Raw genomic sequence first — 72,089 nt, forward strand, 5'->3', positions numbered from 1 at the left:
ATCGAACATTTCATAAGCCCCACAATGGGAACCTACTTGGAACTAGATTGCAAATTTCCTGTCGATAGCAAGTTCATACCACGAAATGTTTCAAAGTGGGTCAAGAACTATCAAAATATCTAAGCAGGGAGATCTCAAATTAAAAAGAGTATGTGAAGAATTTTTTACCACTTAATAATTCAGAATGACAAATACTAGCTCTTCGGTTGGAAAATATGGCTACAACTAACAAAATACATAAAATGGGCCGGCATTTATTGTGGGGGACTTTGTCAAAACATGGACCAATATTGCAAATTCTGAAACCCCAAAATAAATGTTTACAAATCCATCTAGAACCGAAAAAATATCAGGAAAAGGCGGGACCTCTATATGAGGGAACAATGGATCTGTGCAAGTGAGGCCAAATCTTCAAAATACCGAACAATTGTCGGACTCTTTTCATGGAGATTATGTTGAACAAGTTGACATTCAAAATATGTAAAATTAATGGAGGCTCCTAGGAGATAACTTATGTTATTATAGGACATTGAATATACTGAACAAGACGATTACCTAATAGATGTCTTGCGTTTTATGGGCCTATACAAAAACCGGGAGCAATATTGGGTAGTGAAATTTGACAACCAATGAGAATAATAACTACAGCCAATTCGGTTATAAGGGAGCTACCCTGAAACTTGGGCCAATATTAATAATTTTTGGTATGGCCATGAAGTAAACAATGAGAACCCAAAATACTAAATTTCAGTTAATTGGTGGGTATTGAGGGTACAGTTATGTGGGGGCTACCCTGAAACTTGGGTCAGTATTTATAATTTTTGGTACAGAGATGTGATATGATATGAGAACCCAAATTACTAAACTGCAGCCAACTCGGTTGAAAAAAACGTGTTCAGAATCCCCTAACTACAAAATATTGGGGGGTACCGTTGTGTGGGGCCTATCCTGAAACATAGATCAATAATAATAATTTTTGGTGCGGACATGAACTTATACAATGAGAACCCAAAATACTAAATTACAGCCAATTCGTTTTAAAACCATAAATCCCCAAAATACAGACTATTGGTGGGTACCCTTATAAAAGGGCTACCCTGAAACTTGAGTCAATATTAATAATATTTAGTACGGAGACGTGGTATGCTATGATAACCCAAAATACAAAATTAAAGGTAGTTTGATTGAAAACCGTGTCCAAAATCCTGAATATTGGCGGGTTGCCGTTATATGGGGGCTGCCCTTAAATTTGGGTGAATATTAATAATTTTTAGTATGGATATGTGCTATGTAATGAGAACCGAAAATACAAAATTACAGCCAACTCGGTTGAATGAACGTGTCCAATATGCCAAAAATACCGAATATTGGGGGTATCGTTATATGGGTTAATATTAACAATGTTTAGTATGGAGATGTGATATACAATCCAAAATCCAGCCACTTCGGTTGAAACGCGTCGAATATCCCCTAAATACCGAATATTGGAGGTACCGGCCTACCCTGAATCTTGGGCCAATAATTATAATTTTTGTTACGGACATGTGCTATGCAATGAGAACCCAAAATACCAAATTACAGCGAATTCGGTTAAAAACTTGTCCAAAACACCGAATATTGAGAGGTACCGTTGTGTGGGGCCTACCCTTAATCTTGGGCCAATAATTATAATTTTTGGTACGGACATGTGCTATGCAATGCGAACCCAATATACCAAATTACAGCGAAAGCGTATGCAAAATCCCCAAAATATTGAATATTGGAAGGTACCGTTATATTGGGGGCTACATAAAACGGGACCGATTTATCCCGATATCCGATACCAAACACCCTAGGAGCACTAGCAATGTATGTGCAAAATATTAGACTTCTATCTTAAATACTGCCAACTCTAATGTGATTTGAACAGACGGACACCCATAATCCGACAAGTTTTATACTGATCAAAAACATACTTACTTTATGGGTTTACCGGTGGATATTTCGAAGTGTTGCAAATCGAATATCAAATTTAACATACACTCTCCCCCTTATGGTGAAGGGTATAAAAATGGACCTATAAACAGCACTTTTTGTGAACAAGTTTTTTTTTGTTGCCTCCATAAACCTGGATATCTCTTAACTCTGCGAAATACCTAAAAAATTGAGCGGGACTATGTCGAAACATGGAATATTTTTATTAAAAACTAAGCGCATCTTGGTACATCAACGGAGAAGATTACTGCCGTATATGTCGTTTCCACGGTAGTCATCAACGTCACCTCAGCCCATTGTGTAAAAGCAATAGGGCTGCTACAACAACAACAACTGCCGTATATGTGATGACGAAGAAGAGTTATAAACAATTGAACATATCCTCTGTAGGTGTCCATCGCTGAGTGGCAGAAGACACAGACAGTTGGGTAAATATGAAATTTATAGCCTAAGATCCTTCTCCAAAACAGACCCCAAGCTTAACCTAGGCTTTGCCAAGAATTTGACATGGCTAAAATAACCACTATTCCTAAGCTCTCCAACTTCGACTATCATTCCTCTCTTTCACTCTCTTCTTTCTTTTCAGTTACCAAGGATGATCACAATGGAGAAATGACCCTGAGTGAACGATTGCTAATTATCAACCGAATATCCCCAACATAAGAGGATCTTAAAGAATCCAAAATATAAAATTATATCTAAAACGATTGAAGCTACCAAAAATTGTCGATTTTGGCTCACGCTTCTAAATATACATTTTGGATGGTGGTTTCAATTCGAGCAAATTGGGGGTTATATGTACCTAAAGACGGGCCGACACTGCCAGTTTTCGACATTGCTACCCAAAGAGAACTCAAAATGAAAAATTGTCCCAAATTCGTTTGAAAAATGTATGCAATGTCCTCGTATATAAAAATGTTTCATACTGAGGGTTCTTTACATTGTTTTATAGCACGTTTACATTGTTCTGGATTTCGATAAACCAGTGGGTTTAAATTGTCAATTCCATTACATATATGCCAAATAAGTTCTCATAAAGAGGTTAACCCGGTAATAATTTGTAATATATATGCCGTTTTAATATTGAGTAGCCGCAAATCCTTTATTTGCAAAGCTGAAGTTTTGTCAGAAAATAAATTATTTTTCATGAATCTCGAAGTCTATTGACCTAAAAGGATCTACATATATTGATAACAAAATTTGTAAAACAAAAACAATGCGTTCTATTTGAAAAGTCTGCCCTCCTATGATCTAAGCCTATAAATAGTCACAACAAATAATGTTCTTGTATACGTGTCTGTGTGACAGCAGTGTGTTGTTAGCCATATTGATGAGAAAATGACAACTGTTTTATTTGTCTGGTATTTAATGGCAAAAAGGCAGGCATAGAATTTTTAATCTAAATCCATCACCCACTGTTTTCAATTGACCTCTTTTTGTTATTCTTTTCATTTCTTTTTTTCTTTCCCCATTTTGTTACCTGTTACAAAATGTGCGGGTGTTTTGTGTTCGAGGGTAGGAGAAGGACGGTTTGTCTCCTCTGACTGATGCCGGTGGTCTGGTGACAATTGTTGTTAGAGGAACACACAAAAGAAGTGTTGATAATGAACGGCCTTGATAAAGCGGAGGGAAAGATAGGTACCAATTACAAAAAATAACACGAAAACATAATGTGAATTAAGTTGTAATGTTTTCCTTTCTTTTTTATATAAAACACAACCAATTACACGCCTGAATGTATGTTAGTATGTACTTATTTAGTACAATTTAAAGTACAGTTTCATGAATATATAAATAATTGTTTTTTTTTTATATTTGTTTCACATATTCGTTATAATTTTGTTGTTTCTGTTGTTGTTACTTTCTATTCGAAATTACTTTTTAATGGTTTTTTATTCTGACTGTTTTATTTAAAAAGGGTGAGTGGTTGTTTGAGTTTTAATATTCACGGCATGCCATTGCCGGAGTTCCTTGTGTGCGTGTTTATCTGTCAAACTCAGTCAGCTGTTCAAACGCCCATCCCCTTATTCCCCAGATGCCGGCTGTTATTGCTAAAGAGAATTTCTACATTTCGAAAGAGTATTGGAGTTGTGAAGAGAATAAGTTAATATAATGGAAGGATAAAAAAGGGCTATTCATATGAAATTTGACAATTGTATTGCATCATACTTTTGGTTTTTTAATATTGCTTACTTATGTATGTTGACAAGGCAGAACATTTTGAATATTTATGTAATTTTGGTCCGTTTTCATAAAAATTTGCATTAAAATTGGAAAATCGAAGCGATTCGGTCGAATGTAAAGGTTTTACATACAAGTTTGAATTAGCTAGAATTGGGTCCTTCTGGAAGGAACTAGTTCAAATGTTGTATTCCAAAAATGGATTGATTGGTACTAGGTCCGTCTTGTATTTCTAACCCAATTACATGATATGCAGTTAGAAAACGTCCGTAAAAAACTGTCGGCATAGGCCCAGTTTTAAGTGTAGCCCTCAGAAATTTGGGAGATGTTTTGGTACGAACTAGTTCAAATGTTGTATTCCACAAATGAATTGGTCGGTACTAGGTCCGTCTTACATGACATATGTATAGTTAGGAATAAAAAACTGGCGGTGTAGGTCCAATTTTAAGTGTAGCCTCAACATTTTTCAGAATTTTGAAACAATTGATTGTAATTTTCAATTATGGTTTCATTTTACAAAAAAAAAAAAAAAAAAAAAAAAAAAAAAAAACTTTGAATATTGACAGACTCTTAGGTATACCACAAATTTTCAGTTTTTAAAGCAGTTTGGGCGCATTTAGCTAAAAAATTAATTTTCATATAATATTTTGGGTAGAAACTGTCCCCTAAATTTGGACTCATCAGAAGGTAAGACTAGTGCTAAAGTTAACACCACTCATACTTCTTAACGAAGGGTTTCCTAGTCCTAAATAATGTTTTTTCTAGATTAACGACATATACATTTCTGCTCAATGCTTATCGAATGTATATTTTTAAGTTTTAGAGTTGACGGCAAGATCCACTCAGTTCTCCTTTTCCAGCTTTTCGGATAATTTAATATATAACTTTCCTTATATGCCTTTCTTTTTATTCATGGGCTATTCTTTGATACCATGGTATACCGTCAAGGTTTGTCACTAGATAAGAGGTAGAAACATGGCATAATTACAGAAGGTAGTCTCATTTTAAGTTGGAACTCATCTACCAATTTTAAAAAATATAAAAACAAATTCCATAAAATTTTATGTATGTCGATTAGCATATTTTCAATAAATTAAACAAAATATATTTTCTGCTCTCAAGATGGTTGTTATATATTTTATTTATAATTTTTAATATTTATAAATATAAATTATTAAGCATTTTTTGCACGATCGAATTGCGATTTTGATTAATTATCACAAATCCGAAATTGCCCAAAAATTTAAAATTTACAAGTCGAAAATCGATTTTGATCAGGTTTGACAATATCAAAAGATCTAAAAGACTTTTACTCAAAGGCAAAAATCGAAAAGTCTAAAACTCGAATTTTGCGCTCGACTATGTATTCCCATTTGTGAGTGGTAGTCCCTTTCGAACTTCCTCAAGACCAACTTCCCCAGGACTCAAATTCCTCTACTTGGCACAGGGATAGACACTGTACGAAGAATATTAATTCTGTCTACTAGGAGATGCGCCTCATCCGAAGCTTGTATACAATTTCAACATACAAAAACACAGGGATGGCATAAACCGTCATACGAGTCCGAATGAGATGAGTCTCAATGATAATGGTCTAGAAAAGAAGACATTGTACTAATATTGTATGCTATATACAGCTGTCATTGAATTCATCCAATTGACATAAAGTATACATTTGATGGTGGATATAGTTTATAACCAACTTACGAGATTAGCCAATATACGGGAGATTAATCCCTTCCTTACTTCCTCACGCCCTTTAGGAGTTTTATAATCCGAAGGACCACCTTCCCAATTATTGCCATTTTTACTTTGGAATCTGATTTGGAAGTAAATGTTAATGTTTGTTACGTCATTTAAATATTGGGCCTAAATTCTGTCATATTTACGAATTAACAAACTTTTCCTATTTCAAACATAGCTTTGAAATTAGTTTTATTTTTTTACATTTTCTTAAACATCATCCCAATGTGCACAAATCAAATTGGAAGAGACGCACCTTCGTCAAGGGTTTGCCACGCATACACACACTTACATATGTATATTGGTGCGGCAGTGTGTACGTATGTATGTATGTGCGAACAAACATTATCTGTCTCTTACAAAAAGCTGCGAACTTGACCACATTTTCATTTTGGGGTTTTAATTTATTTTTGTTTGTACTTTTTTTTTTGTTAAAAAAATAGAAAAAAACTTACTTTGCCTATTTGATCAACAAATGTGTATTTATGCAATAACAATTTTGCACGTTGCCAGCGTGTTACGTCCAAATCAACACAACAAAAAATAAAATGTCTATTTTTTTCCACAAATGGCCGCTATTATTTTTAGGAACCACAAATTGGTTTGCAACGCGTCCGTTCGTTCTTCTTTCCTTGATTTTATTTACACAACACGACGAATAGAATCTCTCTATTTCTATTTATATATATTTGATTTTTAGTTTAAATATTAAAACGATTTCAACAACGTTTTGACGGTTTCTTTAATTAGAACTATTTTCCAACCAAAAGATATTCGATTTTGTTTGGTTTTTATTGTTAAGAATAAAAGTAGAAGGAGGTTGGTTTTTTTGGATCAGAAGAAACACATGTCCAAATAAAATCGAAACAAAAATTAATATTCCGAACCGTATAGCGCACGAAGGAACCGCACGTTACAGAAACCGTCATAAACTGTGAAGCAAAATGCGTTACGAGTGTTAATATAACATTGCCGCACGGCAATGTGATTCAATGTGAAAGAGAGTGAAACAGAGAGACTGAGAGTGAAATGGCCAAACAAACCAACCCACAAATGTGCAAAGAGAGTAATATCACCGTGTAGTCTCTTTGGTAAGTGTTGTCAATGATGCGATTTTGTACACGAGAAAACGTAAGTATTTTCGAATAATTCGTAAGTATTCTTTTTTGAAACTTAATAAATATTTAAAAATTTAATAACCAATGGCTTGGCTGAATTTTATAGGATTCCTATTTCCACATATGACATTAACCATGTTTGCTACATGCATAAACGGAAGATGTTACTTATAAAATTTAACTCTGTGAAGACAAGAGATGCTATAATGAAGGAATATTTTAAAGAACGCCAGCTCAAAGTGTCGGATATTATTAAAGGTGTTGGATCTGATATTGAGAAACGCTTATATCTGAATGATCATTACCCTCCGATAGCTTCAGAATTAAACGTAGTTTGCAGGAAGCTACGAGATAAAAAGATGGTATCGAAATTTAAAATTCTAAATTATGATAAACCTAAAGCGATACTAATACTTGCGGATGGGAAGAAGGTGACTCTTGAGTTTGATGAATGTTCTGCGCTTCTCAACAATGAGAATACGTTTTAAAATTTAACTATTAATGAATTTTAATAAATTGTCAAGTAAATTTACTTTTTTCACTACACCACCGTTCTGGATGATAGTATGCTATAAAGTTTGTTTATTTCAATCATTTATCTATCTTTCCGTCCATTTAGTGTGGATTGTCCGTCCGATTTTTTTCCCCAAATAATTCATTTAACTGATTTGAAATTATTATGTACACTTATTAATGCAAACAAAATTTTATTATTCCGTAAATAATTTACTTTATTCTCGAAGGGTGGTCGTAGATTGAAATTGATTATATCTTTTCTTTCTTATTTTGATTTTAACCTGTTCAAATTTTGTAATATAGATATATAAATACTCTTTGATTTATGAGAGATAATACTGATATTGGTAATATGGTTAGTTGTTAAATTGAAATATTAATGTGGAGAATAATATATTTTTTGGTTATTGTAAATTGGTTCCCCTCTATATTTACTTTATTTGTTTTTGATGTCTTTTAATTTAGACATTGGTCCGGTAGTTAGCAATGGTGCGTATTTGAAGTCTGTTTTAACACCATTTAATGGAAAATTCAGAATTGGACATATAAATTGCCAAAGTATAAGACCCTCGGTTAATTCCTTTAAATTTAAGGAGTTAAAATCAATTTTGTCTGGATCGCAATTAGACGCGATTGGCATTTCCGAGACATGGCTCAAACCTGTGGTATCAAATCGTGCAGTTGAGGTTCCTGGTTACAAAATGTACAGAAATGACGGAAGATGTCTGAGAGGGGGTGGTGTAGTTATTTATGTGTCTAAAAAGTTCAAACATAAAGTTGTTTTTAAAACGTCAATAATGGGAAAATGTGAGTCCATATTTTTAGAACTTTATTCCGGCGATGTAACAATTTTGTTCGGAGTGATTTATTTACCTCCAGTAGGAGACATTTTAACATTTGAGCAACAACATCACAATTTATTTATGAAATATACTAATATAATAGTTGCTGGAGATTTTAATTGTGATCTATTTAATCCCACTCGTGCAATATTATTAAGATCAATGTGTTTAAGGTTAAATCTATCCATTTTGCATAACATAAGACCGACCCATTTCGATGTTGCGCATAGTAGTAGCAGCCTAATAGATTTTATGTTGCTTAGTGATATTGGTTCGATGTGCTATTCAGGACAAGTTCACTGTCCTTTAATTTCGCATCATGCACTTATATTTGCATGTTTTGATTTTAGTATGAATGCCGTGGATGATAGAATTGAATATCATGATTTTAAAAACATTAATTGGAATGGTATCTTCGAGTGTTTATCATATTTTGATCATACGCATTATTATCAGGCCAATAATTCTGATGATAAGTGCCAAATTATTAACAATCTATTTCAAAACCTTTACTCCAATGTTCCAGTTGTAAAGAGATATATTACATTACAAGCTGACAATTGGATTAATGCCAAAAATGTCGCAAATGCTAAGTCTTTAAGGGATTGTTCTTACAGGGCATATCTAGAAAACAGGTGTCCGTTAAGGTGGAGAGTTTATTGCAAGTATCGAAATAGGGCAAAGAAAGTTATGCGCACTGAGCGGTATAATTATTACACAAAGCAATTTCGTAACCTTGATTCTAAGAGTTTCTGGGGTATACTTAGAAGACATGGTTGTACTGGGGATAATGATGCTGTGTATGGTTGTGATGCTGAATCTGTTAATGATTTCTTTGCTTCTAGTGTGACGTCGGATGGACATGATAGTGTTGACATTGAACCTTTTCTTGATACTGACAATTCATTTTCTTTCTCGTGTGTTACAATGTATGATATTGAAGTTGCTATTGGCAAAGTTAAATCCAAGTCGGTTGGTGTAGATAGAATATCTATTGAATTTTTGAAATTAATCTTGCCTCACACATCTCATTTGATTTTGGAGTTAATAAATACAATTTAACTACCTCAAATTTTCCACTATTATGGAAAATGGCTCGAGTAGTACCAATTCCTAAATCTGCTATAGTTCGGGGTCCTGAGGACTTACGACCAATCTCAATACTCCCTGCATTGTCGAAAATTTGTGAGCATATATTAAAAGACCAAATTCTATCGCACACTAATTCTGAGATTTTTGATGGACAGCATGCATTTCGACGTGGCCGGAGCACAACTTCTCTGATGTTACACCTAACAGAATCTGTCAGGAGTGATCTTAATAATAAGAAAATGTGCTCTCTTATTTCATTGGATATATCCAAGGCTTTTAATTCGATTTCCTACAGTACGCTTATGTGTAAACTTAAAAATAAATTTAATTTTTCCTTTTCAGCCTGCAAAATGATAATGTCGTATGTTAGCGGTAGATCACAATATGTTGAGATGGGTGGTGTTAGATCTAGGAGTGCTTCTCTTTCTTCAGGGGTACCTCAAGGTTCGGTCTTGGGCCCCTTGCTGTTTATTCTATACCTAAATGATTTGCCAGAATATATTAACCTTGATGTATGCACATTATTTATATTTGCTGATGACGTTATGCTTTTATTCAAATCTGAAATAAATTCCATTGAGTATTTAAAAGAGGCAATGAATTCTTGTTTGGAGAATTTACTGAGATGGACCAACGCCAACTATTTACAAATAAACCCACTGAAAACTAAAATCATTCGGGCATGTTCTGGCATTCACTTCAACGGCAGAAGTGTATCGAACACACGCCGAGGTGTTCTGTAACACACTTTACACCCATTTGAGGTGTATTCTTTACACTTACATTTCCATAGTGAGAGTCGGGTGTATTCAGGTTTTTCCATATAAAAGAAAAACTTTTTTGAAATAAAAAAGGCACATGATGATAGATTGATATTTTATTATTGCGTAGAATTTGTTTAAAACACAAAATGAACATGAAACACCATTAAAAACAAATTTTAAATAGATATTAAGGTTTGTCTTGAATTTTCTTCAACTGAATTTCTCGCTTAACACAAACAGCTGATTTGAAGTAAGGCCGAAAAAGATAGGGTTACCAAATGTTCCTCTTAAATCAATAAACAAATTAATGATATTACAGAGTTTTTCATACATATATTTTATGTTGCGAATAATAAAATATTAAAAAAATAATAATAAAATTGTCGTTAGAATTAACGAAATTACTAAAAAATACAGAAACAATGTTAAAAACGAATACAGTTTATATTGTATGGCAACACTATTTCTGCAAATTACAATGTAGCCGTTTATTTTTGTCGCAGTTCAAAATTTCAATTCACGTGAGAAGCAGAACAGGAGGTAGCTTCTGAGGTGAAGTGTATGTGTAAAATGAAAAGAACACACCGTGAGTTCCAGAACATACCCGATTATGTTCGGTTCTCATGTTCAAGATCTTGAGATATTTATAGGTAATTCAAGGGTCGACGTTGGATCCCATATTGACAGCATACACAGTAAAATTTATTCAGTGTTACGTAAATTGTATTCCACCAGTATTTATCTACCTTTACATGTTAGGACGAAAATTGCCCGTTCACTGATGATGCCGCATGTGTTATATGCATTGGAAGTTATATCTGGAACTTCGGAATATAATTTTCATAAATTACAGCACATTATAAATATGATTGCCAGATTTGTTTATAATGTAAGAGTTCGTGAGCATATATCAGAGTTTGTTGTTAGCTTTTTAGGCACTTCGTTTCGTAAATTTGTCGATTTCCGGAATACTTTTTATTTCTATAGAATTATTAAAACTGGAATACCTAGATCGTTACGAGCGTTGTTTACTTTTTCACATTCTAGCAGAAACCCACAGATTAATATTCCTTTAATTCATTGCTCCTTATATGAAAAATGTTGTTCGTGTTGCGAGGTGTTGGAACTACCTACCTATTGTGTTGCGAATTTTTTCGCATTCGAATAATGCGTTTCGTTTAAAACTTAAACTTTATTTAAATTTTTCGTGAATTAGTTCATTTGTGTTTTATTATGTTCGTACTACGTACGTTGCTAATGGACATTTGTATGTTTTTTCCAATAATATTACAGTTAAAGTAAATTAGGCTGGGGAGCCAATGTTGTAAATAAAAAATGTATTTTAGACTATCAGGATTTTAATAATGCTTTTAATGCAGTAAATAGGCCCAGGAGGCTTTTGTATTATGAATAAAATAAATGAAAAAAAAATATTTTTTTGTAGGATATAATGTATATCCTACAAAAAAAAAAAAAACTTTATATAGAAGTTTTAAACCTTCGTGTAAAAGCGTCGTTAAATTAAGCCAGAAAAATTATTCGTACATATTACGAGGACAGGTGTCCAAAAAAGACACATCCGCAATTTTTTACAATGGAAAAATTAGAAATGCGTGCTGTAATTAAATATTCACATAAAAAAGGTTTATCGGGAAAAGAAATTCATAATGATATGGTGAATGTGTTAGGTGAAACTGCTCCTTCATGTGCAACAGTAAAAACTTGGGTTGCTGAATTTAAACGTGGTCGTACAAGCATTGAATATGAACCACGTAGTGGACGTCCAAAAACAGCACCAACAACAGAAATTGTTAAAATCAGGATGGTGTAGCCGTCTCAATTCATATTGGGCACCAATTGACGGAGAGGTCGATATCTGCCCGGCATGTGGTAATGGACCACATGTTCAATGGACTACACTTATTCAACTTCCCAGCCAAACACACTCACAGCCTTCCTGAAGCAGATTAGCCATTAGCCTCGATAATCCAGTAAATTTGACAGCCCGGTCTGCAATCACTCGTTCGGATTTACAAAATGTTACTGCATTTTATTAGAAAGATTTGTTACCAATGAACACTCAAAATTCCAAATTACAGTCAATTCGATTCAAAAACGTGCCCCATGTACAAAATATTGGATTACCGTTATATAGCGATTATATCAAAACCTAGACCGATAAGATGAATGAATGAGATAGCAATGATTTTCATAATTGAAATTTTGGCGTTTTTATTTTCTCTCGCCCAGTGAAACACTGGCAAGAGTCGAGTGTTAAATTTCAAAAGAGAATTCACTCACAATATTTCTTGCAGAGAGGTAATCCTGTTAAGAGGTTCACTCATTAAAAAAACAGAGGGTTGTTTGGCGGCGGTGGTGTTGTTGTTATTGGCTAGATTCTTGCCGTACAATGTTAATGATGATGATGTTGGTAATGACTTTTGGTTTGTTTTTTTTTTTACATTTGAATTAAGCCGGTGGTTTTTTTAGTAGACACATTTCCCCCAAATCAAATGTTGTAGTTGTAACCCAATAGGAAAAATGAAACGGGGGGAAGCATTTAAAAAACAATATTAAATATATTTGAATTAAATAATACAATATTTTTAGCATACACCACGTGCACGTGCTTTTTTTCTCTTTGTTCCAATCATGAATTTCTCTTTTTATAGAGTATCCTTTTTAAGGGTATTTCCAGGATACTCACTGCCAATTTTGTTTGGGCGCATCTTTCCACCACCATTTGAAGAAAACTCTGTGCTTCTCTAAAAAAAAATTATTTGACATTCTCTCTCTCTCTTCGACATTATGTTGTGGCACATTACGTTTTGTTTTTTCTTGCTGCCAACAAATGCTGATGCAAGTTTTATAACAGAATGTCATCATCAATTCTTCAATGGGCGGGCGTCTTAACAAAAACTCTTTTTGTTTCTTCACTTTTCGTATGTTTACCCGTTCGTTCGTCTTACATGTGGTTTGTTTATTTATTTGTGTGTTCGTGAGAAATGTTTGTGCATAGTTAATTTTCCCCCCTTTTCCCGCTGAGTGTTGTATTTCAGTTTGTGTGTTGTTTGTTGTTCTTGTTGCTATTGTTGTTTGTGCCAAAAAAGTTTAAAATATAAACTTTATGAAGACGAATCGAAGAAGCACATGCTTTGTGGATGCGAGATGCCTGATACAATGAACTTAACGAAAACCAATGTCTAGACGGCATACATACTAACATACGCAGTTTGTACTCTATTATTGGCATTTGTGTTAGAAGTATGATGTTATAGAAAAAGCAAGTAAAAAAGTTCGGATTGTTCGACTGGGCATAACTTTCAGGACCTTTATAATATAACAAAACCTTTTTAGAATTCTTCCTCTGAAAAAATATACATTGAAATTTTGAACCCTATTTAGAACTAGAAATGTCATTCTGCACCAAAGTTTAAGCCAACAAACTCCCTATGTAATGTGTAAAAGATGGGATCGAAATTTAGGAAAGATGCTAAAACAGTACCGATTTTTTTCCAAGAAAATATATTAATTGGAAAGACAACATACTCAACATTTTTCCAAACGAAGTGATTGTAATTTATCATTCCGGGTTCTTGGAGAGTGGAAAACATACTTTCAGAAAATGTTCGATATATGTTCTTATTTTGACACAGTCCCATATGAAGGGCCATCAAAGTAGCTGTAATTTGGCATTCCGGGTTCATGGAGGGTAAAAAACATACTCGCGGAAAATTCTTGATATTGGGATGTACAGAATGAAGTCCGGAAATTAAACCAACGAGTAAAACGCCAAACTGAAGGATTTGGTGCAGGCACATCCTCCTGTAGAGATGAAGAAGGAAACCTGGAAGGAGCATTTTGCAAAGCTTTTGGTATCAAATAGTGGCGGTGAAAAAGATACCTCAGAACCAATAAGAAATGACTGTATGAAGCGTATACCTCCTAGCCAATATGAGGTGAGAATAGGAATAAATCGGCTGAAGATTAATAAAGCAGCAGGTGCCGATGAATTACCATCTGAACTATTCAAGACCCGTGGTCAGATGCTGGCCAGGAGAATGCACCAGCTGGTTAGTACTAGAGCAATGCATGCACAATGATTATAACAAAAAAATTACACAATACGATATGTGCCAACTATAGAGAAATAAGTATCCTTCCCGTCGCATATAAAGTGCTATCCAGCATGCTGTGTGAACGACTGAAGCCAATGATCAGTGACATTATTGGACCATACCAATGCGGCTTCAGACCTGGCAAATTCACCATAGACCAAACTTTTACTCTCCGTCAAATCCTGGAAAAGACCCATGAAAAACATATCGACACATTTCACCTGTTCGTCGACTATAAAGCCGCATTCGACAGCCCTATCCGTTCAGAGGTACTTAAAGCCATGTCTTTCTGCAAAATTAATACGGCTATGCAGGATAACTTTAACTGGCACAAGATCAGCAGTTAAAGTCGGAAAGGACCTCTCGGAGCCCTTTAATACCGAACGAGGATTCAGACAAGTCGACAGTTTGTGGTGTGACCTGTTTAACATCATGCTGGAAAAGGTCATACAAGATGCAAATGTGAACTGAAATGGCGTTCTGAACACCAAACACCATATATTACTCGCCGGCGACATCGACATAATGGGTCGAACATTGCGAGCGGTAACAGCCACCTTTGAACGAATTGAGAAGGAGTCCGCCAAGGTGGGACTGGCAGTAAATGGCGAAAAGACGCGCAAGACGTCCAGTAGACTCGGACCAACTGTGGAACTTGAAAACTACAGCTTCGAGATAGTGAACGATTTTTATATACATCGGTATCGCCATAAACAAAACTAATAACATCAGCTATGAAATCCGGAGAAGAATAGTATTGACCAACATATGCTGATATGGTCTGAGTAAGCAAATTAAAAGCAAGGTCACCTATCGCTAGACAAACTCACACTTTACAAGACGCTGATAATACCCGTGCTGTTGTAAGGATCTGAAGCATGGGTACATGCGCAAGCAGATAAGGCAGCTCTTGGAATGTTTGAGAAAAACATTTTCGTCGTCGAGTGAACCATGGACCATCTATTCTCGGACATTGCCATAGTCATACGGATCGAGCTGCAGCGCCTACGTTGGCTACGACATGTTGCGAGATTGGATGAGGATGCCCCAGTTCAAAAGGCATATAAAAGCGAGTCAAGTGATGGTTCGCGCAGAAGATGGAAAAATAAAGTTGAAGACAACATCTCGGCTTATGGAACAACCGTTCTATCACAAGTTAGTTAAGTAAGTATATTCAGAGGTTCCCGCGAGTGAATTTAGCTTAGTATTAAATTCTGAACCGCCTTCTGCATAGAACTTCTGAAACTTGTCATCAATCCGCCATTAATACGATTAGCTACTGTGACTGCATTTCGAACTGCATTATTTTCTATCGAATATTGGTTGTACATACTCCGACCTTTTCCACTATGAGTATAATTTAGTGTAGCTCAATTTTTATTCGACGTCTGTTCAAAATTTTTATATGTAGGGTCGTTGGCTAAACATGTGCTCGATTTGTTGCATCATAATTTGACACAAAATTATTAAGAATTAAATTACCGGCGATTTTTTATAACTTGAATTTTTTTTGTTATCTTTGGAATAAAATACCAATTTTGTGGAATACGGAGGTGCCTTCATGGAATTACATTTAATTACTTGCCTATTTTTGCAAGTCATGAAATTTTGTTGTTATTGTTGTTTACAAAAAAAAAACAAAATGATTCATTTGATTGTCATGCACAATGCAATTTCATTTATTTTTAGATAATAAAACGGCAGATATCTATCCCTGCATATAGGTGAAATGATGACGTCATTACAATCAGATTGGGCATTTATTTGAAATTGATGAAATTAAATGTTGCAAAACTGTGATTTTGAACATGAAACATGTTGAAAAGAAATTGTATCGCAACCAGGTATGAAACGAAATGTTGGTAAACAACTGTTAGTGCAACATGTTGGCATGAAAATGTATCAGAAACAGGGATGGAAAATCCATACCAAATTGTGAAGATTTTTTTTTTCGAAATTGGACAAAAGATATTTTTAGACAAAAATTACTGAATTACGAACATTTTGGAGGACTTTTGGATGATTATAGAATATTTTTGAGAGACTATTAGAGCCATAAGCGATTTAGGTATACAAGCGTGGTATTATAAAAGAATTCGGGCTATAAAAAATAAATTCGGGTGTTAAAATATATTTTCTAAGGGTCAATTAGAGTTTTAAGTGTATTTTCATTAAAAATGTGCTCTGATTGACCATTTTTGGCTATTTTAGCCTAAGGGACTTTTTGACCTATAAGATGAATTTATAAGTATTATATTTAAGGGACTATTTTAGATATAGGGGTCCATTTCAAACAATAGTTTTTTGGGGATTATAAGACCTAAAAGCGAAGCGTATTCACGGACTATTAGGACCGACCATAAGCGTAGATTTTTAATTAATAAATATTCACAGACTATTAGGACCATAGGTGTGGATTTTTAATAGATAAGAATAGAGGATCTTTTAGAGCTATACGTGTGGATTTTAATGCATACTTTTTTAGAGTCTCGGGTTTTAAAGATTGCTTTTGGAGGGACTATTAGAACTTAGAGTTTTGATTTTTTAAAATACTTTTGAGGGTCTACTAGACCTATAAGCGTGGGTTTTAAATACATAATATTTGGACTATTAGACCCATTCTTAATGACTATTTTTGAGGGATTATTAAAAAATTCTACTTGTGGGCCTATTAGACACATAACCGTGGATTTAAAAAAAAATTGAGAGACTATTAGACCTATTTCCAGAATTATACATTTTTGGGTCTTTTAGATCCATTAACGTGGATTGTTAATGTTTATTTTTTGGGTAGGACTATTGGACTAATAACAGTGTATTTTTTACGTACGACAGAACATTTGTTTAGTAAGTCGAGCTTATAAAGAGTTCTAGGCGCGTCGCTCTTGTGCGTAACTCATCCAATCTGAAAGACCATGTTTCGAAATGTTCTCTTCCACTTGGGTTTTCCATCCACTTCGTGACCTTCTCCTTCTGCGAGAACCATCAGTTGGTTCGCTTTTATATGCCTTTTGTGCTAGGGCATCCATGACTAAGCCAACGTAGTCGCTGAAACTCCATACGTCTGACAATATCCGAGAATAAATGGCACAACTTATGGTTCATTCGTCGGCGACCGGCTCATAGATCTTTCTGAGAATTTTTCTCATAAACAGTCCAAGAGCTGCGTCACCTTTTTGCGCAAGAACCCATTCTTCTGATTCATATAACAGCCAGGGTAGAGTGTGAGTTAGGTCTGGCGGGAGGTTGCCTTGTTCACAGTTAGTCCCTCTCAATTCGTTTAAAGGTGACTGTTACCGCTCGCAATGTTTGACCCCACATATCATCGTCGTAGGCGAGTAACATTTGTTGTTTGGTGTACAGAGTACCATTTCTGTTAACCTTTGCGTCTTGTATTACCTTTTCCAACTGGATATTAAAAATATCACATGACAAACTGTCACCTTGTCTGAATCCTGGTTCGGTATTAAAGGACTCCGACCTATCGGAGGACTCCGACCTATTTAGACTTTATTAATTTTGAAGGAATGCCAAACGCAGACATTGCTTTAAACACCTCTCAACGGTTAGGGCTGTCGAATGCGGCTTTATAGTCGACGAATAGGTGGAATGTGTCGATGTGTTTTCGTGGGTATTTTCCAGGATTTGACGCAGAGTGAAAATCTGCCAACTCCTTATGCACTTTTACCCAACTCTTCAGTCATGACTATCACATATGTTAAACTTTCTTTCTCTTCCTTCTTGTTCTACTTTAAGCAACAATTCTTACCTTAGTAAAGCTTTCTATATATACATTAAACTATAAATAAACTTGTAATTTATTTCATGACCCCATCACCTACTTTTTGCCAATTATGTGGATTTTTAAAGAAAATTATTTCGGGCATATTGGATATGAGTCCATATGATTGAAATATATAATTGTGTAAATTATATATACCATTGTATTTCAATAAATAGCATTACTAATAGTAATTTTAAATGTCCAAGCATATTTTAAACCATTTTTATCAATATGATGTTTGGGTGGAAATTGAATACTAATGATGGAACCATTTAACTCCCACTGCAATAAAAGAAAAACAACAACAAACATTAAATGACATATTTCTCTATAAAAAAATAAATAAGTAAACATACCTTAATATCTGTATCCTCCATACCCAGCATAACAATTGAAGAAATATTATTATTCAATAGATCAAGACCAACCAAGTGTACGTCTGGGCCATCGTGATATTGATTTCCCCATGGATAAATATTCAAACTGTTGCTGTCGTATGGATACTCTAATACCATGGCATAAATAACAATTTTGTCCTGCACGTCCTCCTTACTCCTTGTATACCAAACGCCCGGTGTTATTGTATCATTTTGTTGAGACCATGGCGTGGTGGCATAAATTGCCTCACCATTCACCTTCAGCCATTGTCCCAAATCTCGTAAACGTTCTTCGAAAATTGGTAATATTGTACCATATTTTGTTGGACCCACATTGATGAGGACATTACCATTACAACTGACAGTGGTAATAACTTCGTGTATCACCTCTTCACTGGTCATAAAGTCTTTTAAAGTCAAATCGAAACGTTGACCCCAGCTGCTTTTGTCCAATGTAAATGCATTTTCCCATTTGTGTTTTTGCAACACACCAGGATTGTAACGATCCTTGCAGTTATAGAAATCTCCGTGTAAGCAGGCGGTGCCAATGCCCCAGCGATCATTTGTTACCACAGTATCGCGCACCGGACTATCATTGTAGAGCCTGAGTGGGGAAAATTAATTTAATAAAATCACATTAATATTTCAAAATGTCGTTATATATATATATAGAGTTCTCCTAAATCATTAGAATGAAAACGGACCAAAATGACGAACTAAATCGAAAATTGATTTATTTTTCAGACCAGTGAAACACCATGAAGCACCAAGTTTTTCCATTCCTCGTCGATATTTGCCCGGTAGGCATTCTGGGCCGGTCTTAATGATTATACAATTCAGTTAATACAAACAAACAAAAATCATAAAAATCGTTAGGAGTGATGCGCCCCTCATCGGTGTTTACGTAAACAGTCAAAATTGTCGTAAGTGGGACTCGGAAAATGCAATAGTTTTTTTTATTATTGAGAAGCCTTCACTTCCTCAATCATCTTGAGAGATTAGGCCCATTTTCACCTCGGTATCGCACCAGAGGCTCAGAAAGCCCTGGTTTTTAAAACCTCTCTTGTACTAATGACATCTTCAGAAGAAATTGTCTATATAGGTTCATGTTCTGGCATATGCGTCTATGTCATTTAAAGTATTTTTGAGGTCCTAGTCGCATTTCCAGCCGAAGTGACATATATAATTTCACATACCGGGTTCGTCGTGGGTAGAAAACTTCTTCGCGGAAAATTTCAATATATGTCACCCAGGGTGACCAGCCTCTTAAGTTTGCTGTCAAAATCCATTATTGTGAATTGACTTCCATTATGGAAACATAAACAAAGACCAAGGCCTATAAATCGGAAAACAGCTGTTTTTTTCAAGTCTAATGTCAAAAATTTCGAATTTGTACAAATTTTCATAATGTTGTTCGTTTACCCAAAAGTCCAGTAAAAGAGAGTGAATTGAGAGAGCAGATTTGACAGTTGAGTATTTGCAAATTCTATAGGCCATGAGGAAAATTTACAAAGTCCAAGGAATATTTAAGGTCACACTGGCATCAGCTGATATTTAATCAGCTGTTTTCTCAAGTTTTGTAAAAAACAAAAAATTGACTTCCATTAGAAAATTGATTGTTTACACACAAAATTTTGATTTTGTATCATTAAGAGACCAAACAAAATGGAAGTTCCCTTTTAAATGTTTGTGGAGAACAAACAACATCAATTTTCCGCTTGTTATCCATTTTTCTAATAAAAATGCCGTTTTTTTATTTTGCGCCAATTTGTTTGTTGTTTTGATCAGCTTTTCAAATTATTTTGTACTCTGAGAGAAATTTTGAAATGTTTCCCTTTTACTAGATTTACTATTAAAAAAGTACTGGAACAGACCAATAAATTTTTGATATTAGACTAGAGAAAAAAACAGCTGACTTTCGCTATCTGGGTGACTTTATTAATAGATCTTGAAAAATCCATTCCAAGACCTATAAAAAGCTCATCCAGGCTACCTCTCAATATTGCTGTTAAGATCCATTACTGTGACTTGACTTCCATTATGAAAACGTAAACAAAAGCCAAATATTTGACATTGAACTTGAAAAAACTCCTGACTTTTGCTTGCTGGGTGACCTTATTAATAGATCTTGGTCCATTCCCATTGATTAGAAATAGGGCTGACTTTTGCTAGCTGGGTAGTCTTATTATTAGATCTTGCTTGATTAAAAAAAAACAGCTGAATTTTGCTAGCTGGGTAGTCTTATTAATAGATCTTGCTTGGAAGAATTTGCAAATTATTGATTAAACAAACGAACCTAATACATTAAACAGATTTCTTTATTCTGAATGTCATACTCACCAGGCTATAAATTCTTCAGATTTCCAATATTTTGCTGGAGCTTCCCAATCACCATCTGACCAAATTATCTCCGGTAAATATTCTTGCACCAGATACATTTGTTCAGGGCGGGCTTTTTGATTTACATAGTCTTGGGTAAGGAATATGTGTAGCTTATCCTTGATATACAAACGATTAAACCATTCGAACAGGGAATAATAGAGGCCAAATTTCAGTTTAGTGTTTTGGCGTATTGCTGTGGCTAGTTCTCCTAGAATTAAATATAATAATCAATTTCAAATTCTAATTCCACATAAAATTTGAAAATTACTAATAATATCCCTTTTAGGTCCTACGTCCATGGAATTCCAACCAAATGACTGCATCGATGGCCAAAGACAATAACCATCATGATGTTTGCTGGTCAATACCACATATCTAGGAGAAAAACCCCAAGAGAGTTATTTTTTAACCAAACGTACTAATTGTTATTGTTGTACTCACTTTGCACCACTGTCTTGAAACAAGAGAGCCCACTGGGTGGCATTAAAAAGTTCAGCGTTAAAATCATTTGCAAATTCTTGATAAGAAAAGCCGGGTTTATAATTCTTATCCATAAATTCAATATAATTTTTGTATTTTAAATCTGCATTTAAATTAATTATACAAAATTTATTATTCACAATTTCAAAATACCGCAGCTACTTACTTTTCCAATCGGTCCAAAACCATTCGGAGCCCATACTTGGTACTGAGTACACACCCCAGTGTATAAAAATACCAACCTTTGCCTCATCATACCATGTCGGTAGTGGCCTTTTATCTAAACTTGCCCAATTTGGTTCATATTTGGTACGATACTTCTTTGAATTTGCTACCGCAAAAACTGCAATAATAATTGTAAAACAGAATTTCCAAAAATTCTGCGCCTCCATTAATGATGGTGCTCCAGCTTGTTTACTTTCCGGCGTTTGTCTCTATACTATTCGTGTTGATTGTCAATTGTTATTTGTTTTGAGCTCTTCTCTCAAGTCGCAATTTGTATTTGTTTGTTTTTTTTTCCTTTGGCGTTAATTGATATCGCACAGTAGCCTCCGTTTATATCGGAGCACATTTAAAAAAGTGTGTTTGAAACTCATTTTTTTAATAGATTTATAAAATGGTAACTTACTGTATAGTACCTTAATGAATACTTTTTGAGGTATTATTTGACAATTAGGCGTAGATTATAAAATTTTTTTTGGGACTAATACTCATAATCGTGGTTTTTTAAAAAATACGTTTTAAGAGTTTTTTAAGAGAAAAAATATAAAAATTTTTAAAGAAATAATTGAGTTTTCAAAGCATATTTTTTGAGGAACTATTTGATGTGTAACCATGGACTTTTAATGAATACTTTTTAAGGGTCTATTAGACCTACAGGCAAGGAGACTTTTTGAGAGACTAGAGAGAGACTATTTTTGGGGCAATTTTTTGACTATTAGATGGATTTTTATATACGAGGCGTTTCGGAAACTTTTTAGCATATTAATGAAAGAGAATAGTTTGTTTTTCAAAAATATTTTTATTTTTCAATATAATCTCCTTATATTTTAAATTCGTCACAGTTGCATATGTTTTTTGTTCCAGCTAAAATCGAGCTATCCATTTTATCAATAAATTTTAAAGCAAAATACCAAACATGTCTGGGGAAATTACAATTAATTCAGTTGAACCTAAAGCGTTCAAAAAATACCATGTTGACATATTTTTTTTAACTTCAAATAAAGAGATTACTAAATATTTCGACATATTCAATTTCAGTTGCAAATGTTTTGATCACCACCGTATATATGGAAGCTTTATCTAAATCTGAGTCCATTTCAACGCACACATCATTATACAATCAGTATGATTAGCTCTATGCTGAATTTCGTGTAAATCGAAATAAATATAGGGGCTTTAGTGGTCCATTTACAAACATATGGGAGCTATATCTGAATCCATTTTCATCAATTTAATTGGGCTCGTCCTTGGGCCAAATTAATGAGTTATAGAAAATTTCATCCAAATCGGATCATAAATGCGACCTGTACTTTGTTTACAATTTACATCAACAGACGGACGGACGGGCATATTCGGCATTTATTCTGATGCCAAAGTCGATTAATACGAGCGGAGAGGGGCCATCGAAAGAAATCACACTATCACGCTTGAATACCATCACGAATAACTTTTTTTCTGGAAAATTCTCACCTAAATCCTTCTGTACGCTTGTAAACAATAGAAAGAGCTGTCACTGGAATACTTTTAACAGCTGTCGGACGAGTGGCTTAGAGATGACAGCAGTCTGAAGTTGATTGCAATTTTTTCATCTCACCCTGTACATAATAATAATTTACTTGAGTTCCGTTCCAGAACCTAAAAGAATTTTGCAAGTTTTGCAACTTTTTACTCGTAAACCGTTCCTGAACCCACAAAGCTGGTAAAACATTGAATCAAATTTAAGAGAGCACAAAACAAAATGTCGTTCTCTCTGTAAACTTTTTACTCGAGAAATTTGGCCGAGTAAAAGTAGTAAACAGGAATGCCTACTTCTGATTGGCTGTTATATTGATTTTGAAGTATGTATTGCCATCTAATTTTGGCATATTTACTAGATATGCGTTTCCGAACTTTTCCAGTTATTTTGTACTTTGAGAGCGATTTTGAAATGTTTCCCTTTTACTAGTTTTACTATTAAAAAAGTACTGGAACAGACCATTGATCAGTAAAAAATTAAACTGATCAAATCATGACAGCTCCGAAAGAATTGAAATATGGTGCCTTTTAAACGCAGTCACGTATTGCTTCCAAATAATGGTAACTTTTTGGCATTTATAGAATCTTGGGCAGGTTTTCCAAACGAATTGGATCATTTGGATTTAGGTATTTTGAAGACAACAAAAATGATCAAAATGTTGTCCGTCTAGGTATAGCTTCCATATAAAGGTGAAAAAAAAAACAAAGAAATTTTACCAACCCATGAATATTAAAAAAATAAAAAAACAATTAGGGTCAGTCTCGTCCCCCCTTCCGAATTTTCAACGACCCAACTTTACACACATAAATAGCGAATAAACAACAACGCATTTTGTATAAATTTATAAATAAGTATTTTTTATTAAATATTAAAACCAAATAATGTAGGTAGGGAAGTAGAAGAAAACTTTTTTCTGATTGGTATTCCAAAACATCATTATAATCAAAGATTACAGGTCAATATAAACAATTATATCGGTTTTTCACATTCCAAAAATAAAAACTGACTCCATAAAACTATTTTCCAATGTATGAATTATGAAATATACGGGTATGTTCTGAAACTCACGGTGTGTTCTTTTTACTTCATACATACACTTCACCTCAGAAGTTACGTACTGTTCTGCATCCCTCGTGAATTGAAATTTTCGAACTGCGACAAAAATAAATGCAGAAATAGTGTTGCCATACAATATAAACTGTATTCGTTTTTAACATTGTTTCTGTTATTTTTTAGTAATTTCGTAAATTCTAACAATAATTTTATTATTATTTTTTAATATTTTATTATTCGCAACATAAAATATTTGTATGAAAGACTATTTAATATCATTAATTAGTTGATTGATTTAAGGGGAACATTTGGTAACCCTATCTGGTACGATCTTATTACAAATCAGCTGTTTGTGTCAAGTGAGAGATTCATTCGGTATAAATGCAAACCAAACCTAATTATCTATTTAAAACTAGGTTTTAAAGGCGTTTTATCGTAATTTTGTGATTTTAAACAAATTATACGCAATAATAACATATTAATCTATCATCATGTTCCTCATATTTTTCAAAGAAAAAAGATTTTCTTTTATATAGAAAACATGAATACACCCACATGGGGTGTAAAGTGTGTTACAGAACACCTCGGCGTGTGTTCGATATACTTCTGCCGTTGAAGTAAATGCCAGAACATGCCCTAAAATTTCATCAATTTTACTCTTTAAAGCCGATTGCCAAGACTTTTTTCTCTAAGTATTTTTGGCCCGCAAGACTTTAAGGGACTTTTTAGTTACTTAGATGTTAGAAACATTTTTTCAGCTGTTTCAATTTATGAAATAGATTTATTGAAGCCAGTTTAAGACATTTTTATTGGTACATACGAAAGCCTCTCTACATTCTCCCTTCGTCTACAAATAAATATTATTTTTGTAATTATTTGTATAATACAATAAACATATACATATATGAAAATATTTGTTAATAAAGTAAATTTTAAGTTTTTTGTAATTAATATTATAAAAAATGGTCGGTGATTGTGTTACATATATAAAAGGTATCAAATGTTGATGTTTCTAATAATAAAAGTTAATATTGGAATGAAATTTGTTATTAATATAAAATGTATTTTTGTTTTGTATTTTTTGTAATTTATTTTTTTCATTTCAACAAAAGTAACAAAAATCAATGACAAAAGAAATCATCTATAATATGCAATACTAATAAATACTGTTAATAAAACGGCAAACTGGTTAAAAACAAGATCTATTTTCAATTTAGAAAAGAAATAGAAATTTAACATCGTATAAAGGTGTATTTTTATTTTTGTATATAATTTTTTTATTAACTATTGTACATGAGATAGATTTAAAAAATGTTGCAGTAGTAGTTTTTTTATTTTGTAAATAACATCAATGAAATCTGTTATACTTAGAGTATATTATTTTTCAGTGTTAATTTGCTTATGCTGTGTGTGTATATGTGATATTTAAGCAGTTATTAAACATTTATAAAAAACTGGTGGTTTTGTGATTGATTGCTATTTTCAAGTAGTGATGATGTATATCTGGAACTATTGTTATTGCTTGTTGTGACACTGTATATAAAAAAAACTTGTATAAATATTTTTAAGATGTAGTTGTATAGGAAAATTATCCGATAACACGAGTTTAAAATTAATAAAAAAAAAACAAATTATGGTCTGCAGGTTTTAATTTTAGAAAAAAATTTACAACATGTGGCAGGAAAATACTAAAATCATGTGGTCTAGATTCATTATTGAAAATATGAACGGTTATATACTCAATCATTTGTATGAAAACCTACTTAGCTGTATGAAACTTCAATTTGATGGTACGTGTGCATGCATGCATCTTGACACTAAGTCATTTGAAATTTTTAACCACTGAAAACGCAAAATGTCATTTTAGATTGTTGTAAATATATATATATATATATATATATATAATTGTATCCCGGTCTACTGGTTTGACATAAAAAATGAGACAGATCAGATAATGAGAATGACTTTCAATAAAAATTAAATTAAACAAATGAAATAATAGGAAAAAAACTGGGAAAATCGTGTTATCAAATAACATGTGGCTGGCGGCATTGAATAAAAATGAAAATCAATAATAATTGTATTAACAGGTAGTATTATTTTCGGCGTTTTCTTTTCTTTCGTTCACTTAAGGTAGTCAAATAACTGTGTTGTTAACTTTTGTTGATAATCAATGATTTTAAGTTTAGTTATTAGAAATAAAGATATACGATTTATGATTAATGGACGTTAAACGTACAATTGAAAGAAGCTAAAAAAACATGATATATGACTAAGTTACAAATTATAAAAAGTTTTTTACTTCTTCTACACTTAATGGCAGTTATAATGTTTTCGTCCTTGGGTTTCAATATGATTTTTCTTTTAATTTCTATACAAAAATAAAGGAGTTTTTGTTAATTTTGTGAAACTTTACAAAAAACGTTCTTTGGTCAATATTATAATTTTATAAAAGAAAATATATGTCTCAGAAATATTAATGCCAAAAAATAAATTTCCACATAATATTTTTCTATTTGAAGCCATTACTTATCGATTAAGTTTATCACACATAAACATTAATCAAATAAAAAATTCCCCAGAGATTTGGATGTGTCCCAAGCAAACCTCTTATGGCTTCAAATAGATGAACCGTCAGTGTTCTTCTGGTGGTGTACGAAATTGTGTAATCCAATCGGTAACACGTAAACGAAATATTTCAGTTTTTGTCAAAATCCAATCACGATATTGGTGGGGTATCGATTCAACAAGTTTTTCAGCAATTTCAGGATTTTTAAACATAATCATATAGATGAGGACAATATTGAAGGCGACCATTAGAAGGAAAATCATTAATGATGTTAAAGCAGTGCTTGTGGAGTTTGTGGCAGATGATGATGATGAACCTTTAATTGTTCCATTAGCAGACTTTTTCGATTTTGTTGCCTTCGCAATGGTTATATTGTCATTTGCTCCCATAACGGAAGATGTAGCAGTACTATTCTTATTCGATCCATCTGATCCATTGCTGTTTGTTTTCTTTTTTGATTTGGATTTTTTGTTCTTTTTTGTTTTTGATTGTTGCTCGCTGTTGTTGTTGGGTGTATCCTCTTCATTATTTTCTTTATCATTATTGGCCATTTGTTTTTGTAAAATTTCTAGACGATATTGTTCTTTGGCCTTAATAGCTTCAATTTGCATATCAGACATGAATTTTACCTAAAAAATAAATTAATATATTTGATTATTTTAAGTTCGTTTAATTGTTATTTTACTCTTTTACCGTTCTCTTGGCCGAATCCTGACATTCTTTCATTGTCATATTTATACCAACAATTTTTGCCAAGGCCGGCGTCAATGGATTTCCTTTTAAATCCAAATAGCGCAAATTGGTCAAATCGCCAAAACTAAGAGGCAAGTGTTCCAATTGATTGTCATATAAATCCAAATGACGTAAATTTCTCAAGAGGCCAAAATCATCGGGTAAGAATTTAATTTGATTTTTACTCAAATCCAATTTAACCAAACGTGTTAGCGTGGTAAAGTTTTTCTGTAATTAAAAAAATAGACATTTTGTTATACAATTGCATTAAAATTGCCTTAAGCGCTTTAGATAATTTTGAGTTTATTAAAGGAATTTTTAATTTTATGATTTCGAACATTCATGCTATAAGGTCTTGCATGAAAAATAGAGACTTAGTCATTTTATTTATTTCAATTCCATGACCTTAAGACGAGGGTTTAAATTTACTTAATCCTCTTAAAATATTTTATTAAAATTACCATGCAATTTGAAAAAAATGTGAGGGATCGGAACTACTGAAATGTTTTCAATACATTTTGGTATAGGTTTTTATTTATAAAAAAAACGGTCACGACGGACTTTCGACTTTTCCTAATTGGTTTTAAATATTTTGTTTTAATTAGAAATTTTTATTACATTTTATACTTACCCCTAGGGACATTAAAAGATTACTGGACAAATCCAAAACATTTACACGTTTAAATGATGCCTGAAAATTAATAGAAAAAATTATAAATGGATTTAAAAAGTTTAGTTTAACTTTGTTGTATGATAAAAAAATTGGTACTATTGGTCTGAGAGATTACTTTGAGAATATGCATAAAATAATTCCCTAAGTCGATTTATGGAAGTCCGTCTGTCCGTGTATTCTTGTGAACAAAGTACAGGTCCTATTTAAGATTCGATTTGGATTGAAATTTGGCAAAAGTCAAGGAGAAAATGGTTCAGGTTTAGATATAGCTCACATATATCTGTCGATTTCATTTAAATAGTGCACCAAAGAGCCCATGTTTGTTCGATTTACACGAAATTGTACTTAACGTACCTAATTAAGTTTAGATTGATGTGTATTAAGTTTGCTTGAAATTGAATCAGATTTAGATATAGCTCTCTTACATATTTTCATCCGATTTTATGTAAATAATACAGTAGTCTTTTTTTTTGTCCGATTGAGACGAGATCTTGTGTAGCGTATTGATCTGAGTCTAGAATGTTGTGTGAAGGGTTTTGTTGAAATCGGTTAGTGCACCAAAGAGCCTATGATACTCGAAATTTAGCTCAGCATGTTGAATTGAGTCTAGAATTACGTGGGTTAATTTTTTGTTGAAATCGAATATGTATTTTCTTCCGATTCTATGAAAATGGTACACAAAAGTCCAAAAAATATGCAATGTAGAACCAATATTTCGATGATGCATATTTTAGCCGTATAAGAATTTATATAGCCTCATTACCCATAAATTGAGGGAATTCAAATTTTGATTCTGCCACGGCCACATATCGTGCTTTATGGGGAGATTATGGAGATTATAATCGTCCAACTACGGGTGTGTACATAAACAAATTGTGGTATTTGGTGTTCGGAGAATCAAACCTCAAGTAATTAAAGAGAGGCCATTACATCCAGAAAAAGTTACTGTTTGGTGCGCTATTTGATCCGAAGGTGTAATTAGTTTTTCGAAAATGACTATTGAGCTCTTTGGTCCGAGTGTGTAATATCAATTTGAAGCTTTATGGTGATATGATAACCGACCTTCATTTTGGGTGCAATTAAGGAATTCGACATGGAAAATATGTGGCTTCAACATGCCACACAACTCGAGCGAATCTGTTTTTATTGTAAGACACATTTCCTGATCTCGTAGATAATGCGATTTCAGACCATTAAACTCCTTGTACATTAGCACTTTTTTACCGGGTTAACCTACTTTATGAGGATTTATTGGACATATATGCAAAGGAAATGACAATTAAAACCCACTGGGTTAACGAAATCTGGTTAAATGTAAACGTACTATTAGACTTTTTAAACTCCTTGTACATTAGAACTTTTTACCGGGTTAATCTACTTTATGAGGATTTATTTGACATATATGCAAAGGAAATGACAATTGAAACCCACTGGGTTAACGAAATCCGGTTAAATGTAAACGTACTGTTATGGGGCAGTTTTTATTATTTATTTTATTAACTCTTAAAAAAGAACATACGTCATGTTTATGGCTTAGATACCGACAATGTGTGTCAAAAACTGGTCAAAATTTACCTCGAAAGAATCTATAGAATGAATGGAATCTGATAATAATCCCGCAGTAAACCGCTCATGTTCTTATTTAAGTCATATATGTATGGTATAAGGTACTTATATTTTACGCCCACTTTCCTATCCATAATCTCTTTAATATATCCTGGCTAACCTATGAATAATCTCGCAGATAATAGTCCCGCAGTAAACCGCCTTCGAAAATACACGTTTCCCCTTCATGTTCTTATTTAAGTCATATATGTATGGTATAAGGTACCTATATTTTTCGTCCATTTTCGTATTTATAATCTTTTTAACCCTTTCAGTGTAAAAAAATTTGTCGGAATAAAAATCTAAAATTTTGTATTTAAAATCATATATAGGGGCATAGTTTAGAAAAAATAGCATTTGTCATTTTAACCCTCGACCAGTTTCGTCTGTCTTTCAGCAAAAACAAAAACATCAATAGCAATGATATAGAGGATAACAGAAAAATCGCAAGTAAAGAGAGTACTTTTAAATGTCGAATATATTCGACAAAAACACTGAAAGGGTTAATATATCCTGGCTAACATATGAACCTGCCAATAACAGCATAGGTCTATAAAATTCTAAAGGCTTTTGATCTCCTATTTCAGAATCAGCCAATATCTAATCTTATGTTTACTCTTGTTTATAGTGTGTCGTTTAATAAAACATCTTTCGGTCCTGTATCAAAACTAACCGTCATTATCACAACTTGAGTTAATGCTGTAATCACATACTCGTATTTAGTCTTATCGAACAAAATCCAATTAATCGCGAATTGCATCTCGACACGAATATACATCATGTTTTCTGGCAATTTGCCCACATCTTCAGCAGACCCTTCCATTCCATTCCTCTGACATATATTAGAACTATTCAAAGCTAGAGATTGCATTATTACTAGTATTGAGATGATCGCAAAAGACATCTCCAGTAAATTTTTAAATATATTCCTGTATTTAAATGCAAACTTGATATTTTACAGGAAGGCGATATCGCCTTCTTTCTGCCAGGCGATATCGCTTCTGAAGAAAAAATTGTATTCTGCTTGACAAAATATATGTGACGGATATCCTCCATTTATAAGGTCCGTTCAAGTATTTCGTAAGGGATGGGGTCTCATCACTTTGCTTATTTTTGATGGCGTTTGCTTATTTTTGGTTGAGAGCTATGCATAACAAGGGGGAGGGGGAATAAAACTGCTTATGTAATACTTGAACGGCACCTAATTCAACAATGATTAATTTTCATGTCCAGCCAATTCAATTTTCATAGAATTCTAATATCATTAACTAAATTCCTTCTCCACCCTCGTTAAAAAATATACACAAATTGCAACTCTGGGTCATGGAACAAAATGTAAACAAACAAATCTCAAAATTGTCTCTTCAATTCTCTTTGAAATGAAATTCGTTCAAAGACAAACAATTGCCGAACAAATTTCATGAAAGGGAAACAAAAGTCAACAAGCAAGAGAGAGAAAGTGCATTTCTTTTTGCAACGATTATTGAGGGCAATGATGTTGATGACCCACAACAACAAAAAACGAAAGGAAAAGAAACCAACCACAAACAGCCAGCGAAAGTGTTAGACGAGTGGTTGAAAGGTGTTGGGGAGATATACTCCCAATTTATATACAGGGATAATGGATACATAACAAATCGTTTGCTAGCGGCAGGCCTAAAGAAAGCTGGATTTCACTTAGTATTTGCATTTGGCACTTTTCAATAAACCCGTATAAATAAACAAGGGTGTGTTTTTTCAAATACAATCAACATTTTCAACTTCCAAATTCATTTTTCTTGATGTTTTCCAAATTCCAGTTATATGTTTCCACTTTATTCATGCACTTTCACTTTCGCCTGTTCTTCATATCCTCCGGGAAACAGGCACCACCACTCCATCACATTTGAGTGCCTTCCATATTTACACTTACAATTTCTTTTACCGGAACTTCTTTCAATTCACACAAACTCAAATCGCAGACATTATCGTCCACTTTGTCCTTCACGTTGACTTTCTGCCCTTTTGGCATTTTGATTGAATTCAAATTTTCAATAATTAATTTTGTTGAAAATCCAATTTTATTACGAATTTCTTTTGAAGCCGAAACAAGAAATGCAGCGTCGAAGCCACCAAACCGAAACCCGATACCAAAGAGAATGCAAGTGAGAAGTTCAAGGTTTTGTTTAGGGTTGCCATGTTGTCGAGATATGACATAAATAATTATATTGTTTTGATAAGGGTTGAATTCGTATGATGAAAAAGCTTATGCATCGTTTACATCAGACATGTTAAATGGACCTTAGACTATACCATGGCCTACAAATAAGGTCACCCAGGGAGACCAGCTGGAAATCGATACCTCTCAAGTTTTCTGCCAAAATGCATTATTGTGAATTGACTTCCATTATGAAAATTTAAAGAAAGTCGACATTAGACTTGAGAAAAAACAGCCGTTTTTCGATTTGGATTGCTACCTTGGTGACCTTAGTAATAGATCTTGGACCATGCAAGGTACATATACAAAGTAGCCGCATAGGCGAATTTCTACAACAAACATCGGTTGTTGTACATATTTTGATATGTGAAAAATATTTTGACAAAACAAACAGATTCACAAGATATTTTGGCACAAATTCTTGTAAAAAATGTTAATAAAAGTATTGCCAAACAAGCTCTTCGAAATTCGCAAATTTTCATTTATAATTTTGTTTTATTTTAATTTTTTGGTTAAACATTACAACAAAATTTTTGACATTTATTTGCACCAACAGCTGGGCCGATGCGGCTACCTTATTAAATATACCTTGATACCATGGTACAATAAATAGCAGCTGATGTCTCGATTAACGGTCAAATTTCGTAATTTCTACTTCAATTCGATGTCGATGTCCTTATAATATTTCACAAGATTGGCAATATTATCTTGTGAAATATTATAAGGAAAAATTTGACAGATGGCCGATACATCGCCTTATTAAGTTCGTTCGTTTACTTTCTCAGTAACATTTACTCAGTAAGAATTTGCAGAAAGATACAATTTTTTCGTTCTCAAGAGAGAAAATTGTAAAAGTAAAAAGTTTGTATCGAAACAGCTGATTAAAATAACAAACAATTTGGCACAAAAAGACAACAGAATTTTTATTAGAAAATTGGATAAAAAGCGGAAAATTTATGTTCGTTTTCTTGTTGTTTGTTTACAAAACATAACATACCAGCTAATAAAATAAAACCTGTGGTACAAGAAAATTCTTAGTCCGCTTTTCCACAAGCAGATTTTTATTTGGCAAATTTTTTGTTTTATCTTTTGAAATTTTCGCTTGCTTTTCCATTAGCAAATTTTCTTTGCCAAATTTGCGAATCAAAATACAAAAGAATAATATTTTATTTATTTTTTATATATTTTATTATATAAATTGCAAAAATTAAAAATTAAATTTCACTTGCACAAATTAAAACAACAGGTTTGTAAACAAAAGCCGGCTGTGTGTCAGTAAAGCGAATAGGTTCAAAAGGAAATGTCAACAAAATGTTTCAACGAACAGAGCAAAGCAGAATTTGCGTGTACGGCAAATTCTGAACCCCTCGCACCCCTCTCGCCTACAAACTCAGTATTTGCCAAATAAAAATTTGCCTGTAGAAAAGCAGACTTACTGAGTAAATTTTTTCCTTGTAAGAATTTGCAAATACTCTGTAACACAACTGTCAAATCTGCTCTCTCAATTCACTCTCTTTTACTGGATTTTTGGGTTAACGAACAACACTTTGTAATAATTTGTACAAATTTGTACATTTTGTAAAAATTTGTACAAATTATTGAGTAAACGAACGAACATATTATTTCATCATGGACTATACCATGATATTTCTCATCGTTAGCAACATTGCACATTGAATTCAAGTATAAATTACGCACATTGACAGTTAATCAAATTGTCACATGTGCTAAATAGACTTCCTATTTATTGTGCCATGGACTATATCTAATAACCATGATGCAAAAATAAGGTGATGGATCAAAAGTAAAATATTTGTTTTTTCCCGACCATCTGTCTTTTTTTAGTAATATTTTTCATTAGTGGCAACATTGCACATTGACAGTTAAGCGAATAGTCAGCTGGGCTAACTGAACAATCTATTTATTCTGACATGCTCATAACCATGCTATAATTATTACAAGGTAGGGCATAACTACCAGCTATAAAATAAAAATACATATTTCTTGTGTGGATGTGTATTGTTTTGAATACCATCTGAAATAAATTCAATTTTAATTAAATATATTCAAATGTTATTAAAATGAAACCTAATTAATGAGGGCTTTCGCATGGAAGAAATTATTTAGTTATGAATGAAGAAAATATTTAGTAGTATTCCCATGGCATAATTACAGAAGGTAGAAATTAATAATGGGGACCCTTTTTAATTTGGAACTCATCTATCAATTTCAAATTTTTTGAAAATAAATTCCATAAATTGTTATGTATGTCGAATGGCATATTTAAAAAAAAATAAAAATTTATACTTTTTGTAAAAAATGTTTCTATTTTTTTATTAATATTGTTCTTTAGATATAACTACGGATATTAAACTTATATTTATAGATTATAGAGGAATGGAAAACAAAATATTAAACATGTTGTAATTATTGCAACTGGACACGTGTTGATACATTTTCATTCAGGTTTTTCAATTTTATTTTGAGGTTTCGAAAATATTTCGTTTTTAAAAATAAATAACTTTTTTGATAATTTATTTGTTTTGTTTACATATTCAATGACACTAGTATTACTTACAATAACAAATTTCCATGTGTTTGTTGTATCGTTTTTTGTACAACAACACTTGCTGTTACCTTTTGTTGTTATACCATGTCTTGTGTAATTTTGCCATGTAGTATTCCCTACTGGATTAAAAAAAATGATAACCTATCAATTATTTTTCGCGTTTTTGTTAGGTTTTTAAAAATATCAAATAAACACAACCACTTGTTGCATATATTTATTTTATATCTGACAGAACAAACCACTACATGCAGAGTTTTTTTTTTTTTTTTGTTATTCACCTCATATATTTTACCTATTTATGAAGTACAAATATATATCATTGTTCTGTACGAGTACCTTTTTAATAGGAATGTTAGTAAAAGGGAATAATGTCAATAAGTCAATCTAAGAGTACAAAATAATTCGAAAAGTTCGGGAACGGAAATCTGGTAAATATTACAAAATTAGATGACAGCAAAAATCAAAACAGTCATTTCCTGTTTACAATTTTTACTCACTTAAATCTCTAGAATAAAAAGTTTAGAAAGAGAACGCCAATTTGTTTTGTGTTTACTTAAATTTGGTTGAAATATTTACTAGTATTGTGGCTTCAAGATCGCCGTTTTATACATATACAAACGAATTGACAATTGAAACCCACTGGGTTAACGAAATCCGTATAAATGTAAACGTACTATTACTTTAGTATTAAAACGAAATTTTTACTACAGTTAAACGCATTTACAGTACGTTTACATTTAACCGGATTTCGTTAACCCAGTGGGTTTCAATTGTCATTTCCTTTGCATATATGTCAAATAAATCCTCATAAAGTAGGTTAACCCCGGTAAAAAGTTCTAATGTACAAGGAGTTTTACATAAGAACTTTTTGGCCGGCTTAACCTCTTCTATGAGGATTTATCTGATATATATGTAATGGATTTGAAATTTTAGAACTACTGGACTTAATAAATCCGGTACAACGTATACCACAAAAATAAATAATGTTAATTTAAAATAAACTGTTGTTCCCGAAGGTCGATTTTATTTTTTATTTAATTCATTTATTTTAATTAAAAGGAATTTGGTCCATAAATTACAAATGATCTGTTCCATAACCAGCTAGGATTTTCTATTATTCTAAATTGTTTTCAATTTTCCTTTATAAATTTTAAATGTTTGTATCCTTTTGATGTTATCAACTCAGAGCCCCATATCTCGCAAAGTATGGATTTGTATTTTCTCACGCCTTTTAAATGTCACTAATATGGCTATAAGTGTAGCCATGTAGGAACCCTTTTAAAATACTCTAAATAAATGTAATTTTCTTATTAAAAAAGTCCATACTTCCAGAGATATGGGTCTCTTCAAAATTCCGTAAGTACTTTTCATGTTATTATCATTTTAAAGGGGATTTATTTATAACTAAATTTATTATGGCACAATGTTTATTAAGGGAAGATTCTTTCGCATAGCCGGAATTGGAATCTTCTATAGCAAGAAGTATTAAATTAACTGCCGGAGACCAGCCACTGACCAATAATATTCTAATTAAAAGTATTCAACTTGTCTAAATTGATAACCATAATGACCTAGTAAATATTTATAAGCAGGGAAAACAAAAGTATCCCAAAGGGAATTTGGGACCATAATCGGTAAATATGGATTTCCGCAAGAAAAAAATTATATCGTTATAATCGGGGCTTCAAGAACTACCTATGGTCAAAATTTCTAAACGATGCACCACTGGGCTCTAAACAAGATTTGTTCCCAAATTAGCTCGATTATTCTCCCTTCATAGTATGAAAAAATGCAGTGTTTTACAATTTAAAATATTATTTATTTGCTTTTTCTAATCATCATGTAAAAAAACAAGCAAACAAATAAACTTTGTTTTAGGTCCTTAGGCAAAAAGTTGAAGATAATTTCACATTTCCAGTAGTTTAATCTTCTTCTTCTTCGGCACCACCAGAACCACCTTGGTTCTTCTTCATGTTCTTCCTCTTCACGCGACCAGGGCGGCCGCCACCGAAGGGCGACTTCAAGGAGAAGTCAATGTGTTTTTGGGAATCCAAACGGACCACAAATGAGGGAATGTTGACCACCTGTTTGCGGACGCTGTAAATAGAAAATAAATTTATTAGTAACATTTATTTTACAGAAATTTGCTATAGAAAAGGAGGTTCTTTAAGAGCTTCTTTTTCTGGTTCAGTTTGTTGTAGTTCGTTTTGAGTTTTGTTTTCCAACTTACTCGGCTGAGTGTTTAGGCTGGACCTAAACTCAATTGGTTCCTGTACCCCTTGTATAATACACATACACTGTGGGGCCATTCGGAAACCAATACCAAAAGACGTTGAGAGCCGGTACAAAATACCCCATACCTCCAAACTCAGGGTAAATTGTTCGACTCCCAAGTGGTCTTACTGAACACTTTTTTTGCAAGTAATTTATGAAATAACACACATGGGCATCAATGAAAAGTATTAAGCTGTCCATAAAAAAGGCTGCAAACACTTTTTCTGTCCATCATTTTTCAGTCAGAATCAAGAATATTTACCGAATGTGACGTTGACGGATCAAGACACGGGCATGATGGATGGATTTGGCCAATCCCAATTTGAAGACTTGGGTTTGGAGACGACGTTCCAAGAAATCTTCGATTTTCAAGCCCAAAACGTAATCGAGCTTCATGCGGGATTCATCCAACACACCGATACGAACCAAACGACGCAACAAAGCGTTACCTAAAATGGAAAAAAGAAACACCATTAGTAAAAGTTGTTCTATAATATAATACAAATATGTATATAAAACATGTGTCAGCGTGTTAATATCGTCAATAAGTTTTGATTCAGACAAGAAGTGTCAGATAAATTATTAAATACAAAATCATCATTGCCAAGCAATCTCAAACATTATGGCGAAGGCATCTTCGTTCTCCTTACCTTGGAACAATCTCTTTTCGTCTTTCTCTTCCAAAGTCAACAATTCACGAGCAGCCTTACGGATTTTAGCCAAGGCATACTTGACACGCCAGACCTCACGCTTGTTGCGGAGACCATATTCACCAATGATCTTCAATTCCTGGTCCAAGCGGGCCTTCTCATAAGGACGGCGAGGAGTGACATAGGTCTTCGAAAAGACCGAAGGGATACGTCCGTTCACCATGCTGCTATCAACTCAAGCCGAATACTGTAAACAAACAAAAATTGAGGTTAACATTTGAATCCACAAATATCTTCGACATCTTTAGTAATTTCCAATAGGTATTCAACACAAAATATAAAGCACTTCAAACACTTTAATGTTTCATATCTATTAATTGGAAAATTGGTTTTTATATTAATGTTTTTTCACATTAAATTTAGTTAAAAATTCGTACGTACATTCGGTTTGACGATTCAACAAAGAAAGAAGGAAAGTGGCAAATAGGGATAGCCAGGCCGATTTATAGCGTATCGATTAATCGTTTCATTGTTCGAAAAATCGATTTTTTGATTGCAATGTGATTATTGAATTTTAAAGCGGTGTACACACAATGGTACAGAAAAGTACGGTTATAGCAAACTAGGGGGGGACCAAACAAATTATTTCGTCATATCTTGGTGGTGGCGCTGTTAACACTCGACAATCGGGAGGCGGGCCAATAACTTAAAACACAAAAAAAAAAAAAATATTTCGTCATATCCAAGGTAAGGCAAATCTAAACATGGCAGAAAAAATATATACATTTAAAAATTTGTATATTATTGGTCAGTTCCCGTATTGCAAGAATCTACTACTTTAAGCGGTGTACACACTATCATTTTTGAATGACAATCTTGCTGAAATATCGGTTTGCTTGCCAGTGTGGCCGTTAATTTCTCTCAGTCATCAGGCAACCACAAAAAAAATTATGGTTGCGTGACATTCAGATGTTGGATGTTTGTTGGTTCGATAATGTGAACATAAAAAACGACCGTCAGACAATAAATTTCAACAATAACATGGACTCCGAAAACGAATTTTTAAAAGAATTCCTATGTTGCTATGAAATGCAACGATGTATCTGGGACATAACCAGTCCAGAGTATCTGTCACGCGACTTTAAAATGAAATCGTTTGGAGAACTGCTACATAAATTGAAACAGAAACTTCTGGAGCGGACAATATTTACCAGGCGAAGATTTGGTGGTTTGAGTCGTGCAAGTTTCTCCAGGGCTATGAGAAACCAACCGATAGCATATCAACACTGAAGAGCTGCAATGGCCCAAGAACAAGAAACATGTCAACAATGGCTATCGCCTGGAGAAACAAATGCGCTACAGCTGTACCAAGAAAATACGTCTGCAATGGGCCAAGAACAAGAAACATGTCAACAATGGCTATCGCCTGGAGAAACAAATGCGCTACAGCCGTACCAAGAAAATGCCTTTGGAATTCACCGCTGCCGATCGTATCTACTTCGATAAGTCCATCAATTTGGCTGCCGAAGAGGGGCGCATGGAAATCAATAACTGGATTGCCAATGTAACACGCAACGAAATCCCCGAAATGTTAAATCCCTGTGATGTTACCTCCGACAGTCAAATGGTTTTAGCTAATGCTGCCTATTTCAAGGTTCAATGGTCGGATAAATTCGATGCCAAAGATACAAAACAGGAGATTTTCTGTTTTTTTGTTTATTCTTCTTCTTTCAATTTAATTTCTACTGCTGTTGTTGGTGCTAATACTACGACATTTGCCCTATTCTCTCTGTCTATTGTTTTATTTATAAAAAATGAGGACGTGCTTAATTTTCGTTTTATATGTTTTATTTTTTAATATTATTTTATTATTTTTTGTTTTATTTGTTTTTCTGTTTATTTCGAATAAATTATAATAATAACAACAATGACCGTTGGGGTAATTTATACAACAACAAAATGAAAAAAGGAGGTAGATACATGGTTCTTTTTGAAAACATGCACAGAATCACTTTCTGAGTAGATTTATGCATATCCGTCGTCTGTTGATGTTAAATTGTAAACAAAGTACGGGTCACATTTATGATCCAAATGACAATTTTGAAAAAAAAAAATTGTGAGACCTAGATTTCATTAAAAAACCAATAAAACTTCAAAGCCTGTTTTTGATTATTATTATTAAAAATTCACATCCAATTTTTTTATCATCTATTTTTATTAATATATTTCTTTTATACGGCGTCTTATTAGCACAATTTATAAATTTGAATGTCGGTTTGAAAAAAGGCATGAATGATAATATGGCCGCTACAAACAACAAAACTGTAATAACCGATAAGTTATCGAAACTGTTACTTAAAAATGATAGTTGGTCTGTTCCCGTACTGCAAGAATCTACTCGATTTTACTATTTTCTTCGATATCATAAAGGAAAAATGTGTTATCGGAGTAAAAAATTCTTGCAGTACGGGAACATACCAAGTGTGTACACCGCTTTACTATTTTGTCCGATAACATGAAGGAACATTTTTTATTGTAGTAAAAAGTAATAGATTCTTGTTATATGGGAACAGACCATACATCTGTTCCAGAACCCGCAAGAATGTACACATTTTTACAATAATATCCATGGCATAATTACAGAAGGTAGTCTAATTTGAGAATTGTATGATGGCAACCCCTTTAAAATTTGGAACTCATATATTAATTTGAAATAATATAAAAAATAAATTCCTTAAATTTTATGTATGTCGATTGGCATATTTTGTTAATTGGACATTGGTCTCAAGATTTAACCATGGATGTTACAACTTATATTTATTAGTTTTAGTAGGGAACTTCAGGGAACTTCAAAATATTTATAAATATAAATTATTTAGAAATAATTTGTTCCAGATATAGCAAAAAAAAAAAAAAAATCATGATATTCCACACTGTATTTTGAGAAATAAATCATAACCTCTCATTAATTTTTCGTATTTTTAGTTATGTGTTGTAAAAATGTCAAATAAGCACAAACATTTGTTGCATATATTTATTTTTTGGCAGAAGAAGCCACACGTGTATAGTTGCTTTTTTGTTATTCACGTCAAGCAGCCCTACCTTGTATTATTGTACCATGCATAGGACATCGGCTTTCCAGTCATTGTAGGCAGCAACCATTATACGAAACATATAATCACCGACACCAAGAAATAACAATTTAAGCATGTTTATATCCAATACTGCGTTCTTGGCTATAATGTCATACTAAAAATAAAAAATAACAGTTTAATAAAAGCAAAACAAAGATTTAATAATAAATCTTAAACGGCACATACAGTAGAACTTTTTACCGGGTTAATCTACTTTATGAGGATTTATTTGACATATATGAAAAGAAATTGACAATTTAAACCCACTGGTTTAACCAAATCCGGTTAAATGTAAAGCGACTAATCTACGGCGCATTAACTTTAAATTACATTCTTCAAATGCGGAAAACGATTTGGGTTGTTGACATAGTACTTGCTTTACTTGCTATTGGATCACTCGAAAGACTGTCGATCGGACTCAGTCGCTTGTGTTAAAACAATTGGAATATTTGTAAATTACATTTGTTTAGTAAACTATTCCATCTGTTCGAATATTTAATTTAAATTTTACTGCTATTAAATATCAATTTGACTTCAAAGTAAAAGGTTAATTTAGTCGGTAATGTGATGAAGGCTATGTAAACACCATGTTAATTTCGGTATGTTCGAATTTAGGGATCAGGTGTAAATCAAGAAAAAATTGTGGAAAGTTTGAGATCATAATATTTAAGATGAGGTGTGAAATTGTAAAAATCTATACCAGTCGCCCTATACTTATGAAGATACGGCTCCTGGAGGAGTGCAATGACGATGTAGGATAAGGCAGCTGCTGTACCACGCTTTGAGCGCGTTTATACTACTAAATCCACTCAATTCCACAGCGTATACGTCACCTTAATCATGTTCACAAATTCACTGGATTATATTTGATGTATACGCTATGGAATTTATATCGTTCAACTCTTGCTTCTACATTCAGAAGGAGCAATTGTTATTTCGGCAACCCGTAAAGCAACTCACCCTTGTTCCCTTGAACAGGTAGTTTTTTTCCGGCAGAGTCCGTGGCGAACTTAACGACAATGCCGAATTCTTCCCACTGATGTTACCACAACATTTCGTGGACCGCGACTGCCGCCAGATTTGTATCTTAACAAAGGCGTCCAATGTTATTAATGGATTTCTTATGGAAGTATAAAGACTCCTTAGTTAATGACCTTGATTCATTTGAACAAGATGACCTGATCAAACCGAATGTTCCGACAATCAACTTCGTGGTTGAGGAAAAGGTCCTTCAGATACCTATAGACTCAATCAATGATGGTTGATTGGTTTTGTGGTTGAACATCACCATGGTTGATGCTCACTTGAGAATTTTATCCTCTTTACAGCCACTGGTTGTGTTAAATTTTTGGACTGGGTTGTTGTTCAGAAGGTGATTGCGCCCTGGCAGCCTTTCAAAAGTCTTTCTATGGGTTCTCATTCTAGCTGACTACGACAATTTAAGGACTTCGCAACTTTCAGGGTCCTCTTCGAAGATCCTGATTGATTAAAAGACCCTGGCATCATTTTCATAGTTTTTTCCTTAGTTGGAGGGGTAACCAAAGCCACTTCGATCCATACTTCCGTATTGTTATTTGGATAGTTCCATGATAACTTTCCAATTAATTATACCCTTCACCACACTGTGGTACTGGGTATAATGTCTTTGCGCATATGTTTGTTTGAGAATATGCATATAATCACTTTCTGAGTCGATTTATGCATGTCCGTCTGTCCGTCCGTCTGTCCATGTATTTTTGTTAACAAAGTACAGGTCCCATTTATGATCCGATTTGGATGAAATTTGGCACAGGTCACTTAATTGGCCCAAGGGCCAAAATTTTCGGTATTTTGAGGTTCTTGAGCGCGTTTTTTAACTGAATTCGCTGAAATTTGGTACTTTGAGTTCTTATTGGGTAGCAAATCTCCCTACCAAAAATTATAAATAAAGGTCAATTTTTTCGGATAGCCCCATATAAGATTACCCCCAATTTTCGGTATTTTGGGGGTTTTGATCGCATTTTTCGACCGAATTCGCTGAAATTTGGTACTTTGTGTTCTTATTGGGTAGCAAATCTCCATACCAAACATTATAAATAAAGGTCAATTTTTTCGGAAAGCCCCCATATAAGGGTACCCCCAATTTTCGGTATTTTCGGGTTCTTGGGCTCGTTTTATAACTGAATTCTTTGAAATGTTGTACATTGGGTTCTTATTGGGTACCAAATTACTCCACTAAAAATTATAAATATAGGTCCAGTTTTTCTGGTAGTCCCCATATAACGGTACCCCCAAATTTTTGGTATTTTGGGGGTTCTGATCGTATTTTTCGACCAAATTGACTGTAATTTAGTATGTCGAGTTCTTAATAGGTAGTACATCTCTTCACTATAAATTATAAATATTGGTCAATTTTTTCTGGTAGCCCCCAGGTTTTGAGGTTCTTGAACCAAATTCTTTTTTCTGGTACATGTATTATGTCTTTGTGCATATGTTTGTAAGAGGCAAAAGGAAACGAGACAGACACATGGTTCCGCTTGAGAATATGCATAGAATCACTTTTTGAGTCGATTAAAGCACGAAATTTGGCACAGCGTAACAAATTAGGTCTTGAATGATGTGTGTTAAGTTTCCTGAATCCTGAAGATATGGCCAAATGAACAATTTAGTATCGGTTGCAGAATGACCTGTTTATGGTTCCAATTTCATTTTACTGGTCTATCGCGTTGATGGGAGGGTCATCAGCACCAAAACCCACTTCAACGACCATTTGCATATGAAGTCTCCAACTTCCACTGCCCGCCATGTAGAAGGGACTTAAGGAGTGCACTGTGAACAAAATAAAAAATTTTCAGACAAAAAATCCGCATTTATATTATTAGAATCGTAGTTTTGTTACGATCCCCCTTATGCGGCACTGTAATCCATTATGTCCAACTAGCTCAGGCTGGCATTTTTGCCCCAGGTCGGTTCCAACCCTGAAACCACCCTGAGATTGGCATCACTATTTAATGAAGTTGTCTGCACCACAACCTGGTTCCGCTATTTTTTTCATTAAAATCAATTTTAATATTGTTTTGGAATACGCAACAGCTTTCTAATTATATATAGTTTATTAAGATCAGTTAAAAAATGTTTTCTGTTGTATTATTATCCGTTGAATAATATTGAAAATTGTGTTCAATAAATGCAAATTCTTCTAATAAAAAGTTTCTGTGACAGGATCGGATAAGAACAATGGTTTACTAAATGCCTTCTCGCACACAGTGAATTTTTCGATGTCCCTCCTCAAAATTTTGTTGCACAGTTCGTTTTTATTGATGTTTTCGACTAATTGTAAATACTAAAATAATATTTAATTTCAGCTTTCCAATTATTGTAGGCAGCAACCATTAGACGAAACATATAATCTCCATAGCCTAAAGGTAGCAATTTGAAAAGGTTTTTATCCAAAACTAGATTTTCAGCAATGATATCGTGCTGAAAATAAACGGAAATGTGTAATTAGAAATTAATAATAATAATAAATAAAATTAATTGAAAAAAAAAAACAAAAAGGTAAGCTAGATCACTTTCGACCAGACCGAAATGTTGGTAGTTTCGTGAAAAAAGCAAGGATTTCCCCCTCAAATCACCTTATCAAAGTACTCACATCGTATGGACAGCTATGATTTATATTCGTATCTTTCAGCAAATATTTGGCTAAAATATCCAAAATCGGATATTTTTCACGATTCTTCATAAAATTGCAAAAATCTGCTGATGTATTGTATACGTACGGTTGATAGCCATTCGATTTTTTAAAGAATGCTACATTAACCTAAAAAACAAGAACATAATATTTATTTGTGCTAAAATATTTTAAAATTATACTTGCCGAAACATTCGTCACTGGAATTTTTAGCAATTTTGTGGTGATATTTAGACCGACAACTCCGCGTCGTATTAATTTCAAATTACATTTTTCAAATGTGGAAAATGACATATCGAGAGATTTACATTTTAGGTTTGTAAATCGGACATTAGCGGCAGCAAATGCTGTCAGCACTGTCAGCCACACAGAGATGTAACACACGATGAATGTATTGGGCATTGATTCGAATGCTACTGAACTGAAAACAATTATACAGACTGACTAAATATTTATATAAATTATTTTCAATTTGTAATTATAAAACAATTTATTATTTTAATTTTTAGGGTGAAATGAATTTCTTTTTGAAAATTGTGTGAATCATTGGTATTGCAAATGGAGTATATCGGTCAACGTTTGGTCACTTAAAAAGGTATCACACCATTTTCTGTATTTTGAAGGTCTTAGCCGAATGTGTATACTTCGAAAAACGGATAAGAGCTAACGAATCATTGTGCATAATAACAATGCGAGTCATTACATATCGGTACAGACAAGCGTCTTTTTGGCCAGCCAAAAAACGTGGAATGGATGGGTCATCCGCCATGCAGCCCTGTCACCTGACTTCTCTGGCCAAGAAAAAGCATGACCAGAAGATGATGTTAAGGTTTTCGGAAAACATATTCTGGTGTTGTCCCAATCGAAGTAGAAAGATATAATTTTTTGATGATATATACAAGCATTCTCGATACTATGCCAGAAATATATATATATATGATATATGACGCACACTATGGGAAAAATCTTCACAGATTAAATTCTATTATTAGAACAAATAGTTTATTGATATGTATTTTGTGTTTGGGATTAGGCTAAGCAAGAGTTGTTTAATTAGAACCTAAGGATAAATAATTTACAATAAAATTATTGGCTTACAACCACTCAAATTTTGGTCGGGGTCACCGTGTCGTGTCATCTTAATGTATTATACAGGCGAGCTGCGGCTGTCTGTATATTTTTAATACGCACTGTGTGTTGAATTTTAGTCTCATTTATAGCTATACGGGCCATATTTAAGATTGTAATGTGTTTCCCCCCTCACCACGTTATGAAAGTACTTACATCGTATGGACAACTATGATTTATATTAGTACTATCCAGCATATGTTTGTCTATAATATCCAAAATCGGATATTTCTGTCGGCTTTTTAAATAATTACAAAAATCTGCTGATGTATTGTATATGTACGGGTGGTAGCCATTCGATTTTTTAAATAATGCAGTGTTAACCTATTTTGCAGAGTTAACATTTGAAGCATCTTTGTGGACGGAATCTTAACTTAGGAGACTACTGAAAGATTAGATCCTTTCCAAAGTGCCATCCACAATTCGTACGAGAAAATTTCGTTATTTCCCGTTAGACAGTTTATTATCTTGATACCCCTTTGCTCGAAGGCGTGCCAAACTAATAATTCCCTTGATCGTCCTTTCCAGAGATTGCTGAACGAACGACCAGTTTCAAAGAACAAACAGTGACTATCGCTGATTCTACCTTTTGGGTCAGCTTTGTGATCGATGTGTTGTATGGCGTATTGCCATGTGCCTTAGAGTTGACTTTTCCCAGAGGAGGTAGATGCCGTTTCTCTTCTTGGCTGTTTCTCCATGGTTTTATGTTCAAAGGCGGCCCATTCGATGTTGATATGTCAACCAGACCCGAAGTCATCGTCTACTTAAGTGTAGGCTGTGGACCTTCGGAGGAGCGAATTCGTTTCACAGACTTCGTTCGTTCGTTAGCATACCGACAGAGGAAGGACTAGGTGCCTTACTTTAACCCACTTTTTATTTGCTCCACACCTTTACCAGAGGCAGTGGGCATCACCAACTTTAAAACTTTGCTCGTTCTTTGGGTTCTGCTTGATTCGTAAGGAAGATCCTTTCCTTCTGCAGTTCAAGATGGAAAGTGGGTTGTTGTTGTTGTAGCAGCCTTATTGCATTTACACAATGGGCTGAGGTGACAGACGTTGGCCGAGTAAGACTCGGGTCGTTTCGGATCGTAGATCCCTCTGTCTTGGAAACGTGGAAAGTGGGTGGGTATGCTTGTTGTCGGCATGTACCCATACAGGACAAGTCGTAGTCAGCCATGTCTACGGTTGGGCATCAAGGTCCATTCTATCTTCGGATAGGTCCTACCGTTTTAGTCGCTGACCATCTCTTTCGGTAGACATCGATTCACTTGCAACCTACTTTTGAAGTTTATTATCGGCATGTGTCGACATAGGACCAGTCGGAGTCAGTCCTGCCTTATGTTGGGCATCAAGGCTCATATTTTCTTCGTTAGAGCCACAGCAATCTTCCCTCAGCAGGCTGTCCTGCTCATCATCAGTTAGGGTCAGAGGGGACATACTTCTCCGGGAGTATGTCTCCTCCTTGTTTTTCCCAGACAAGACTGCTTCCCGCTTCCCGCCAGTAAATTAGAATAAAATAATAAATTTATTTATTTTATCCTAATTTAATTTTTAAAGGAACCTACCCCAATTCATTTTTGATCCACGGTGGTTCGACGATCCCTGATGTTTTCACCCGTATCAAATAAAAATCGCTAAATTAGCAACACATGTTCGCTTCGAACCAAAACAAACCCGAAGAGTTCGACCACAATACGAGTCAGACGAACGGAGCACGTTATTTTATTGAATTTGATTGGTCCGTTACAATCGAACTTACCGCTAAAACGATGGATGGATGTTGCGGCTGAGAATGTAAACAAACAAAGGCACAACGTCAAGAGATTGTTATGGCAACCGACCGATTGTGTACGTGCAGGGTGTGGGGGTGGGACATTTTCTTATTTTGTTTTGTTCTCAAATTCCTACTGAAATAAATCGCATCGTGTTTGAACGATGACGAAAGTGGATGAAACCGGTTTGGGAAGAAAGGATACATAGCATAGTTAATATGCAGCATGTTCTATGTTTGCTTCAAGGGAAAATATACGCCGATGTTCTTATAAGATTTTCTTTTTATTTCTGAATTCAAAGAACATGTTGTTTTGTATCTCTGCCTGAAAACAACTACACATATAGGTAGGTAGGTACGTACTGCCGATGGTGATGATGATGGTGGTCTCTGAAGGAATGTATGCAGTTTGTGGTGTTGTCTATGGCTAATTATAGAGTTGCCAGGTTGTAAATAATTGAAAATAAGAGGAATTAGATGGATGGGAATCGTAATGGAACGACATAGACGACACATAAATATCTCGAGCCATATAGGTATTTTGATAATCCAAGGAGCATTGAACAATTAATTTTATTTCATTTCACGAAAACCAAAACTGATTCATTTGATGTGATTTTTAACCACATTGTGACCAAATGTGTTATAATTTTTTGTTAATTTAAATTATTTATTGAAATTTCAGTAGTATTGGCGGTTTATTTGGGATACCATTTGTATTCGTAAAGAAGCAATAAATAGCTTCTGGGGAGAATATCCCAACAAAAAACTACGGGAGCTGATGAGAATCAGTGGCGAGATCCGAAACTATAGTCTTCCCTGCCTTACCCCTCGGCGGACAATGCCATACATTCCCCTCTAATAAATAGTTGTTTTTTATAAAAATGACATACATTCCCCTTTAATTAATACTTGTTTTTTTATAAAAACAACAAACTGGGATTCAGCCTGAATATTTTGCAAAAACAAAATTTATTTCAATTTTACTTTCTTATTAAAGTATTCATTTCAATTTTAAAAACGAAGTAATACTGATAAAATTAGTATATTATTAATGAATAAATAAATTTATATGAAAAGTTTTTGTAAAGAACTGGGTAAAATTAAAGTTCGCCTATTTAACAAAAACATGACTTTTTGAATTTTTTAAAAAGTCTAACCTAAATGCTCAATGAATAATTTTTTAAATGGCCGCAGTATCCTAACAGTGCAAGGGTAGCATAATCATTATTCATTTAATTGAAGTCTGGTATAAATGGTTGGGCGAGATAAAATTTATTATATAATTTTTAGTCAAAAAGCTAAAATAAATTTAAAAGACGTGAAGACCCTATAAATCTTTATTTTTAGGTAATTATAATTTTAAGAATTTTTTTGTTATGATTGCTAAAAGTACTTTATTGGGGTGAAATTAAAATTAAAAAACTTTTAATTAATAAAATCATTAATTAATAATTTATCCGTTATTATAAACGCACGTTACTTCAGCTCAAGCATAACTTGACAATTTTTTAAAGCTCAAGAGTTGAAGGCTTATCTGAATAAATTCAATATTTCCTGCAGCGCCATAAAAAAATTATAATGGGGCCAAATCGCATGTTTTTGGTGTCCAGTTTATATCGCCAATGATCTGCTGTTTACAAGAATTTGAGACATGGTCGATAATTTAAACATTCCATAAAAGTAGGATCAACGGTAAATTTCAGTACTAATCTATTAGTATATTTCTGTACTAATCTAATGATACAATTTGGAAAATATTTTATTAAAGTTACATATTTGCAAATATTTCTATACCAAAAATATGTACCGAGCAAAACATTATATCGAAAATGAGCGCTCTGGTATTGAAAATTAAAAGAAAAAAAAACTCAAAGGGCAAAGCCAACGTCAAATGGCAAAAACTATTGGTAGGTCAAAAAATTTTATTTAAAAATAATAATAATTTGCTAAGAGGTAGAACCCGAAAAACTACTGTTAAAAATCCATTGGGACATATTTGTATCTACTGAAGCTATCAGTTCCTACTTGGAAGTTCTTGTTTCCAATAGGACTATTAGACGCCTATTGGTGGAAAATTATCTGTTCAGAAGAACATCCAGGAAAGTCCCATTCGTGACTAAATGGCATCGTTGAAATCGTATGTTATTTGCCAAATCGCACATATTTTGGGAAGGTCCGATAATTCGCAAAAAAAAAAAAAACAAAATGGGCAGAACAAAGAACAAGAAAAACGTGAGCTAATCGAGATGAACAGGAGTCAGAATGACATTTACCAACGAGAAAAAAAAACAAACCGAAGGCTTTGGTGCAGGCACATCCTCTTGTAGAGATGAAGATGGAAACCTGGCGACAGATACAGATAGCGTATTGAAGATCTGGAAGGCTCATTTTGAAAAGCGATAAGAGATGACGGTATATATTGTATACCACCTAGATAATCGGCTGTAGAACATTAATGCAGCAAGTGCCGATGGATTACCAGCCGAACTATTTAAGTCTGGTTGTCCGATACTGGTCACGAGCATGTACCGTCTGATTAGTACCATGTGGCTAAATGAATGCATGTCCAATGATTGGAACCTCAGCATCCTGTGTCCCGTGCACAAAAAAGTAATCAAGATGATTTGTGCTAACTATAGAGTAATAAGTCTCCTTCCCATCGCATATAATGTGCTATCCAGGAAACAAAATGATTTGTGCTAACTATAGAGCAGAGCACCGATTTGCTCGATTTTACTCGCGAGTGAAAAATACTCCCTAGTAGGAGTAAGTAAAGAGTACGAGTTTTTTAGGGAGTATACTCTCCACTCTTTTATTTTGTTTGGGAGTGCTCGCGAGTACTCCTTGTTGAAGAAAAAGAGTGCGAGTCAAAATGTTCGAAATAGAGTAAGAGTTCACTCTAAGAGTGAAGTCGAGTGGACAAATAAATTTGGTTGTTTGGTTATTTGTGTGTGTGTAGTAGCAAAAAATTTTTTTTGATGTTGATCTTTTGTGTGCTGTGGGGAGATAGATCATGTTCAAAAAACATAAAAGGACATTGATTATTTTGTTTATTAAAAATGTTTACACATGTGAGGTACAAATAAAAATCTTATATGAAATGACTTACATAAAGAGAACGCAGAGAACGAACTTGTTGATGCGTGCTTTCCCAGCAGTACTGCAAACCAAACATCACAAAACAAACAAACAATGCACACAGACAACATTAAGTAAAACAACGGCATCACAAACAAAAATAAAAGAGTACTCGGCAAGAGTGTAATCTGCTCGATTTCGAGCGTATTTCACTCTCACTCGAAAACGAGCGAAGCACTTGCGCTCTTATTTGAGTGGCAGAGAAAAATAGAGTATACTCTATTTACTTTTTCTACTCGCAGGAGTACTCCCGCTCGAATTCGAGCGAGTTTCACTCTTTACTCGAATTCGAGCGAGCATTTCGGAGCTCTGCTATAGAGTAATAAGACTCCTTCCCATCGTATATAAAATGCTATTCAGCGTGCTGTGTGAATGACTTATACTAATGGTCAATGACATTATTGGACCATACTAATGCATCATTGAACAGATTTTCATTCTGCGCCAGATCCTGGAAAAGAACAACGAAAAACACATCTACATTTTCCACCAATTCGCTACAACTACAAAGGCGCATTCGACACCCCTATCCGTTCAGAGGTGTTCAAAGTCATGTCTGCGTATGGCATTCCTGCGAAATTAATTAAAGGACCGATCGGAGCCCTCCAATACCGAACGAGGATTCAGGCAAGGTGATAGTTTGTCGTGTTACCTTGTAACATCCTGCTGGAAAAGGTCATATGAGATGCAAATATGTACAGAAATGGCACTCTTTACACCAAACAGCATATGTTACTCGCCAACGCCATCGACATAATGGATCGAACATTGCGAGCGGTAACAGGAGGAATCTGCTAAAGTGGGACTGGCAGAAAATGGCGAGAAGACCAAGCTGATGGTATCAACGCGCAGACGACCAGTAGACTCGGACCAACTGTGTAACTTGAAAACTACAGCTTCGAGATAGTGAACGATTTTATATATGTGGCGGTCCCGACATAAACAAAACTAATAACATCAGCTTTAAAATCCGGAGGAGAATAGTGTTGACCAACAGATGCTACTATGCAAGCAAGGCCACCTCCCGCCAGACCAAACTCACACTCTACAAAACGCTGATATTGCCCGTGCGGTTGCATGGATCTGAAGCATGGGTACTTGTGCAATGACGTATGACCTTTTTCAGCAGGATGTTAAAAGCGTCACACGACTGTGATTAATTACGCTTAATTTCAGTTATTTTTAATTCTTTTTTTCATTTTTGAGATCAGCGGACTTAAATTTTTTTATTGAATCAAGTAAACAATTTAGATTTGTTTCTGTAAAAAAGAAGAATAAATATGCTTATCAATAAAACGAAATGGAATGCCAGACATATGCCCTTATAAATAATTTTTTGCAATTTATTTAAAATAAAATGGGTTGACCCTATTTTTTTGTCCGTCACTATATGTATACAATAATAAAAAAAATATAAACATATTAATAAAAAACATTTATATTTATTACTAAAAAAACTGTAAATCATAAGCGGTTTCTTCGGCTTTATAAGTTCATCATCCTGCCTCACAAACTGTCACAATTTTGAAAAAATTATAAATTTAATAAAAAAATGTTCCACCTCGACAGTAATTCCGTAGACCTTCACCAAACGTAGGCTGGCTGACAAAAACTTTTTATACCCTACACAACTATGTTGTCAGGGTATTATAGCTTTGTGCAGTCCCAAAAGTTTGTAACGTATACCGATCGTCATATCTCGACTAGCTGAGTCGATCTAGACATGTGTGTCCGTCCGTCCGTCTGTCCATTATATTTTGTAAACACGATACAGACCACTCCACAAACTCCGCGAATTTTTGCATGGAGAAGGTGATCGGGCCAAAGAATAAGCATGCCTATTTTGATAAAGATTGGTCAATATTTAGCGGGTCAAATGGACCCAGACTTTTGTGTGGAAAATGACAAAATTTGTATTCTATGGCGTATATATTTACTCCTGAAGGACATAGACCCGAGAAGTTGATAGTATATCCTAGAGGAGTGGTTTAACTTTACATTGATACCAATTGTATTATCGTGTGTACTCGGATGTGGGAGTTACACTATTTACAGGTCCTTACGTATTCATATATTATTTAGTAACCCATTACCACACTAGAGGGCGGAAATATATCGCGGATCGCTTTGAAATTTTCCATGGTCATGGACAACGCCTATAATTTTCGGTGATGATCAGATAATAATATTTGGATGAAGTGACCCGAAAACTTAATTTTTTGTGCTTTTTTATGAGTCGATTTATAGGCCACTATTGAAAGCCGAACTTCACAACACAGCCCACGGTGAAGGGAATCTGGACAAGTAATTAGAAGGGCTGTACTGAGCATTAGTTATATTTGTTGACCTCTAGTCGGTCAATATGGAGCAAATATCGCGAAATATTGCCTTAGCTCAAGACTACACCGCAGAAAGTTAGATTTTCGTGTAAGTTGTGTAGGGTATCATATGGTCGGCCCCGTCCGACTATACTGCTCCGCTCACTGGTTTACTTTGTTTTTATTTCAAATTAAATTATCAACTTTAAATGGTACACATAAACGCTTCAAACACCTTCAACGTGTAACATGGCTACCCTACAAATTCTCCTTTTCCGCTTGCTGGTCTCTCCGCCGAATACAAACATGGTTGAGAGTTCGAATGCGTGCGTGTGTGTGCATGTGCTGCTCTGTTGTGGTTGCGTCTCTCTGGCATTGTTTGGGTTGTTAGCCAGCTTGTAGTGTAACCAACAAACAGTTGTATTCGTCTACGTCGGTTTGTCGGACATCGAAAGAACGAGCGCATGTCGTCGTCGTACTTTCACTAGTGCTTCCTTCCGTCCGTTTTAAACTTAACGTTATTTCTCGTTTGCTTGTTGATGGCTTTAATTTAAAACAAATGTGTTTATGAAACGAAACAAATAAAATGTTTCTTGTTTGGGCTTGTTATTGTTGTTAATGTCAAGAGTGTCGTGAGTGCAACATTACAAAAAAAGTATAGAAATAAATAAATAATATTATTATAAAAAAGTAGCAACGACAAAAGAAATTACATATCTTTTGAATACGAAAAATAGTGAATCAAACATATGCATGCATTACAAAGGCATACTAAAACAAAATCACATATCATCGCCTCCCATGTTCTTCATATTATAATCGAGCAGGAGAATAAATAAATAATAACAACAACAAAGCATCAAAGAGAAGAATTATTCAAAGTGAGTGAGTGAGTGCCTTTGTGTGGGGATATATAAAGAATAAGGCCAAAAAGACACAAACAAATTTGTGTGGGGATCTTTGTGTGTGTGATGGTGTTTGTGTCCACTCTCCACATACAAGACAACAGAGAGAGAGAGAGAAACAGAGAAATAGTCTTCCGTGGTATGTGAATAAAAGATCACTACATGTTTCGTTTTGTTTTTAAAATATAGAATAAACAACGACAGCAACAACAACAACAATTCCAATGGTTTTTGTTTATTTTCATGGATGAGATCGTTCTTAGCCATCTATTCTTGGCGTTCCAACTGATCCATGCATAAACCATTCTCACAGTGTTAGTGTGTAAGAGAGTGAATTTTGTATGGCAAGTGTGTGTGTTTGTCCGAAAACATTGTTCGTTTTCATTTGAATGTAACTCTGCCAACTAGAGAGAGAGAGATAGAGTGAGAGATTAAATCATGTTTTTGTTTGATGAAATTTTGTAATGAAACAGGCAATAATCGAAAAATTCTAATTTCAAAACAAAAATTCAAATAAAAAAATAACAGAAGAAGAAGAAGAATTCCATAACAACTACAAACATCCAATTCAAAAAATCAATTTTATAATTCATGTCATACCTACCTATCCGCAGTTCGTGTTGGTGTACACGTAATTAATCCTTTGTCACTTGGCGTCGTTTTTTTTTCTCCTTAAAACCGGAATTCTTTGTTGTCGGGAAGTGGGTGCGTGTGTGTATGTGATGGCGCTTTAACTCATGTTTATTTCTTAGAATTATTGTCCGGTTAAAGTTTCAAAATACAAAGCAAATAACGTTCGAAAAAACAACAACAAAGTTAAAACAAACAAAAAACTTGCATTCCGATATCGCGGGGCTGGCAACAAGTTGTTGCCTTAGTTATGAAACAAACGAACGCGGGTTTTTTAGTTTAAAATTTTACCTGTGATTGGATATTTCCTGGAGTCTCATACATCAAATTAATGTTTATATTATTATAATAACAACAACAGATAATAGTATTAAAATATCATCATCGAAAAGCGTGGAGCAAAACAAAAATTGTTTATAAACTATTTAAATGGATATGCTGTGGAATTATCTTCGACCTCAACGTAAACACGGCATTTAAACATTTCAAATTAGCAGTTCACACCAATTTTATTTAAAGGTTAGTATATTTCACAATATATGAATACAGTGGAATTAGCTTCGAATCCAATACAATACCCAATATATTTTCTAGCGACAGTGATAGCTTTATATCGAAAACGCGATTGCTGAATGTGCCCCGATGTCAAAGGTGCCCCAGTCTACCGTACTCTACAGTTAGCTTTTGTATGTTCTACTATGTTTGCTTTATATTGGAATTTATTTGATTCATTTGCGAAATTGCATCTGTGAGGTAAATTCACAAACATTTGCTTCACCTGTATACGTATTTTTTGTCAACCCTTTGGAAGTAATATTAATGGTTTAGGATAAAATGTATGTTGGTTTGGATACTTATGTTAGAATCCCAGTCTGGCTTAGCTAGATTTTTTGGCCTGTTTAGGCGAAGATATGGTGTGCCAAATTAAAATTTTTCTTTAGAGTTTATTTAATTTTCGAGTTCACCCCCAAATAAAGTTAAAAAACTGACATCGTGGTTTTGATTTTTATACTGTTTTGAACTTTTTCCACGTTGTTTCTTTAGTTATATAAAACCCGCATACAATGTTACTGACCCCTGTATTGTGTCGTAAAATTCGCATATGTGTTTTCCAAATTATTTTGATATAAATGCCAAAAATGATATGAGCAACAAGCGCAAGATCAGTGCACGTAAGGTAAATAAAAAGACGAGACTTAACGAAGAATAAAACATAAAAACAAAATAGAAAAATTAAAACGAGAGAGTTTATGTGCCATAGAAAACCACCAAACACACTTCAAAGCTTGTTTTTCACTCTCTCTCTCTGAGAAGAAACCAATATTCAAAGTTTTATGAATTGCATTCATAAAATACAGAAATCCGGACATTGACAACACTCTTTGAACTCTATTCATATAATACACGAATTACTTGTTTTCTTTAGACCCGTAGACCATAGTGAGGGTAATATTTACATACATAGTATATTTGTTTAAATAAACATTCGGACCATCTCCTAGGTTTGAACACTTTCTAACGGTGTATACCTCCTTTTAAGAAGGTGGTCACTTCTAAGTGCAGGAACTATTTATCGCAAACATAATATAAAGCACAAACGATGCCACCTATAAGAAAACATAATACGGAGGCGTTTGTGGCCACTGGCCGCAAAATAAAACAAACCGAAACGGCACACTTTCGTATGGTTTTTGCATAACTAAATTTTAAAATAAAAATAGATGGAAATTAATTTCATTTCATTTGAATGTGTTTTATTTCAAAAATTTTCCGTTTTTCTAGGTGATTTTGTTTTTTTTTTGTTTTTGGTTAATTATTTCTATTTTATGTTTGTGTTCACACATTTGCACAGTCGTTATTGAAAAGAATTTTCAAATAACTAAGAAAAAATATATATATCGGACACTTGTTTTGCGTTTATAGACAAGAATTATTTGGATTTATTCGCACATAGAATACATTAAATAGGATAGTGTCCGATATAAGAAGAAATCAAAATTTTCGGTCAATACACTTTAAACAATATTGATTGAAATAAAAACGATTTGAGCATATTTGTGGATATTTTTATACCCTTCACCACACTGTGGTACAGGGTATTATGTATTTGTGCATATGTTTGTAACAGGTAAAAGGAATCGAGATAGACCCATGGTTCCTTTTGAGAATATGCATAGAATCACTTTATGAGTCGATTTATGCATGTCCGTCCGCCCGTCCGTCCGTATGTCCATGTTCAATTGTAAACAAAGTACAGGTCGCATTTATAATCCGATTTGGATGAAATTTGGCACAGCTCACTTATTTGACCCAAGGACGAACCCTATTGAAATTGGGAAAAATCGGTTCAGATTTAGATATACCTCCCATATATATTTTCGTCCGATTTAAGGTAAATGGTGTACCAAAGTCCCTATATATCTTTCAATTTGCAAGAAATTTGGTATAGCCTACTGAATTAGGTCTAAAATGATGTGTACTAAGTTTCGTGAAAATCGGTTCAGAGTTAGATATAGCTCCCATATATAGTTTCGCCCGATATTGGGTAAATGGTGCACCAAAGTCCCTGAAAATCATTTGATTTGCACGAATTTGTGCATAGTGTATTGAATTAAATCTAGAATGACGTGTGTTAAGTTTCGTGAAAATCAGTTCAGATTTAGATATAGCTCCCATATATAGTTTCGCCTGATATTGGGTAAATGGTGCACCAAAGTCCCTATATATCTTTCGATTTGCACGAAATTTGGTATAGCCTACTGAATTAGGTCTAAAATGATGTGTACTAAGTTTCGTGAAAATCGGTTCAGAGTTAGATATAGCTCCCATATATAGTTTCGCCCGATATTAGGTAAATGGTGCACCAAAGCCCCTGCAAACTTTTGATTGGCAAGAATTTTGGTATAACGTACTAAATTAAGTCTAGAATGATGTGTGCTAAGTTTCGTGAAAATATGTTCAGATTTTGATATAGCTTCCATATATAGCCCTGAAAATCATTCGATTTGCAGGAATTTTAGCATAGCGTATTGAATTAAGTCTAGAATGATGTGTACACCTCCTATATATATTTTCGTCCGATTTTAAGTAAATTGTGCACTAAAGATCCATAGCTAGACCGATTGACACAACGTACTGAAGTTAATATAAATTAATATCTGGCAGGTTTGCTTGAAATCGGTTCAGGTATAGATATATCGTAGCTTCCATATATCAATGGGTGTCTGATTGAGATTAAATTTTAAACAGTGCAGTATGCCGAATGGCGTGTGTAAAGTTTGCTTTAAATAGATTTACACAAATCTGTCCCACTGTGCCATATATAGTTTCGCCCGACTCTAAACATACCCAAATGAAATGAAATTTAGTATACTGGAACCTATACTAAATTTCATTTCATTTGGGTAAGAAAATAAAATCACATATTTAAGTTCGTTCAATTTCATCTCAAAATTCCTTTATAAAGGCGACGTCTTTTCGGATACATATGTAGAATATACTGAAAGTGGTGAAGGGTATCATATAGTCGGCCCAGTCCGACTTTACTACTTTCCTTACTGGTTTTATTTTAAAGAAAATCCCTACTAGACGCAAAGTTTTCAAATACTAAGAAACAGATATTTCAAATGATGACTTATTTTAATAAAATGTCATTTTTATTTTCTTTAAGTAGTGGAACCTTTTCATAATTTCAACATTTGGTTAGTTTACTGCTTCTTTCTCTCTCGCCCTTTGTCCCTTTAAATTGGACATTTTAATGACGAACAAAGAAACACATGTTCCATCCACTATAATTTTTGGGTCATAATCTCATAACCGAAATAACATAACGAAAACTACCAAAACAAGACACAAAAAAAAAAAAAATGAATACGAAACTTTGTTATAACCCCCCAAAAAAATGAAGATTAATCGTTTTGAAGGGGAATTTGTCGTCGTCGTTGTTGTGACCATATCGTTGTTTTTTGTTCAAATTCTGTGGTTTGAGACAACATCGTCGTTTTTTTTCTAAAAAGCATTTCTTGTTTAAACGGATTATTTAACATATGACCATTATAATATAAAAAAACCTTTCGAACGTGCAATGGGTTTATAGAATAGTTTTTTTTATTTAAGGATTGGTTCTGTAAACTGAAGCTATAAAAAATATCCAAACAATTTAAAAGAAGAAAGAAAAAAAAACCGGTTGATGTGTGGAAATTATCAAAAAATGTTATCAAATCAATCAAATGGAAGATGAATGGCCACACAAGTTCAAATCTATCACAGAGGTAATAAAATAGGTTTGCCTTTAAAAAACTGTCGAAGAATTATTAAAACCAAGAGCAGGGTAGTCTTAATTATACTCTACATTATTTGTGGATATTTTTGAATGATCCACTTTATTTGAGGCATTTTTGAACGACCTAACCCTAGTTATTTCAAACAGTGTAGAATAAAATTGAATTTCATTAACATTACACCAGTGTTGAACAGATCTAAATTGAGAGTAAGTGTGCGAGAGCGTAAGTGAGAGTCACCATCAAACCGCAATAGTACTATTTTGTACATAGGTACAATAGACCCGCACGCATAATTATGGTTGTCCTCTTGTACAGAAAGCTTAGAGCGCATCTACTCACAAAGGTGTCAGTCCGGATGTTGCGAGGTTACTCGTGATTCATATGTTCCCATGCGGATCTTCTGCTAATTCCATCAGATTCAATTTGTGCCTCAATCATACGTTTGATGTCAAATACCAAAAGTGACGAATTGTCATTTATTTCTGATCGTATAGAGCGCAAAAGTCGACTTTGATGAATCGCAATACCGAGGATGATCAAATCGATGAGTATAACACACAGGAAAATATCGTAATAGCACCTGGCGAAGAACAAAACTCATGGATATTTTATTAGATGAAGATTACGAAGAATTTGCATTCCATACTATATATTGTGACTTAAAAAAACCTGTTCGGCTACTATTGGTAAGATTCTAAAATCAAAATCGAGACTTTATAATAGACGATATGATCGGGTTAAAAAGTTTTGTATCCATACACAAATTTGTAGTTATTAAAATCGAATCGCAAATCTGAGTAAGATTCCGAAGAATTGTCATTCCTCTACTATTGGCAAGATTATAAAATCGGAATCGAGACGTTTTGATTTGATCATCTAGATAACGTTTTGCATTCACCCAAAAGGTTACATTTATTCTATATCCTTATAATACACGAAACTATCTACCGGCAAAAGTCCTTCAAGAATATGAAAAAACTGTTAAACAAAATATAATTTCTCTGTGTTCAAAACCGGGTAGTTCCCTTATCTATTAAAGTATTTTGTTCAAACCCACTACAAGTAGAGAACCTTCATTGTTCTGCTACCTGTGGCTGCCCACTGATTCATCAGCAACGTCTTATCCAGCAAATTTTGTAGTTTAGGAATGTCTCTTTTCCTGTACAGCTTGAGTTTGATTGTCTCTATCTTATACCCACTAGGTTTTTCGGGGATTTTATGATTTTTAGAAGGTTTCCAGATCACCCACCATGCAACAGGCGCTCTATGATCTTTGAGAAAATGCTAGCCATTAGTTTTCACAGGGCTTGTATGCTTTTTGCAACTGGTACTCCGTGATGTTATTAGTGACCTCATACATCATCTTATTATGTATTCGCATAAGATGTCAGCTCCTTATCAGTTATTGTTCTTTAAGGTGCTTCCCGGTCGATGGGGTACCCTCCTTACAGCAGTGCTCCATAATCTCGTTATTAGCCGCATCCATCACCTCATTATGCTTTTCTTTCTTTAGTTTCCCAACTCACGCGCCTCTTGACAACCATCGCATAAGATGACAGCTCCTTGTCAATTATTGCTACCCTCTTCCTCTTTCGCTCGATTGGATTCCGATGCATTAGAGTCAGGATCCCAGTATTTATGAAAGATTCCGATGCATCGTTCGTCTTCGGGATATAAGAGCCAGTTTTGACGCCCTCAGTCTATGGATTCTCGTACAGTCCCCTTTAACTTTATTTTTATATCAGCTAAGCTTATTTTCGTGGTTGCGTGTTTGGAATTCCTCTGAAGTTCCGGAGACCTAGTTTTTTTTGCGTGTTTAACACTCGTCTTCTTTGTCGCTTCCGTGGAAATGAAGGAAAGGCCAGGCTTATCCTTCTGGACATGAATTTGCTGTTCGCATTTGTTTCTCTGATTTATCCTGACCAGTTTCCGTCTTTGTGTCCCAGATCCTTCCTTATTTCTTGTCGTGAACTTAGCAATGCCTCTTCTTACTCTTCCACCATATTATCAGTTACTTTTCTTTTCCGACATTCTATGGCAGTTATGCTAGTCTTACACTCGTGTTCGGATTCGGAATATGAGTTTGAATGTCGGACGGCTGGGCCAATGTTGCTCTTACCCTTGGTTTCTTTAACTCACATCCATTTTTGCCACGAAATCCATATCTGTAGGAAATAATTGCTCACAATCGACGGAGATAATGATGGATAGTGCTCCGTAGGCAGGTCAGCGACATTATTTGGGCTGTTGTGGTGGGTGTTCAAACCTCATTACCATTAGTTTTACCTCCAGTTTTAAGACCCAATAACGTGTAAATTTGCTATATTTGAGTAAAGTTTTGCCATGTCCGCCTGACTGTCTGCTGAACATACGATAGAGATCGCAATATTTGCAAAAGGGATATGTCGGTCTAAAATGTTGTATAGCCCCATATAAAGGATATATCGTTCTAAAATTTTGTATAACCCCATTTAAAGGTCCCAGCCTATATTAGGTATTTTCAATACGCATTTTCAATGGAAGTGGTTGTAATTTTCGGGTTCTTGGTGGGTAACACATTTCAAAGGTGCATGTTTAGGTCTAGAGTTTGACGTAGTTTCCATATAAAGGTTCAGACCCATTTATGTATTTTGATGGTCCCAGACCCATTTTCAAATTAAGTGTATACATTGCGAATTGTTGGGTAACACACTAGTTTACGTAGAATTTGTCAACAGGGTTCCATGTTTTGACATAGCTTCCATATAAAGTTCCCGACCAATTTTTGTATTTTTATGTTCCCAGTATTATTTTTCAAAACAAGTCGCTTTAATTCGGCATTCTGACTTGTTGATGGCTAAAAAACTCATCATTAACTGCCAGAGCACCCAGGTAAAAGTCTCGATAAAATTAGGTATTTTGATGGTCCCAGGCGCATTTTCCAATGGATGTGGCTGTAGTATAGCATTACGAGCCTTTTGATAGATGAAAAAATCCACCCCTGAACTTTTAATATAGGCTCATGTTTTGACAAGAGCCCCCATATAATAGCCTAGCACTATATTAGGAATTTTCAGAGTTCCAGTGGCAATTTCTTTCGTGTGAAAAAATTGTTCGGTTAAGGTATTTAATATAGGTCCATGTACTGACATTGCCCCATAACGAGCCTTTTGATAGATGAAAAAATCCACCCCTGAACATTTTTAATATAGGGTCATGTTTTGACAGTAGCCCCCATATAATAGCCTAGCACTTTATTAAGTATTTTCAGACATCCAGTAGCAATTTCCAACCCATGATGCTGTAATTCGGAATTCCGCGTTTGTTGTTCTATTAAGGTATTTAATATTGGTTCATGTATTGACATTGCCCATATAAAGTACTCAGCCCATTTTTGGTATAGAGTGCGATTAATATTATTATAAAATGGCCGAACTTTTCAGACTTCGTCGAAGGAATAACCCCGAAAATGTCAATCCAAAATTCGCCAATATATTATAATTACCAGGTTTTTCATAACTGGAGGACGCAGATGAGCGAAGTATATTAAGAAACCAGTGAGCGGAGCAGTATAGTCGGACGGGACCGACCATACGATACCCTACACAACTACCACGGAACTCAAATTTTCTGGGGATCCTGGGCAATATTTCGTGATATTTGCACCCTCTTCCTGATTAGAGGTAAACAGCACCTCTTCCTCACACTGACATATTTTCCGAGTATTCAGTACATCTTTTGTCCAGATTCCCTTCGCCGTGGTTTGTGTTGTGATGTTCGGCTTTCATTTGTGGTCTATAGATCGACTCGAAAATAACACAAAAAATTAAGTTTTCGGCCCACTTCATTCCAAAATTATTATCTGGTCATCACCGAAAATTATAGGCGTTGTCCTTGACCATAACTGGAACCTCATGGAACATTTCGAAACGATCTGCCCTATAGTTCCGCTCTCTAGAGTGATAATGGGCTACTAAATAATATACAAATAAGGAGATACCTGTAAATATTTAGGTGTAACTCCCACATCCGATCACATACAACAATATAATTGGTATTAAATTAAAGGTCAACCACTCCTCTTGGATATAATATATACTTCCCTCATCTATGTCCTTCAGGGGTAAATATATACGCTATACAATACAAATTTTGTGTTTTTTCACACAAAAGTCAGGGTCCATTTGACCGGCTAAATATTGACCGATCTTTATCAAAACCGGCATGCTTATTCTTTGGCCCGATCCCCGTCTACATGCAGAATTTCACGATGTTCGGGCCATTATTGCGGCCTCTGGAGCGAACAGAAAAACCGACAAAAAATTAGTATATGGTCCATTCCATCCCCTAAATATTAACTGATCTTTCCCAAAAACAATAGGGGTCTTCTTTGGCCAGGACCCATACTACATGCAAATTTTCGTTACGATTGATCCATTACTGTGGCCTGTATCGCCGTGTCAGACGGACACATATGGCTAGAGCAAATCAGCTAGTCGAGATATGACGATCGGTATACTAAAAGGTGGGTCTAGGACCAATATTTCGCGGCGTTACAAACTTTTGGGGCTGCACAAAGCTATAATACCCTGACAACATAGTTGTGTAGGGTATAAATATAGTTATACTAATTAAAAAAAAAAAAAAAAAACAATTATAAATAATGATAAATCATCATTTAATGTATATGGTGGGACTTCTAATCTTAAATATAAAATCCAAATGTTTGTATCGATTTTAAATATTTAAAGGTTTTGAGTTTAGTTTTTGGTTTTCGTAAAATAAATTATGTTCTGGCAGATAAAACATAAATGTGGAAGGGAAAATTAATTATATTCTGTAAAAAAAACATTTCTAAACCAAAAAAAAAAAAAAAAAAAAAAATGCCCCAAAGCATTGTAGTAATTAACAGGTTGAAACCAAAAACAGAGACCTTGTCGGCCTATTCATATTCATTTGTAGTTGAATGGTCTTTAAATTATTTATTTTTTTCCGACTTTTTGGAATCCCAAATATGTGTTTTCTTTCAAAGAGATTAATATTGCTGAGAGTATGTATGCTGTTTTGGCTTTGTTTCATATTCAAAACATTTGGTCGGTGTTTTTCTTCATTCTCCTGTTGATGTTCTTGTTGTCGTTGTTGTTGTCATGGTCATATTTTAATGAAATGCGTTCAAACCAAACCGTAAAAAATCATTGTCCATATTATTTTCTTGCTGTGCCTTTTTTCATGTTTTCTTTTTTATATTTCTTACTTACCCTGTCTGTTTCGTATTCATCTTTAATATTCGGGCTTTTTGGTATGTGTGTGTGTGTCTGCGTTTTTATATTCAACAAATTCTTCACCACTCCTGTGTGTACGTCGCGTCTCCACCCTTTTTGTCTGCAGTGTTGGCTGCCACTGCTGCTGTTGTTTTGTTTTTTCTCCTGTGGCGGCAAGCATCTCCTATCTAAAAATAGTCAACGTAAACGACGTGTGTCTACATACTTGACTGCACACACAAATGTACATGTACATGTACATAACATACATATATTTGTAGCCAAACGGCCAGGCAGTCAGCCAGCCACCCAGCCTCGATACTAGCTGTCCGAAACAGCCAACCAACCAAACACATTAAGAGCACAGAATAGTCCCACATCAAATTCTACCACACGTTAATGCCGGCCGACTATCCCCATATTATTTTTTTTTTGTTTAGAGAATCCAAACAAAAAAGAGAAGAAAAAAATATAGAAATGTATTTGATTTTTGTATTCAGAATCAACCGGGAAGAAAATAAGTTTTGATAATGTTTTTTTTTGTGTGCTCTATTAAAGCATCTAATGGAATTACGAAATATGAAACAAGTCAGATATGGATGTTGAGGTTTCTGCGGGACTTCTGGAATTCCTAATTCTGTTAACAACAACGCAACAAAATCCATGACTCTATGATGCAAGAGCTACTAAAATGCGAATATTTGATCATCAAGCAATAAAAAGGTGGTTAAATTCGGTCGCGACGAACTTTTTAAATTACAGTCACATGGGTAAAAAAAATGGGGCTAAAAATATTCAAAATATCGAACATTTTTATGGAGGCTACGTGAAAACATGGACCTGTATAAACATTTTTATTCCAAGATGTTTCTCAAGATTACGGATAGACACATAACAGCCACCTCGACGAGAAATTACAACCAAAACCTTGAAAAATACTGATAAACCGGCGAAATCTTTATGTGAGCGTCATATTAAAAATTTTACAAGTCCACATTTCTGCATATATGTTTTTACCATATAAATACTGAAAAATCATTGGGGATCTTTATATGTGGGCTACCTCAATAACATGGACCTATCTGCAAATTGGAATTTTTCACCCACCAAGAACCCGAAATAAAAATTACAGTCAACAGTTCGGGTAAAAATATTAAAAACATAGAACAATTTAGGAACTTTTATATGGAGGTTATAGGAAAACATGGACCTATATCCAACATTTGCTGAAAAGATGTTCTTCACCCACCAAGATCCCAGAGGTCACATTATAGCCACGTCAATGGGAAATTGCAAACCAAACCGTGAAAATACCGAAAATCAATGGGGATCTTTATGTGGAATACTATACCATGTATCGAATATATTCGGCAAAAGACGTACATAAACCACTGAGCGGAGCAGTATAGTCGGACGGGGCCGACCATTCGATACCCTACACAACTACCACGGAACTCAAATTTTCTGTGGATGTTTATTCCGAGACGGGGCAATACTTCGTGATATTTGCACCCTCTTGCCCGATTAGAGGTAAACAGCACCTCTTCCTAACACTGACATATTTTCCGAATATTACGAGTATTCAGTACAGCTATTGTCCAGATTCCCTTCACCGTGGGTTGTGTTGTGATGTTCGGCTTTCATTTGAGGTCTATAGATCGACTCGAAAATAACACAAAAAATTAAGTTTTCGGTCCACTTAATTCCAAAATTTTTATCTGATCATCACAGAAAATTATAGGCGTTGTCCTTGACCATAACTGGAACCTCATGTAACATTTCAAAGCGATCAGCGCTATAGTTCCGCTCTCCAGAGTGATAATGGGTTACTAAATAATATACGAATACGGAGATACCTGTAAATATTTAAGTGTAACTCCCACATCCGAGCACATACAGCAATATAATTGGTCTTAATTTAAAGGTCAACCACTCCTCTTGGATATAATATCAACGTCTCGGGTATATGTCCTTCAGGGGTAAATATATACGCCATAGAACACAAATTTTGTCATTTTTCACACAAAAGTCAGGGTCCATTTGACCCACTAAATATTGACCGATCTTTCTCCAAACAGGCATGCATATTCTTTGGCCCGGTCCGCTTCTCCATGCAAAATTTCACGATGTTCGGACCGTTGTTGCGGCCTCTGGAGCGACCAGAAAAACCGACAAAAATTTAGTATTTGGTCCATTTCATCCCCTAAATATTAACCGGTCTTTCCCAAAATAGGGGTCTTCATTGGCCAGAACCCATCCTACATGCAAAATTTCGTGAATATTGGTCCATAACTGTGGCCTGTATCGTTTTTACAAATTATAATGGACAGACGGACGGACGGACGGACACACATGTCTAGATCGACTCAGCTAGTCGAGGTATGACGATAGGTATACTTAAAGGTGGGTCTAGGACCAATATTTCGCGGCGTTACAAACTTTTGGGGCTGCACAAAGCTATAATACCCTGACAACATAGTTGTGTAGGGTATAAAAATTTGCTGCAAAGATCCCGAAAGCCACATTGCTCGAAGATCCCTTTTTCATGGGAAATTGCATCAAATAACGGAAATCGGTGGGGATATTTATATGGGGTTCATACAAAAATGTGTTCCTATATCGAACATTGGCTGTAAAGATTTTTCTCACCCTCCATGATAGCGTAAAGCCCCAACACAACCACTTTGAAGCGATTTTACAACCAAGACCTTCAAAATAAAATCAATCCGAATGTTTATGTGGGGGTAATGCCAAAACGAGGTCCTATAACGAAAATGTTCAGCAAAAGTTGTTTCTTAATCTATAAAACACTTCGATGGGAAATTGCAAATAAGACCTTCAATATATCAAAAATTGGGCGCCGTAGCAAAATGTGGCACTGTATCCAATATTTTCCGGAAATATGTTTCTTACCCTCTAAGATCCCGGAAAGCCACATCACATCCAAACAATACCTTTAAAATTTGCAAAAATCGGGCGGGAACTTTATGAAAACCTAGTCTTGTATCCAAAATTGTCTGCCCACTTCCGAGGAAAAATTTAGCTAAATCCTTAAAAATATCTAAATTGGGCGGAACTTTTTTATGAAGGCTATGTCAAAATATTGCTCTTTATCGAATATTTTCTGCAAAGACGTTAAGCAACCTCAAAATTTCAGGAATTCCAAATTACATTGATTTCAAATTAAAATGCCTTAAATGGGGCCCAATTTTGATCATTTTCTGCATAGATATCTTCATATCCTTCCAAATATGCAAAATATTGCTTAAATTTTTGTATGGGGGCCTATATCAAAAGATTGTTTAGCACCCACATAGCAAAATTATATGCAGAAAATGGGATGTGGCCTTAATATGGGGGTTAGGTCGATTTTTTTGGGGGATTCTTTTTTTTTCACCATCCTAGAATCCGGAATGCAACATTTCAGTCACTTCGATTGGTGAATGCTGCTAACACCTTAAAAATACCTACAATAGAGCGGAAACTTATGGGATAATATAGATCAAAAACTGGTCCTATATGGCAAATGTCCTGCAAATATGCTGTTCACCCTCCAAGAACACGGAATGTCAATTTACATCCTTTTCGGTTAGAAAATACCTTAAAAATACCGAAAAAGTGGCGGGACCTTCACATGGGGGCAATGTCAAAACTTTACAAATATGGAAAATAAAAATTAAAAATTGCGATATTTCAGTCACTTCGGTGGGTTAATTTTGCTGAAACCTTCAAAATGCTTAAAATGGGCCCCGAACCCTATGGGACGATATAGATAAAAACATGGACCTATATTACAAATGTTCTGCAAATGTGTTGTTCACCCTCCAAGAACCCAGAACATCAACTTACAAACTTATCGTTTGGTAAAATACTTTAAAATACGCAAGAAAATATCGGTGGACCTTCATTTTGAGTGCTATGTTAAAACCTCGAACTATATCGATATATTCTGCATAGAACTAAAAACTCTTTTGAGAAATGGCTACATCGAAATAGATCATATATCATGAGGTCTCCTCCGAATACTTCGAGGTGTTGCACAATGGGTGAAAACTTTAATTTACACTTCATCTTATGGTGGATGATATAAAAATGGGTTTCTTGCCATGCAAAGTATTCGCCCACATGAGTTCTATGCATTCGAAACAATTGCCAAGGCTATTTTTCACTCTGATTGAGACACCTCACAGAAAAAAAAAATAATTCACATATTATATGAATAGTGTTCATAAAGTGTTGTCAATGTCCGAATTTCTTCATTTTATGAATCCAATTCCTAAATCTTTCAATACTGTTGATTTTATGTTATCTTTTTAGTTATGTCTTTTCTTGTTTCTTTTAATGTAAAGTCCTCTCCGTGAATTGAAAACATTAATGTCGAAATATTTTTTTTAATTAATTGCTTAGATCATATCATTGCTCTAGCTTCGATATGGATCGTACCAATTCAATTGCATATTTTTGGCTGAATTGCGAATAGGTTACCAGTTCCAATGCTATTTATAATGCCATGCAACACCACTCAGCCAGAAATCATCCCTCTTCAAGGTATCACTTAAAAAGAGTAAGGCATTTATTCAAGATAAGTTTACTTTTTACTCCGTTCTCAGGATTTTCATATTTTCATCACTTCGTAGTTTTTTGCTTTATTTTTTAAGTCTTTCTTGCTATTTTATTTTTGTACGAGATGTAAATGTCAGTCATTGGTGTTTTTCCCAGTAGCCCATATATAGTTTCGTAATTGGAAAATTAGTTTTTTTTATTCGATATTCATTCGACATTTACGTGTCGATAACAGTCGGCCACCCTCCACCCAATCATACACACGTTCATACATAAATCTTATAGCAATGTCAATAACACGTTGACAAATGTATGACAGGTTCATAGTGCATACATTTGCCAGCCTTGATTATTGTATTGTAGACATGTATGGCCATATTTCATTACCAACGTTTCGTCGTTTCTTGTTTTTTCTCTTTTTTTTAAGACGACCATAAAAATTCCTTTAAAAGGGCATCGTTGACTTCTTGTGCAAGCGAGATTCCTTTTATTTGAGGCCGTGAATTTTCTTCTTCTTCTTCTTCTTGATTTCATCCATCAGACATGACGAGTGCATTGTTATGTGTGTACGTGCCCATTGCTTTGCTCATACATAGTTTATGGTTGAACTCCCAAAAGGGATTATTTTCGTTTGTTAGATGAATCATGATTGAACTTAAATGTGAAAAATGTCACTCACACACACACATTCACATCTCTATAATACTGATGTTCAATAAATTGATCGAAATTGGCTTTTAGCCGGCATGTTTAGCCACTTGTAAAATGACAATACTTGAGATATATTTCTTTTTGTTTCATTCGAAAGTGGAGGGGAGAAATGGTAGGTCATTTAGATATGTCATTTTATGGGGGTTCTATAGAATACGCGTAAAATATCTAATATCGATGTAAGAGGGTCATTTAACTATTGAAGATCTGGGAAAAGTTTCATAACTATAGAAGACCCTTTAAAAGTCCTATATGTATAGAAAACCTGCAAATAGACTTCTAAGAGGAAACCTGTAAAGGGCTTCCACCTACAGAAGACTAGAAAATCTTTTAACTACAGAAGAACCATAACAGGTCTTCTAACTCTGGGCGTTTTTTTTTTTTTCTAAATATAGAAGACGCTTTAATGGTTCGCTTTGTGTAGAAAACCTGCAATAGACGTTTAACAAAATACCTAGTTAAAGGTTTCTAACTGCAGAAGACCTGTAAACGACTCTCCTACTACAGAATACCCTAAAAAGATTTTCTCAAAGAACCTTGTATATATGGAAATTCCGTAAAAGGTATTCTAAATATACAAGACATTTTGGAGATAGCAGGTCTTCTAACGTCAGTAGTGCCTAAACAGATAGAAGACCTTTTAATGGTTCCCTAAGTGTAGAGACCCTGCAAAGAGGCTTCTAATAGATTACCTGTAAAAGACTTCAGAAGACGGCAGAAGTCCAGCAGAAGTCCCTCTAATTATAGAAAACTATTAAATGTCTTCTAAATATGAAAAAAATTTGTTAATTACAGAAGTTTCGTAACGGGCCTTATAATCATATAATTTTTCGTGGTAATGGTCCCCTATGTGTAGAAATGGAGTAATAATAGCATATCCACAAAAAACTTCTAACTACGAGTGACCTGTGGAAGTCCTTCTCATATTACAAAACCTCTAAAGGATATTCTAAATATGGAAGACCTATTAAAGGTCTTCGAAATATGAAACAGATTTTATAGAAGTACCGCCACAGGTTATCAGACTATAGAAATTTTCTAACTATAGAAGACCTCCTATGTGTACAAAACCTGCAAATATACCTCTAATGGAAGACATATAAAAGCTTCACATTCTTCCTTCCTGCTGTAGAAAACCCTACAAACAATGTTTTCTAAAAATGGAAAACCTATTAAAGATATTCTATATTGAAATTTTTTCCCTAGGAGGGGAACATATAAAGGCAAAAAAATATAGAAGATCTATCAAAGGTCTTCGAAATATGAAACAGATTTTCTAATTACAGAAGTACCACCACAGGTCTTCAGACTATAGAAATTTTCTAATTATAGAAGACCTCCTATGTGCATAAAACCTGCAAATATACCTCTAATGGAAGACATGAAAAAGCTTCATCTTATTCCTTCCTGCTGTAGAAAACCCTATAAACAATATTTTCTAAAAATGGAAGACCTATTAAAGATATTCTATACATGAAACCCTCTGTATTGAAATGTTTTCCCTAGGAGTGGTTTTCCAAGACGAGGTGTAATTTTTGTATTCACAGGACGGAACGAATGATAATATATATATATATATCAGCCAAACACCCACCACGAGCTTGCTGACGCGACCATATCCTATTGATGGATTTTTGCATAGCCAAATCGAAAAGTGGCCATGCTTTGTCCTCGATACGAATAATGTCTTTGAGGGTTTGAATCGTTGTTGGGCTGTTGGCGTAAACCTTACTTTTCACGTGACCCAAAAGGAAGAAATCGCAAAGTCTCGATGGACAATAGTAATCACATTTTCCCGAGATAATAGGGTCAGGTAGCTTTTCCTCATAAGAGAGCAAGGGTTTCGTCGCATGCAAGTGGCACGAAACCCATCAAGGTACCGGAATGTCAAATAGCAGCTATATGCATTGGTTGAAAAAGAAGGAGCGGGGAAAATATTGTTTGAGGTATATTAATATGCTTGAATTATTTTTTAAATATTTTTCAAAGTATATTTGTAGGCGTGATATTTTTCAGGTATATTTATAGCAGAGGATTTTGTAAAAATATTTTTGTGGCATATGTATAGGCGTGGAGTTTGTAAAAGTATCATTCAAAGCATATTTATAGGCGGGGAGTTTGTAAAAATATCTTTCAATTCATATTTATTGGCGTAATTTCCTTAATTTTTTTTGAGATATATCAATAGGCGTGGATTTTTCAAAAATAATTTTACGGTATGTTTAAATGCGTGGGTATTTAAAAATATTTTTGTAGTATGTACATAGGCGTGTATTTTTATAACCTACACAACTATGTTGTAAGGGTATTATAGCTTTGTGCAGCCCCAAGAGTTTGTAACGCCGCGAAATATTGGTCATAGACCCACCTTTACCGATCGTCATATTTCCACTAGCTGAGTCGATCTAGACATGTGTGTCCGTCCGTCCGTCTGTCCATTATAATTTGTAAACACGATACAGGCCACAGTTATGGACCAATCTTCACGAAATTTTGCATGTAGGACCTGTTCTGTTTTTGATAAAGATCGGTTAATATTTAGGGGGTGAAATTGACCAAATACTTTATTTTTGTCCGATTTTCTGGTCGCTCCAGAGGACGCAATTATGGCGCAAACTTCGAATTTTTACATAGAGAAGGGAATCGGGCCAAAGAATAAGTATGCCTGTTTTGATAAAGATCAGTCAATATTTAGCGGGTAAAATGAACCCTGACTTTTGTGTGAAAAATGTCAAAAATTGTATTCTAAAGCGTGTATATTTTCCCCTGAAGGACATAGACCCGAGAAGTTGATAGTATATCCAAGAGGAGTGATTGGCCTTATTCATATATTATTTAGTATCCCATTATCACATTAGAGGGCGGAAATATAGCACTGATCGCTTTAAATTTTCCATGAGAATCCTGGTATGGACAACGCATATAATTGTCGATAATGATCAGATAATAATATTGGGATGAAGTGGACCGAACATCAGAACACAACCCACGCTAAAGGGAATCTGGACAAGTAATTAGAAGGGCTGTACTGGATATTAGCAATATTTGTTGACCTCTAGACGGCCAAGACGGTGGAAATATTGCGAAATATTGCCCAAGCTCAGAATATAGAACAACAGAAAGTTATATTTTCGTGGTAGTTGTGGAGTCGGCCCGTCCGACTAT

The 72,089-nt window shown here is 34.4% G+C and overlaps 4 protein-coding genes across 4 annotated transcripts; 1 reads left to right on the forward strand and 3 right to left on the reverse strand.

Annotated features, from left to right (window-relative positions):
- Nucleotides 1-17,218: 17,218 nt before the first annotated feature.
- LOC133321899 (putative alpha-L-fucosidase) lies at nucleotides 17,219-24,237 on the reverse strand. Its single transcript, XM_061530970.1, has 8 exons — nucleotides 24,228-24,237; nucleotides 21,538-21,714; nucleotides 21,333-21,474; nucleotides 21,160-21,266; nucleotides 20,850-21,099; nucleotides 18,489-19,113; nucleotides 18,325-18,414; nucleotides 17,219-17,275 (listed from the first exon to the last, which is right to left on the reverse strand). Exons 1-8 carry the CDS (start codon nucleotides 24,235-24,237, stop codon nucleotides 17,219-17,221), a joined length of 1,458 nt encoding a protein of 485 aa, XP_061386954.1.
- A 2,527-nt stretch (nucleotides 24,238-26,764) lies between these two features.
- LOC133321898 (leucine-rich repeat-containing protein 59) lies at nucleotides 26,765-31,752 on the reverse strand. Its single transcript, XM_061530969.1, has 4 exons — nucleotides 31,654-31,752; nucleotides 28,095-28,154; nucleotides 27,425-27,691; nucleotides 26,765-27,360 (listed from the first exon to the last, which is right to left on the reverse strand). The coding sequence occupies exons 1-4, from the start codon at nucleotides 31,750-31,752 to the stop codon at nucleotides 26,797-26,799; spliced, it is 990 nt and encodes a 329-aa protein (XP_061386953.1). The 3' UTR covers nucleotides 26,765-26,796.
- A 4,675-nt stretch (nucleotides 31,753-36,427) lies between these two features.
- On the reverse strand, nucleotides 36,428-37,923 carry LOC133321896 (small ribosomal subunit protein uS4). The gene is made up of 4 exons (XM_061530968.1): nucleotides 37,873-37,923; nucleotides 37,432-37,678; nucleotides 37,044-37,230; nucleotides 36,428-36,604 (listed from the first exon to the last, which is right to left on the reverse strand). Exons 2-4 carry the CDS (start codon nucleotides 37,652-37,654, stop codon nucleotides 36,430-36,432), a joined length of 585 nt encoding a protein of 194 aa, XP_061386952.1. The 5' UTR covers nucleotides 37,655-37,678; nucleotides 37,873-37,923; the 3' UTR covers nucleotides 36,428-36,429.
- A 549-nt stretch (nucleotides 37,924-38,472) lies between these two features.
- On the forward strand, nucleotides 38,473-40,442 carry LOC133321900 (serine protease inhibitor 88Ea-like). The gene is made up of 3 exons (XM_061530971.1): nucleotides 38,473-38,674; nucleotides 38,724-39,137; nucleotides 40,417-40,442. The coding sequence occupies exons 1-3, from the start codon at nucleotides 38,473-38,475 to the stop codon at nucleotides 40,440-40,442; spliced, it is 642 nt and encodes a 213-aa protein (XP_061386955.1).
- Nucleotides 40,443-72,089: the final 31,647 nt, after the last annotated feature.

Source organism: Musca vetustissima, unplaced genomic scaffold (genome assembly GCF_032173495.1).
Source record: "Musca vetustissima isolate MV318-11 ecotype Yass unplaced genomic scaffold, APGP_CSIRO_Mvet_v1 utg1128, whole genome shotgun sequence".
NCBI classification, from domain to species: domain Eukaryota; kingdom Metazoa; phylum Arthropoda; class Insecta; order Diptera; family Muscidae; genus Musca; species Musca vetustissima.

What these genes read in the sequence shown, in the direction of transcription:
- LOC133321899 (XM_061530970.1), bottom strand. An exon ending in GTTTTGGACCGATTGGAAAA is followed by an intron (nt 21,475 to 21,537) that starts GTAAGTAGCTGC and finishes ATTTAAATGCAG; the next exon opens with ATTTAAAATACAAAAATTAT. An exon ending in TCTGAAGAATTTATAGCCTG is followed by an intron (nt 19,114 to 20,849) that starts GTGAGTATGACA and finishes TTCCCCACTCAG; the next exon opens with GCTCTACAATGATAGTCCGG.
- LOC133321898 (XM_061530969.1), bottom strand. Translation starts at nt 31,752, where the DNA reads ATGCCAAAAGGGCAGAAAGTCAACGTGAAGGACAAAGTGGACGATAAT. An exon ending in ATCTTTTAATGTCCCTAGGG is followed by an intron (nt 27,692 to 28,094) that starts GTAAGTATAAAA and finishes TTTTAATTACAG; the next exon opens with AAAAACTTTACCACGCTAAC. An exon ending in AGGATTCGGCCAAGAGAACG is followed by an intron (nt 27,361 to 27,424) that starts GTAAAAGAGTAA and finishes TTTATTTTTTAG; the next exon opens with GTAAAATTCATGTCTGATAT.
- LOC133321896 (XM_061530968.1), bottom strand. Translation starts at nt 37,654, where the DNA reads ATGGTGAACGGACGTATCCCTTCGGTCTTTTCGAAGACCTATGTCACT. An exon ending in CGAAAAGAGATTGTTCCAAG is followed by an intron (nt 37,231 to 37,431) that starts GTAAGGAGAACG and finishes TTTCCATTTTAG; the next exon opens with GTAACGCTTTGTTGCGTCGT. An exon ending in ATCCGTCAACGTCACATTCG is followed by an intron (nt 36,605 to 37,043) that starts GTAAATATTCTT and finishes TTCTATTTACAG; the next exon opens with CGTCCGCAAACAGGTGGTCA.
- LOC133321900 (XM_061530971.1), top strand. Translation starts at nt 38,473, where the DNA reads ATGGACTCCGAAAACGAATTTTTAAAAGAATTCCTATGTTGCTATGAA. An exon ending in TGGTGGTTTGAGTCGTGCAA is followed by an intron (nt 38,675 to 38,723) that starts GTTTCTCCAGGG and finishes TCAACACTGAAG; the next exon opens with AGCTGCAATGGCCCAAGAAC. An exon ending in TACAAAACAGGAGATTTTCT is followed by an intron (nt 39,138 to 40,416) that starts GTTTTTTTGTTT and finishes TCGTATTTTTAG; the next exon opens with TTATGTGTTGTAAAAATGTC.